General features: G+C 42.7%; 1 protein-coding gene across 1 annotated transcript; it reads right to left on the reverse strand.

The window, feature by feature from the left end:
• Positions 1-26519: 26519 nt before the first annotated feature.
• On the reverse strand, positions 26520-59421 carry EIF4E3 (eukaryotic translation initiation factor 4E family member 3). The gene is made up of 7 exons (XM_005309097.5): positions 59173-59421; positions 41494-41566; positions 36980-37074; positions 34805-34865; positions 32815-32881; positions 29275-29430; positions 26520-28308 (listed from the first exon to the last, which is right to left on the reverse strand). Exons 1-7 carry the CDS (start codon positions 59340-59342, stop codon positions 28262-28264), a joined length of 669 nt encoding a protein of 222 aa, XP_005309154.1. The 5' UTR covers positions 59343-59421; the 3' UTR covers positions 26520-28261.
• Between the last annotated feature and the right edge of the window lie 1527 nt (positions 59422-60948).

A 60948-nucleotide genomic window follows, 5' to 3' on the forward strand; every position in this document is an offset into this window, starting at 1 on the left:
TACAGTGGGGAATAAGGTAATTTTTCCACCCTTCTGATTATATGTAAAAATTTTATATGCGCTTTTTGTGGGTTTGATTGTAATAATTTGGGATGCTTCCCAATTTGCTCCTCTCCCATGACAGATTTTTTTGGATCGGCTGCTAGAGCACACTGATGGAACACATGTTATAAAATATTTGTTGCTTTACCATTTTAAGTGACCTAGTAAGACAAGGTCAGACACTTCTGGCACATGTCCCATATGCAGTGCCTCCTTTGTCTCCGAGGCAATTGTTTAATAGGTACTGCAGTCAAACAACAAAGAAGAATTAAACATTTTTAAAGCAGTGTGTTGTCTCCCATTTATACCTACATGCATATCTACACACATTCACAGGCATAACACTGACAGCCTTGTATTTGACAGCACCTTTGACTTTGAGTAAGAAGACACGCAGGATGAGGACTGATTCAGGCACACACGCAATAATGCATGTAAATCACTTTGTTACTCAAATTCTATACTTCTTTATTAGAAATGAGGCACCCAAATACTTGAAAATAATTTTAGTGGCTGTGAACTGTGGCACCCAATCGATGAGGGACATGACAGTCAATTACCCTTTCACTTTATTTTTGTCCCCTGCAATCAGTTTGGATCGATATTTTCAATCTCAATTGATAGCAGATATCAAATCTCTTCTCCATTGTTCTGGAAGTACTGTCACATTGTGTACAGGCGGCCGTCGCATTTATTTAACCATTGACTTCACTTCCATCTGGGCCAGTCTGGACTGGAGATGTGCTGTCCAAATTGATCGCACACACATCATGTCAGCATGAGTGCATGTCAACAATCAGTTCAGCATGAGTGGAAGGGAGAGCAACGCAACTGCATCTCATTATGCCATACGGTATTTATTTGGAGAATTAACTATCTGCAAATATTTCAAGGGGGGAAAAAAAGTTTATGAAGTCACGAAGAGGCAAAAGGACAATGGAAGGGGGTGAAAATGCAGACGTTAAAGTATGTGTAGGGGGAATGGATAAGTTGCAGCTGCAGCTTTATGAACAACACTGTACAAAGCCAGTATGTAGCTTTCAAAAGGAACAGAAAAGTCTAGCTCAAAAACACTAAATTCCCCTTAGTGATGTGAAAGGCAGTGTGGCCCAGTAGCTAGGTCCTAGCATTGAGGAGACCTGGGTTCTGTTCCTAACTTTGCTACTGACCTCTGCATGACTTTGAGCAAGCTTGGTCTTCCCCATCCTTTGTCTTGTCTATTTATATCATAAGCAGGGGCTGTTTCTTACTATGTGTTTATAAAGTGACTAATGCGATGGGGCTCTGAGGATGGCTGGCCCTAATGGAATATAGTAAAGAAATTGCCGGTTGGTGGTGTGCGCTTTGCAGAGGGGAGGAGGAGAAAGGATTACAGTCCTTGGTTTCTGCCTGCTTAGTTAATCTTCCAAACATTTTTTTAAAAGTCTGTTTCCAGAAGTCACTTTCAAAGTTGCCCCTAAAGACATCTGTTTGCACAGGTTTTGTATTTGGAATAAATAAAGAAATGCTTAACTTCTAAACAAATCAACACACAGTATTGACATGCTGGAGCAGATCTTTAGCTGCAACCAGCCGGAGCTCAGAGCACTTGATAAGGGGGACTGGTGCAAAGGTGACTTTAAGCCATCTGGGCTCAGCCCAGTGGCTATTCTATCCTTACACAGCCCCTTACCATCGTAGCCCATAGGGAACCAAGAGAATACGTGACTTGCCCAAGATCACACAAGAAGCCTGTGACCAAGCAGGGGACCTGAACCTAGATCTGCAAAGCCCTGGGTTAGTACCCTAGTCACTAGGCAATTTTTCCTTTCCTGCCCCATGTTACTCCCCCAGAGCAAGTTAGTCAAGTTGTACAAATTTGTGTGGCAAATTCTATGGCAGCCAGAAATCACGAGGATGCAGGAGTTCCCCAACTATGCCTGATTCCCATCAGCTGTGCTCCAAATCAATATTTAGCAACCTACCTAAAAGTGTTGCCTGATATTCAAAGGTTCTGAGCATGCAGCAACTGCTCCCAAGTGGCATCACGCCAAAATTTCAACTTGTCACCTGCAGCATTGTCAGCTCAGGTAATTTTATGGTGAATCCACCATATTTGGGCTCTTTCTTAATGCCCCAGCTCCTGGAGTCATGTGATCACAACAGAATTTCTGCTTTCATTTAAAAAAAAAAAAGTTGTTTAGCTCTTAGGGGCTAAAAAAGCTGGAACAATGGGGAAAACGTGGGGAAAAAGCTGGAAAATATGAACCCTAAAGACTCAATAACCACAAGGCAAATAGGAAGAACCCCAAATGTATTTTTGAGGCCTGAGTTGTGCTTTAACATTTGAGATGGCCAATAATACATCTATGGATATGGGCCCCTGAAGCTAAGTTGACCCACAGGCATCACACTAAACGCTCAGGAGGTGCCTACGGGATCAGACCCACGATTGGCTAACTTCACCGGGAGGGCAAATAAAGAGCAGAAAATGTAAGAATCACAGTTCTTTAAATGCATTTGTCAGAATGCAGCACAAGTAGGAGTTAGTAGTCGTTCTTGCAAGTATGTACTGATTGCTCATTATCAATGAAGAATGCATGCACAGGTTGCACGGAGTGCTGGTAGTATGAAATAATAGCTATTGACCTGTATATAGTGGGGCTTGTCCATGCTGCCTTTCCCCCCTTAAAATTTCCCACTACTGCTACTAGTAGGTCAACTACACTGAAGGAAATACTAATAAAAAAAAGTGGAGGAGGCAGTGTAGCCTATTAGGCAGAGCACTGGACCGGGACTAAAGGAGCACTAGATTCTATTCTGGGCTCTGCCACCTGACTGCTAGGTACTGTGATGAAATCACGTCACCCTCTTTGCCTCAGTTTCCCCATCTGTAAAACAGAGAATGCTGACCTCCATAAAACCCTTTGAGATCTACTGATAAAAAGCACTGTATATAAAGAGCTGGGTATTACTGAAAATAAGGCACTGGCATCTTTACCGCCATGGTGTATAGAACTACTCTGATCAACAGGAGAGTAAAAGTTATAGCAGACATGGGAGCCTCATGGGCACCCGGGTTTCTTTGTCCAGCCTTTTCCAGAGAGGGCTTAAAATTGGGATTCTGAATGGAGCCTAAGGTCCCAACTCCCACTGAATTTTTATATGAAATAGGCATCTAACTCTTTTAGGCTCCTTTACCTACGGAATTGTGCAGGCACAGCAATATAGAATATTCCTCGCTGGGTCTCATCTACACTATATACAGGCCCCACTTTTCAGAGGGCAGCCCAGTTGTTAGAGCCTGACTAGCTGACAGCGAGCTAGCTGATTTCATTGTTCACATGCTACAGAGCTATGAGTAGAAGCTAAAGGTAATGAGGATAAACCATTAGCTACATGACCGCAGCATGGAAAGGTGCCAAGATTTTCCTCTTTTTGTTAATACACAATGCTTGTTATAAGATTGAATATCCATTTGGGGGCAGGATTTACCTACTTTCCTTAGCGCACTCACCTCTGAAAGCACTGTAATGCTTTCCTTATTGGCATTTTATTTTGATGAATAGGCTAGTGCGAAAATATAGCTGCCGGGATCCCGAATGGCAATAGGTTTGATCACATGACCCTTGGCCCATTTGCGCTAAGTACCGTCAGTCAAGTTTCATATTAGGAGCTACTTATGCCATTATCGTTCCATTGCATTTTCATAACGAGGTCCCCTCTGTGCAGTGCTAGTGTAGACGCAGCGTGGTGCTGAGACTACAGGGGAAGGTTTTCAAAGGCACAAGAGACAATTAGGTTCCAAACTCCCACCAGAAAAAAAAAAAAAAAAAAAAAATACAAAGCCCCCAACTGACCAAACCAGTTCAACACCATGGTGAGTCAGGCCCAGCAACTATCGACCCAATAAAAGGTATTCATAGCCCAATAAGTATGTTAGGAGCTAGTGGGGGGGATAGCTCAGTGGTTTGAGCATTGGCCTGTTAAATCCAGAGTTGTGAGCTCAATACTTGAGGGGGGGCCATTTAGGAATCTGGGGCAAAAATCTGTCTGGGGATTGGTCCTGCTTTGAGCAGGGGGTTGGACTAGATGACCTCCTGAGGTCCTTTCCAACCCTGATATTCTATGAGTTCAAAAGAGACCAGGAAGACAAGAGAACAGACAGAAAGTGCTTGAGGAACTCATTTTCAGCCTCAGCAATTTCCTTCATTTTCATTGTCTGGACTTAACTCCCGTTATTAAAACTAAGCATGAGTTTTGTAGACAATGCCTGCTCTTAAAACCAACGAACCAAAAAAATAAATCACACCCCTCTCTCTTATTGTCTAACCACGTTAGACTCCACAGTGGCATTTCCATGGCCCAGAAACAACGTGCTTGGCTTTAGATCTCCTTTGGCTGCTGGATCGTTGCTGTGTTGTGCCAAATGCAGTGATGTCTGACACAGTGTTCTGTTACATAACAGAATGTGACTGAGATGGCCAGATGTGGCATGTCATAACAATGATCAATCGGCACAGAAAATGCAAGAAGAAGCTGTTTTCTGCAAACAGAAGTTAGAGAGGCAGTTTAGCATTGCCAATATACATGAAAGCTACTACACTTGGGGAGGGAGGAAGTCCGCTACTTGGGGGGGACAGGGGGGAGTGGGTCAAATGCAGGCAGCTGAGTTTTCATAGGCAAAGATATTACCCAGGAAGAGCCGATCTTGATCATTTCAGTTACAAGCAGGTGTTTGGGATCTGGGGGAATCCCTTGTTTACAGATGTAATTTTGTATATGTGTGACCATACAAGTGTACTGAGATAAGCTGCCCTATTATCTTCATGGAACTGTGGTGATTCCTGAGTAGTTTCCCTTCTGTGGCCGCACAAGGGTCCTCCCTACAGACAGGGTCAAAATCCTCAGCATATTGCATGCAGCATTCAGGTTCAAAGCTCTCCATTGATCCTAAATCCACGGACTGTCGCTGTTGGTCCTGTGATTGGCCTGAACTAGCTTTTTGAAGCTCCTTCCTGTGTCTTAGGTATTTCTAAGGCACCTATTAGCATACTGTGTAAACCCTGTACAACCGACATAGGCACCACTCGGCCTGGGACAAGAGAGGAGGAAGAAAGCTAAAGAAGGGAAAGGGACACGTGGGAAGACCAAAGATGATAAAACAAGTGAGATGGGGTATTTTAATGCAGGTGGATGTCATTGGTGTATTATTCAAAGAGCTCCCTAGTATACCTGTAGCAGGGATCAGACTGAGCCAGAATGCCAAGGCAGCGGGTCTAAGATGACCTCATCAGTTTAAGCTTTATTTTAAAAGTTGCATTTTTAACATTTCCAGTTGTTTCTGAAGGTGATCCAGTTGCAGTGCTGTGGGAATGTACTAGCAGACTATCTGTAACCGTAGCTCTATGAGAGACCTGAAGAGCTCCCAGTCAGGTCATTGGGGTATTAACTCTGAAACCTAATGGGGGCAATTTAAATGCCAACATAACCCACTGCTGATCGTCTTCTCAGAAAAGTCCAGCTATTCTGGGATAGTGAGAGGATCTGTAAGCAATGTCCAGCTATAACTATAAGACTGCCCCTTGACCAGCAACAAGACTATTTACACGTATTATTTTTTACTACGCAGCCTTTTCCACCAGAAGTTCTGCTAACCATGGCAGTTTAGTATGGAGGCTGTAGAGATGCCTTCTATCACTTTCTAGCAATGGGGAAATCTATTTGACATTCCTTGGTTTGCTCCTGAAGAATCAAAAACAGCCAAGGCAGTGTCCCAAAGCTGAAGAGCAAAGCTAGTGCTAGGTTTAAAGTAACAAAAAACAAATAAAAGCAGGCCCCAGTTATGTTCAGCCAAAGAAAAGCAGCAAGTCAGCCTTCTGGGTGTGAGGAGGAACTTAGGTGTAATTTGAAATACGGAACTGTCAGACATCTGGGCCTCATGAGTGTGACAAGCATTTTAGGGGGGGAGTGGGACCCCACTGTGAGCGATTATTAAAGCAGCAGAGATACTTGGTCATAACACCATCTCAAGGGCCCGGTCCAACTCCCCCTCCAGTCAGAAGAAAGATTCTCATGAAATTTGATTCCCGGCCTTGCCACAAACTTCCGGTGTGGCTTTAGGCAAGTCACTTAGGGTAAAATTTTCACAAGTAACGGAGGCACTTAGAAGCCTACAACCCACTGATTCTCAATGACTTACACTCCTCAGTCACCTCCATGCTTTTGACAATGTTCCCCTCAGCTTCAATCCCCAATCTGCACATTAGGGAGAGTAGCCCAGCCCTACCGCACGGGGAGTTGTGAGGATAGATTCATGAAAGTGGTGAGGGGCTCAGATAGCATGATGAGGGGGCCACAGAAGTACCTGAAATCAAATCGCAACTGGTTTACTGTCCCATAGGCATGTGCCAGTGTTACTTTTCAGAAAGATGGCTGTCGACAAAATGGGGATCAGGCATCTGGGGCCAATTCCACTCTCACTGACACCCATGGTGCCTCCTTCCCCACCTGGAGCAGAATGTTGTGCTTTTGGACAGAGCATATGTTGCTTTTGCAGGAGAAAGATGAAGCCAGGAAGTAAGAATGTCCCACAATTGCAACCAATTTTCTGACTGCCTGTTTCATGGCATTTGGGAAACATAAGGCTAGATTACCCCTGGCCTTTGCATGGATGCACAGAAAGAAGTGGGCACAAGAAGTTTTCCCCTTTGGTACAGGAATACCCTAGGGGATGTGTCCAATCCCCAAGGGCGACCTGTGCCTAAACCTGGTCCTTACTTTGGCCATTCCAAGTTTTCACCCCCAGTGCTAGAAGGCTACTTTAAGCTTAACGCGGTAAAAAGAAGAAACCACCACAGGACAAATACACCAATCTAGTTTCAACCCAGGACATGGCTACGTCTTTTCTACAGTTATTTGCCACAGGATACAGAAATCAAATGCATTCTGAAATTGCTGGCAACTTCCACAGCAAATCTATTTCCTTGCTTGGGCTACATAGCTCTTTTTTGTGCTGTTTATACAGATTCCTGATGCATTATGCATTTAGTAGAAGCAGGAAGAGCCCAGCCCAGAGCTCCATGAGAAAGTCTCACTGACTCATTCCAGAATTATTCTTACATATGTCCTCTTTCTCTCTTGCCATTTTTCAGAGGGGAGCATACTTGTGTATGTAAATGAGTAGGATAAATACAGTTGTATTTATTTCAGTCCTTATAGCATATAGCTGACTTGCTCCATAATTTATGTTATAGTGCCATCTTATGGTAGCTTTATTACCATTATTTTCAGTTAGACCAGGCTTTCCAGATATTTCCCCACTGATCTGTTAGACTCCAAACATAAAAATTAAAGAAAGCTTTACTGCCAAAAATCCTATTACCAACAGCTAAGAGCTTCCAAAGAAAGTTATAGGACAGGGCATGAGCAGTGAGCCGATAACCTCTTTCCCTGAAGATGTGCTGCCTTCTCATCCGGACTGCTGGAAATAAAGATGTGTAATATTAGACAAACGTATGTCTTCCATATTACAGATTGACTATTTTTTTCTGCTGAAACAAAAGGTTCAAAGATTTACTGGAAGTCTGGAAATTGATTCTTTGGAGACACCAACATACCAGGGTAAAATTCAGACCAATGGGGGGCTGAGTCACCCCTACCCTGCAACCTTGGGTGCCTTATAATGACTTGTTCTAGTAGCTCCTACCTGAGCCACTCACAAACAGCCTTCCAGCATGCAAGCCATACCCTGAGTGTCTGTGTGTAACTGCAGCCGGCCAATTACACCCTGGCTCTCACCAGCCTTGGTTATACTGTAGGGTGACCCCAACACACCCCCAGTCCTGGCTTTCCCCCTGGAAATGTGTGTCCTGTACTGCCCAGCCCTCTCCTGGACAGTACAAATATTTTAAATCCATTATTCCTTGAAAGGGATAATATGCCAGTTTATAATCTTAACTAGAGTTACCCAGTCTCTTCAATTTAAACACACTGGATTAGATAAAACAAGTTTGTTGTCTCCCTTTGGAGTTATTTTAAGTGAGTACAAGCTATGAGGCATAAAAACTCAGAAATGGTTAAAGATAAAATGCTTACTAGTGCCTACCTTGACAAAACTATAATGCAGGGATCGGCAACCTTTGGCACGTGGCCAGTCAGGGAAAGCTGCTGGCGGGCTGGGACAGTTTGTTTACCCGCAGGTTTAGCCGATCACAGCTCCCACTGGCCGCGGTTCGCCACTCCAGGCCAATGGGGACTGCGGGAAGCGGCATGGGCTGAGGGATGTGCTGGCCGCCGCTTCTTGCAGCCCCCATTGGCCTGGAGTGGCGAACCGCAGCCAGTGGGAACTGCAATCGGCCAAACCTGCGGACGCTGCAGGTAAACAAACCGTCCCAGCCCGCCAGCGGCTTTCCCTGACTGGCCACGTGCCAAAGGTTGCCAATCCCTGCTAGAATATATTCAAGCAAAATTTCTCACCACGTGCTTCCAGCAAGATTACTGACCAAACTTCAAGTCAGGATCCCTTCCTCTAAGTCCAACAGCTGTTTTCCTTTATCTTTTTAGGTACAATGCCAGAAACAGACAGGGGGAGAGGGTATCTTAGGGTGTTTGCCCTGCTTTTTATAGACTCCTGTTCCTCTCTGAAGAGCGTTTCCAGCTGGAAACAGGAGACTAAGAATCTATGTGGAAGGATGTTCCCTGCTGGTTGTTCTTCCACCTGTTTGAGTTTTCTTTGTTTCCCCTCCCTGATTGATGACTCCGTGTACTGCTTAAATGCAAATTAAGGCAAGCCCACATTCCTTCCTTTGTTTAGGACAGACCTGACTTCTGTCTGGGTGGGGCTGTGGGGTTTGGAACATGTTTATAGCATCATAGAGGGGAATCTTATTTCACATACAATGTTGCCACACACATTTTACCAGAATACGGACCAGCAAATAAGCTTTGAAATGATACCTTACAAGACCTACCTAGTACAAAGATTATTACAGTAGTGTGTAGGGAGTTAATACAGAGGGTCTATTCTGCCGCAGACACGAAAGAAAAGAAGTGTCTCAAATCTGCGGTTTCCTTGTTTTCATGGATGTCAAAAGTTTCAGGTTATAAGAGTACCTATTGTGCCACTCATATTCACAGTGAATAGCACTGAACTACAAAAGTAGTTCCATTTGAATCGGTGGTTGAAGGTTGATCGTGGGTATTGGGAAAGCTAAATTTCAGAAGAGCTTCTCTTCCAGGACTCAACTTAATTCTTCCTAGAAGTAGAGAAGAATTTACGGCCCAATCCGGAAGATATGCAGTGAAAAATGCAAGCCAGGTTTAAAAACAAAAAAGGGAGAGAGAAGAAACGAGTCTGGTTTTTGATATAGCAGTGCATGCACAGTATTGGCCCAGGTGGGGTGTTTTGCCTGAACATCAAGGCATAGAACAGGTAAATAAAAGGTATTTTTCTCCAGCCAGCCCTGAATTCTGCTGAGAAAGGCAAACAACACTGCAGTGGACTAGATGTTAGTGACGGAATGGTTCTACCAGTGTTTAGTGAACTCTACTCAACAGCTCAGCAGTATAGAACATTAGTATCAGCTGGGGCCACAGCTCTAAATACAAACAACTTGAGTGCGCAGATGCATTAACTCCTCCAGGAATCCTCCTGTGGCAATAGGATTTCCCCCATCCCAGTAAACGGACAGTAATTAATGACAGGAGAAACACTGGAGCCAAGAAAATAAGTTTCCCTGCAGCAAACGAAAATTAAATCCAATTTGAGCAAACAATAACTGTGTGTGAGCTATTGTTAATAATAAACAAAACAACTACTGTATTCTCTGTCAAAATGCTGTGGGCAAAATCCTGGCCCCACTGAAGTCAACGACAAAACTCCCATTGACTTCAGTGGGGCCACGGTTTCAGAACATGAATAGGGTGCTTTAGTGCAGATTTCCACAAAGTTACTTTACAGATTGTCTTGCTGTCTTAGAGCCCAATTCTGCCACTGTTACAGCATTACTTGGGCAGTAGGGTGCTACTCAGCGTAAGGTTGGCACCAACACTGCAAAGCTGTAGTCCCGGAGTCAAGACAACTTCCTTTTAAAAAGGACAGAATTTAAGCACACACTTCATTTTTTAGTTGTCTAAGGGAGGAAAAAGTGGGGAAATAAAAGAGGGGGAGGTAAAAATTAAAACCCCCAAATTGATAAATGAAAAATACTTGGGGGGGGGGAACAGAAATACTAAAACACATTTCAAACCCTGAAAAAAGAAAGCAACTTCAACATTGTGAAATATTTCATCACACTGTTTCTCAGCCAGCTTTACTCCGAAAGTTATTCCATTAAATGCAGTAAAACCTCAGAGTTCCGAACTGACGGGTCAAACACAAAATCATTTTTAACCTGAAGTACACAATCAGGCAGCAGAGACCAAAAAAAAGCAAATACAGGACAGTCCTGTGTTAAATGTAAACTACTAAAAAATAAAGGGAACGTTTAAAAAAATAAAAAAAGATTTGACAAGGTAAGGAAACTGTTTCTGTGCTTGTTTCATTTAAATTAAGATGGTTAAAAGCAGCATTTGTTTTCTCATTGTAAAGTTTTAAAGCTGTATTAAGTCAATGTTCAGTTGTAAACTATTGCAGAACAACCATAACAGTTTGTTCAGTTATGAACATTTCAGAGTTACAAACAAACAACCTCCACTCCCGAGATGTGCAGAACGCCGACGTTCTACTGTAGCTCAGTTCATCCATGTTATAGGCTACAACCCAGTATTTCCAGCATGTGGGGTGAATATAACCCAAAAGGTCTGGACTCACAATTCAGTAAAATTTATGTCCTGTTAACTATGTGCGTCTGCCTGATGAGCCATGGTAGAATGCTAGGAAGCGTCAGCAACCTTTTTGATACAATATACAAGTTAAAACTTTCACAGTGCTACACCATCCCAGGAAAGTGACGTTACTGCTATATTGCTTGTCTAAACATCTTTCCCCATAGGGAGTGCCTGTCTGGGTGCAAAAATAATACAAATGTGTTATCCAATTTAAAAATATTTTCCATAAGTTCTCTCTCTCTTAAGACTTACAGACATAACCTCTATCAGTTCCAAGATCAGACCCAAGACAAATATTTAAAGAGATAATAATCTAACTGCCCTGTCTTTCAAAACAAATTTTTCCAATTTGTGGGCCCAGATCCTCATCATGTCTAACCGCCTGCACAAACCAAGAAGTTAGATGTACAAATCGTTCTGTTTGCTCATGTGAAATTGGGCACAGAGTCGAGCCCGTTTTAAAAATGTTGCTCTTAAAATAATTGTATTCCTTGCCTGTCAATTTCCTCTGCGATGCTGGCATCATCATTACCAGGGGGAGAATATCAGTTCTGCCGCCCATCTAGATTTAACAACTCTGGTCCCAGGAGTCTTATTTCAGCTCTAGTGAAACAACAAGACTTGGCACTTAATAAATATCTAATCATTAATTAGTGCACACAAACACCCTGTGGGAGAGGGAATATGGTTTAGTCTGAGAAATTGGATGTCTTGCTCAAGGCCAGATACATCATTGGCTTAGAATGCTGGAGTCCTGACTCACAGTCTCACGTACAGCCCATCAGACCAGTGGTTCTCAGTGATATTTAGTCCACAACCACAAGAAGGAGAGTTTTCAGCCAAAGACCAAGCAGTCTGAAAAAGTAACTGACATTTGTCAAAAATAGATTTTTCCAAGGAACAGTCAACGATGCTTTTTAAAAGCAAATATGATAGGAACTCATTTGTTATGGTACTGATTTCTCTGATAACCCAATGCTGCACCTAGTGGCACCACCGTCCTGCCAGGGCCAGGGTGGAGCAATACTCCAGCATCAATGGTTGAACTTGCCACTTGACCTAAAATTAAACAGATATTTAAAAAAAAATGAATTTTTCCCTTTTTCCATAAGAGAGTCTCATTGAAATTTAGACCATTTCAAAGTTTTCATCCTGCTCGGGCCAAAAGCCAGACACTGAGATACCCTGGTTGGCACATGCATGATGAAAATTATTCAAAAGAATAATGATCATATATGGAAAGAGAAGAGCACACCGCTCAGGGCAGCGTGTGCATACGTGTATAACCAAGCAAGGACAGTGTGGACCTTTGTTGCCCTCTGATGGCTAAGCTACATACAGCTAATGGATTTAGGCCCGGGTTCACAAAGGTACTTAGGCACTTAACCCGCAGATGCATGTGCCTAAATCCTTTTTAGGTGCCACTGCAATCAATAAAACCCCTGCTCGGCTGCTGCCTTAGGGTTGCCAACTTTCTGATTGCAGAAAACGGAACACCCTTGCCCCGCCCCCTGCCTTGCCCCTTCCCCGAGCCCCCGCCCCTGCTCCGCTGCTTCCCCCTCCCTCCGTCACTTCCTGTCCTTCACCCTCACTCATTTTCACCAGGCTGGGGCAGAGGGGTGTGGTGAAGGAGGGGGTGAGGGCTCTGGCTGGGAGGGTGGGATCTGGAGTGGGCTCCGGGCTTGGGGCTGAGGGGTTCAGAGTGTGCAAGGGGCGTCCAGGCTGGGGCAGGGATTTGAGGGTTGAGGGCTCTGGCTGGGGGTGCAGGGATGGGGCCATGGATGAGGGGTTTGGGGTGCAGGAGGGGCCTCCGGGTTGGGGCCAAGGGGTTCAGAGTGTGGGAGGGGGTGCAGGCTCTGGAAGGGAGTTTGGATGTGGGAGGGGGCTTAGGGCTGGGGCAGGAGGGGGTGTGGGGTGCAGGCTCCAGGCAGTGCTTACCTCAGGCAGCTCCCAGAAGCGGTGGGCATGTCTCTCCAGCTCCTAGGCGCAGGGGCTGCCAGGGGACTCTGTGTGCTGCCCTTGTCCATAGGTGCCACCCCTGCAGCTCCCATTGGCCGCAGTTCTCAGCCAATGGGAGCTGTGGGGCCAGCACTCTGGGCAGCACCTGTGCCATGGGCAGGGGCAGTACGTGGAGCCCCCTGGGTCGCCCTTGTGCCTAGGAACCAGAGGGACATTCCGGCCACTTCCAGGAGTCGCGCAGAGCTGGCTGCTGTGGCCAACCAGACTTTTACCAACCTGACTGGAGCCGCTAGCTCAGTTGAATATCGGATGCCTGGCAACCCTAACCAGCCTTCCTGTGTAAATTTGGGCCTAGTGGTTATAGCACTCATCCAGGAAGCAGGAGACACTCCCCTCCTCATGTAAGTCCTCCTCGGACTGAAGAGAAGGTGTTTGAAGGGGGTCTCCCACCTCTCTGAGAGGACCGCTAACCGCTGGGCTGTCGTTTAAGATCTCACATGATGTTCTTTGCTGTCAGAGTATTTATGATGTGGGTCTGCTTCAGTCTCGCCTACTGAAATTTTTCCACTTTAATTAAATAATTGAATCAAATATTAATTGGCTCAGGGAAAGCGTAAGAACAACTCAATAGGCCAGGGGTTAGGGCACACCGGAGAGACAGCAGATCTTTGTTCAAATCCCTTCTCTTCAGCATGTACAGGGGGGATTGAACCAGGGCCCTCCCACATCCTGGATGAGTGCTCTAATCACTAGACTGAAAGTTATCAGGGAGGGCCTCCTCCTTCCCCACCCCAGCTGTTTTGTATGAAGTTAAGCAGCCTCTGAGCACGCCTACTGGATCAGGCCCTGCATGCGAGTTAGGCAGAATGCCTGTCTTCCCCAGGTTCATGAGCAGAGACAGGTGCCTCTCTCGGAGAGGGGCAGGGCTTAGGACACATGGAGACTTGGGAGGCAGCGCTCATGGCTAGAGACTGATGGTTTCAAGGAGCTGAACCACATCAGGCGCAGACCAAACTGCCTCACGCTAAGGGCAGGTTGTGGTGAGGTGCCTCACACCATGCTTTTAGCTCTGTAGGTCACAAGGTTAAGTTCCACCGTTGGTGCAAGTGGTTTTAATTCCATGTTTCCTCTGAGAAGAGCTAAGTGGGGGAGTTTACACCATTGGGCTGCAGTAGGTATTCCACAAAAACAACCTGGCTGATTAAGTGGGAGGAGTTCCAGGGAGGATTTGCAATAACCCTTTTAAAGCAATCTCAGTGATCCATAACTGGTACACCTAGACCATGTAAATGACAAGCCCATTCACAGGAGGCAACAGGTACAGGGCAACTCTCCGTTTTCATCAGGCTGCTGGTTCCTTGCAGAGGAAGGAAGCCTACCTTGAGAGACTTACACCCAGATCCTAAATACCTTCGAGGATCCAAGCCTTGGTGATCTGAGCATAAGCCAAACAGTTCATTAAATAACTTTGGCCCACTCTGCCCTGAGGACTCTGAACTCAAGTGTCACGTAAACTGAACATCTCTGCTTCTGCTGGGCGAGTCAGAGCAGAGACAGGATTTAGCTAAAGCAATACAAGATTTGTCTATAGACAAGGCCATCCTGCTTATAATTAAATTGGCACAACCAGCCCCGTGTGGACACACCTCTACCAGTATGAAGTGCTTACACTGGAGTAAGCTAGCCTAATACATTTCAGGGTAAAAGCTACCCCAGTATACAGCACATTTATACTGGTATAACTGTGTCCACATCAGGGATTATATTAGCATCGCTATTTCAGTAAAACACCTACACCCCTAACTGGAATAGTTACACCAGTACAAAGGCTGGAGCCTCGGCCTTCACGTTCAAGTCATATCCAGGGATTAATTTTTCACTCTCATTGAAAATAACGAAGCCTTAACTCCAAAGCTAGTCCTAGGATGGTGGTTCCCAAACAATGATCAGGAGGAGACAACACCATGCACTTGCCAGTGGGGTTATTGGTGACCTGATTTATTGCAAAGATGAGCCTGCATGCCCAGAAAAGCAGCTGCAAACAAACAGAACAAGACAGCCTAGATGCCTTCACTAGAAAACTGCTGCTCCAGCGGGGTGGGGGTGGGGAGTAGAAACAGGGTTTGCCCTTGAAGCCCTGAGCTACCAATGAGAGGGACATTTGGAGGCGAAAGAGAAGAGCCAGGCAGCATGTGCAGAGGGGGAGTAAGGAAGTTAAGTGACAGGGAAGCATATGCTGGGGAAGAGGAGGACTAGGCATCAGGGAAGCATTAACAAGTGCGGAGGATGAGAAGGGGAGCAGCTGGCAGAGAAGCAAGTGCCAAGGAGCAGGGGGAGAGAGGCACAGGACAGATGGGAGGAGGAAAGAAAAGCAGGCAGTATGATTAAGTGAATGAAGTGTATTTAAGTCACCTCCCCACCCTGTTCCCATAGGGATGTTATATTATTGTGGGGCAGGTGCAAGCGAGGAGAGCTCTCCAGTAACACATTGTCTGCACCAGGGGAAAGGTTGAACACCATCTGACCTGCTAACTGGGATGAGCATTTCACAGCTGGCTGCAGGTTAGAGCTGTGTGGGAGGGCCTGCTGGTAGCTCCCACCTCTGTCAGGTGCACAAGTTACTTACCCTGCACATAACCCCAAGCAGCGGCAGGGCCTGTTCAGAGAGCTCTTCTTACACTGTTCTCCATACAGCTAAATGCAGTGCCTTGCATGGTGTCAGGTATTTGCCGCTTGTTCTCCGTACAGCGCTCTGGCCGCTTTGTCCCCTGGTAGGAAGAATCACAGTGGGGGTTTGACAGAGTCCCACCATACTCAACTGGTAGATTTGGAGAATGGTGGAAAGCAATGTCCTGTTAAACTCAGAGCAGTGAGCACTTCAGTCCTGTATGGATCCTTCTCTGGAACCCTCCTTCAACGGGTAGCCCTGATCCTGACAAGTGGTGCTGATTGGGTCTGAATCAGGTGGTGCAGAGATGTGTCAATAGGCTTCCAGCTGAACTGGATTAGCAGATTTTCTTCCATGGTATTCCAGAGCAGTGGTATATTCCTGGTAGGATCTATGGCCCTTATTATAGGAACAGGATACAACAGAGAGGTTGACTTCTTTGCAATGCCTCCCACAACAAATAGAGAGTCAGGCTTCAGCTTGATAGCAAGATGATGTTGCTTCCTTTGGTGTTATTGATGTAGACTGCCCTGAGATCTAGCAGTCAGACAATCTATTCTAGATACTTATATGTTCGCCATGACCATAGTGTCTGAATGCCTCATAGTCTTTCATGTATTTATCCTCACACCACCACTGCAAGGTAGGGAAGTGCTGTTACCCATCGTTTTACAGGTGGGAAACTGAGGCACAGCTAAATTGCAGCTGCGAGGTGTGATTCCCAGCACCGGTAGACAGACTTAAACTAGCATGCTAAAAATGCTGCAGCACTGGTGACAGTGCAGGTCCACTGCCTGAGCTCAGACCCAGTCGACAGGTGGGTTTGGACTCAGGCAGCTAGCCCAGGCCACCACCCGTGCAGAAGCACCCACGCTGCTGCATTAGCACGCTGGCTCGAGGCGGTCTCCCCAGGCTGGGAATCATATCTCCCAGCCACAATATAGGCTAAGCTCCAAACTCCCATTGGCTTCAGTGGGCATTAGGATTCTACAGACCGTTACGGAGCTGGACCTAAGTGAGTTGCCCAAAGTCCCACAGGAAGTCGGTGGCAAAGCTGGCACCCCACCACTGGACCATCCTGCCCCCCTCAGAAAATCCTGGCCTAATCCCAGCAATACATATCATTAGTAAGAGGAATCGGTATTTTGTGGGCTGTAATATAATAAGGCAGACATGTTATACAGCTGATCCTGGACGGGGTGTGTAACTTTGGAAAGTTCCTGAGGGTTTGTCTTCACTGCCACATCAGCTTGAGCTATAAATTGAGTTTTGCCCCAACCTGATGCCCGTCCACACACACAAATCTCAAAGGGTCTGTCTACACTGCAATAAAACACCCACAGCTGGCCCACCTCATCTGACTGGGGGGCTATACACCTGTAGTGCAGACATCCAGGCTCAGGCTGGATCCCGGGCTCTGGGACCCTCAAGCCCCAGCTCGGACTTCTATGCTGGAATTTTAAAGCCTCATGAGCCCAGGCCAGTGGACGTGGGCCAGTTGCATGTGTTTTATTGCAGCGTAGACTTGCCCTATCTTGAGCGAAGTGGTGTTTTTAGCTTGAGCTAACGGACCTGTTGGGGGTGGGCTGAAGCTCTAGCTCCAGCAGCAGCACTTATCACGCGGAGGGGCTCAGACAGCCGCTCCAGTTACCACGTTTCTCTCAGCTGCTAATCCAATCAAGTCTGTGGAGTGGTTTCACAGTGGTGACTCATCTGAGCTAGGCTAGCTCCAGTCGAGTGGCTGGAGCGCAGACAACCTGAGCTAATTGTTGGAGTGAAGACAAGTCCAGGGAGCTGGTTGAGGTCTATGGATGAAAAATGCCCTATAAGAGCTGGATATCATCATTCTGGACCAGGACTCCAGAGTGCTAGGTGCTGTACAAACAGAACAAAAAGACAGTCCCTGCCCCAATGAGGGTAGAAAACCATGTAGCTGAGTGAGTGCCTCCTGACCACAGGTTACAGTGCCAAAGGGGTTGAATAAGCATGCCTCAAAGTGCACTTGCCTATAAAAAATTTGCAAAGTCTCAGCTGATAAAAAACGGGAAACCATTTTTTGCGGAGAACGTTGGTTGATCATTTCCCCGTATTGACGGTTTTGTCCGTGGGTCGTCCTCTTTTCTTATACACAAGAACCATAGGCGTGGACTTCCACGGTTCCCGGGGGGTGCTCGACCCGACCTCTGCCCTGCCTTTGTCCCACCGCCATTCCCCACGGGTGCTCCAGCCCCAGAGCACCCACGAAGTCGGCGCTTATGACAAGAACCTGGTCACAAAGGAATGGCCAGGCAAGTACACTTTGAGGCATGCTTATTCAACCCCTCTGGCACTGTAACCTATGGTCAGGAGGCACTCACTCAGGTACATGGTTTTCTACCCTCGTTGGGGCAGGGACTGTCTTTTTGTTCTGTCTGTTTGTACAGCACCTAGCACTCTGGAGTCCTGGTCCAGAATGATGATATCCAGCTCTTATAGGGCATTTTTCATCCATAGACCTCAAAGCACTTGGCAAAGGGGATAAGTATTGTCCCCATTTTACAGGTAAGGAAACTGAGGCACAAAGAGGTCTAAGTCATTACAGGGTCCAGGTGCCCACCTACTTGAGACCCCGTGGGGCTGAGCTGGATTTGAAGATGTTTGGCACTGCTGAAAATTGGACCTCTTTCAGATGCCTCCCATTTGGCCCTCAAAAATAGAAGCATCCAAAATTGAATGTACATTTCGGAAACTGTGACCCTAAATGGTTACACTGGTGTTAGGGAAGCTGCTAGCTTGATATTAACTTGGGTAACGCATGCTGATACAAATTATGCCCCTGACCCTTCATGAAATTCACTCATAGGGAGCCAAATCTGTATGAAGCCTTATTGAACCATGGAAAAAGGAACCATGCTAGTCGAGCCTTTCACAGGACTGGGCCGTACATTAAGATCTATTTTAGTCCCCCTCCCCCCAACACCAAGCAATCCGTCACACAGAAATGTGGTGCTGTAACTTGGGGATGTGCCAAATCCTTGACTGAGGTGTTGGATCTATGCTAGCAAACCTGAGAATCTTTGCAGGCTCCCTGATAACGTAGGAGTTTCAGAGTCATTTGCCACCTGCCACATACTCTAGCGCAGTGATTCTCAAACTAGGGCCACCGCTTGTTCAGGGAAAGCCCCTGGCGGGCCGGGCCGGTTTGTTTACCTGCCACGTCCACAGGTTCGGCCGACCGCGGCTCCCACTGGCTGTGGTTCGCTGCTCCAGGCCAATGGAGGCTGCGGGAAACGGCGCGGGCCAAGGGACATGCTGGCAACCCTTCCTGCAGCCCCCATTGGCCTGGAGCGGCAAACCGCGGCCAGTGGGAGCCGTGATCAGCCAAATCTGCGGATGCGGCAGGTAAACAAACTGGCCAGGGGCTTTACCTGAACAAGCGGCGGCCCTAGTTTGAGAACCACTGTGGACCCAGGCCTGTTTAGTGCAAGGCCTTCATTTTGAATGCCTACAGGCACCTGGACCCTGTAATGATTTAGACCTCTCTGTGCCTCAGTTTCCTTACCTGTAAAATGGGGACAATACTTATCCCCTTTGCCAAGTGCTTTGAAGTCTATGGATGAAAAATGCCCTATAGGAGCTGGGTATCATCAAATGTTTCCCTATGTATTTCAAGACAAACCTTTCTCCTGCAGTGGGAGATTTCCAAGCTCCTGCCATCTCAGATGATTTCCCAGGGCATTCTCACTCCTGGGAAGACAGCCAAAGGCATCATGTGATTCCGGAGATGCTGCCTGCAACAGGATGAAAGCTGTCAGCTGGGCTTTGCCCAGCCCCTGCAACTTTGTATTAATGTTGCTCTATCAGAAGCCAGTTGGCTTTTGTTTTTTAACTGTTCAGCCTCTGCTATGGTATTTCCACAAGCAGGAGTGGGCCTCTCTGTCCAGCAGCTGTCATGGGAAGTAGCAATAAAGGTGGTGCTGAAACTCCCGGGCTCAGATCTTTTTCTGCTGGGAGGAGCTGAAAGGTGTAGCCACAGAGGGATCTGGTAGGCTGTTCGTATGTCCAAGCCCTTTGAGGGAGTTAACACCCAGATGCTTGGCTACTGTCTTGGTGACAGGTGCCTGGGCTGGCAAAAGCACAGAGGTGCTGCCCTAAAGCATCAAGACAATGAACATGAACGTTTCACTTCTGCATTGGCGTGCCTCGGCAACGGGGAAGCAACAGAAGGCTGCAGTGTGGCTTAGTTACTGGTTGCTCTGTTTGAAGTGCTTTCCTCAAGACAACGGCAGTGTATCTGAAAAGAACGACCAGGCCGCGTGAGGGCATCCTGAGCTAGGTGGTGTTGTTTTATATGCAGCAGCTACCACTTGTAAAACTAACCACTGTTTTGATGCAGCACACGGACATCGAGATTTTTTTTTTTTTTTAAACTATGAAGCATTCCTAGGAGCTAGGCCCTGGCTTGTAAACCCAGCTGTGAGTGATCTCTGTAGGAAAGAATGCCCCACTACACTACACAAACTGTTTGACATGCTGATTAAACAGATTCAGAGCCTGAAAGTAAGTGGATTCAGCCCCTCCCTACTGATAACCCTGCCTTTCCTTGCAGACTAGGAGCATGAACATGCTCCAGGCTGTCGTGTGTGATGGATGAGGCCTACTTTGGTTCTTTGATGTCGGTCTGCCCTGGCTCACTGATTGATGGAGTTTTATTGACAGCCGCTCTGGCAGAAACCGTTTTGTCTAGCCAGTTCCATCAAAAGATAACAAGCTGTGGGTGCTGATACAGAAGCAGACAGTTGAGAGGGGTTGATAAAGGAAATTGGGCAGCAGTAAAGCATGAAATACTGCTGGTCAGGCTTCCTGCCGCTTTAAATGGAGCCGGGTGCTAATGTCATTGCTGAGGATTACTTGCTTGAGGGACAGTATCAATTCTTACTCTTCACTACCACCACTGATGGCTGAACATACTTCACTTTTCTCATAAGCCTTCTCCACATAGTGTAACATTGCATCACTCACTGGACAATCCCCCTTGAAAGCGGAATGTTAAAAATGCGGGTACCTTTTGTGCATGAGGTACAATGAAGTGTACTTTGACTTCTACAGATACGTTTGGCTCGGCTTGCTGTTACAGTCCATTTTGTGCACATACAGAGTTCATAAACTATAAACAATGCAATGACCATGCAAATGCAATACCAAAAGGCCAAATATTAATGCATATGTACGTATGTAATCCTTTCATACACATGTAACAGTAACATTTCTGCGAGTATAGGACAATGAAAATACCATATTATCTATGTGGTAGCACTTAGAAGCCCTGGTTGTTGACCAGAAACCCACTGTGCTAGGCGTTGTATATAGGACAGAAACATGGTCCCTGCCCCTAAAGGTTTCCAGTCTACGTGCACCTTTCCCTCAGCAGAAGCTGAACAGCTATGCAGCCCAACTGGAAGGATGGGTCTTGTTTTTTGGAAACTGCGTGTACAGACAGGTAAACTCATTCCCTCCCGGCATATTTTAAATCTGTCTCGAGTGGTTTGGGAGTTCTGACATAATTCATTCTTCCTTAATGTGTCAAATTAGGAAGTTTTGAGACTTGTCAGAGTTAAAGTGCCATTAAGACTGGAGATATTTTTTTAATCAAAATGAGGGATCTCTTGCTATTTTTTAAATCTAATTTCCTCATCACCCCCAACCTAGGAGAAATAATTAAAGGAGACGATCAAGAAACGAACAGTTTTCCAACTGAAAACTACTAATTTTCTCCTTTATTTTTTTAAAAAAAAAAAAGATTCAGTGTCACATTTAAGTACAGATGAGAATGTTAATAAACAAGTTAGTGAGTTGGGAACGTTCGCCACTTAAAATTGTGTGATTTAACAAGACCTTTTTCTTTCACAACTCTCTGGTTGATCCTGCAGCAGGTGGAATCCGAAGGCTGTTCTGCCTTGTAAACCTATCAACTGGAAGAAGCAGTATACTGACGGAGTCCTTTAGGAGCTGTCATTCTTTTGTATCCATCATGTACAGGAGTGGAGTTTCATTAATTGGTGCTAATGAAATTGTGAGATCTGTTCTGAGCATGCCTGTTAAGAATATTGGAAAGCCTGGTCAAAGAAAATACCAAGAGTGGACTTTAAGACAGGCTTGCTTTGATCTTTGACATACTCTTCCCTCGATCAGCTGGTTTCTCTCTCCTAGGCACCTGACCCTCTACTATTGCTTCCACCAATAGTAAAGTGTATTTTTTGTTGCCTGGTTAGTTTCCACACACTCCCCCCCATAAATTATCTAGGAAAAGATATACACAAACTGCTACAAATGTCTCAACTCTGAAAACGATGCTAGAGTCTAGTGCAGTGGTTTTCAACCTAGGGGTCTGCACGCTATGTCTAATGGGTCTGTGAAAGATTGTCGTTACCATAGAACTGTGGTTTTCAACCTGTGGTCCGCAAACCGCTTGGGGTCCGCAGACTACATCTAAGATTTCCAAAGGGGTCCGCACCTCCATTCAAAAATACTAGGGGTTTGCAAATAAAAAAAAAAGTTGGAAACCACTTGCCTAGTGCCATTAATATTGTGACTCTCCTGTTCCAATACAAATTACTTAGTCTGCAGAAGCCTGTGTTAAAAAACATACAGCACAACAGTTGAGAGAGTTGACAAGTCTCAGTATGCAGCGGTGTCCTGTTTAAATCCATGATAACCGCAGATGTGTAGTGCCTCCTGCTGAAGAGAATTTAACGTGCTTTATAAGTTACATACAGGAATCATGTCACCTGGTTTGAGCCTAGAGATGAGTAAAATGCTTCATAGTGCAAAACAACACTGCACAACACTTCAGTGCTATCTGTGTAAGAAAACTCTCCACCACTGAGTGTACATGGGGTAAGCAAAATGCAGTTATTCAAACTGAAATCTGGCCAGAACACTAGGGCTAACCATTAAATTTGCAAAAGATGTCAGGATTTTTTGAACAAGGAATACATCCCTCAGTATTAACATCTGATCACGCAAATAGCTCCTTAGAGTGACTTATAGTGCCTTCTAGCGCCATGCTGGGACGCTGGTTAAGCACTAACTTAGAAGGAGAAATACTTACCGTCTACAGCTTCCTGCAATCCCCTGGATAAAGGACTGGCAGCCAAGTACTGCCTTGGCTCGACTTTGTTTAGTTTGTGAGATCTGAAAATAGCCAGAAGCAGTACTGGCTGCAGGTACCACTGCATAACAAGGCTACCAAGGTGATCCAGTTGGTAATAATACTGCTCATCGAGACATTAGTGAACAAAGAGGTTAACCGATACCAGTTGATGCAGGAAGAACAACTTGTTCAAAACCCAAGCACCATTTAAAATGCTGAGAAGAATCCATACCGAAAGCTCTTGCTCCAACAGCAGGAGAGGGGAAGAATATTGCTGGAAAAGGACACATAAAACAGCCACAGCTAGATACGTTTAGGGGAAGGGAGGATTAAAGGATAAGTGACAAGCTGGGAGTTGAGGTTTTGAGGCAAAGTGGCCTTTTCCTGCTTATTAATTCTTATATCTTCACAGATTTCATCAAATAAGTTGTGTTCAGGAAACTGCTCCTTATTTATTACAGTAGAATCCTGTTAACTAGGCTGCCCCAGAAGACAGTGTTTCAGCCCCCTGAAGTGAAATTTACAATTAACAGTCACCACAGTAGCAGTAATGCTGAAGAGCCCATCCAGAGAGGCCCAGGAAGTTGACACTGCCAGAGTCACAGCTTAGAGCCTGGCCCCTGGCACATGGCTCAGTGGGCCAGCAGCCAATATAGCTGTGAAAGTGGAAGGGGCCAAACAACAGCTAGGGTAAGACAGCGGGGAAGCCAGTGATGCTCATTCTGCACGTATCCCTGCGGAGGAGGATGCAAAGCCGATAGAGGAGCCCAGTCAGAACAAGCGTGAGACAAACACCAGAAATCCCACGCATCACTAACTCATTAAGCAGGATGATCCACTAAGAACCAGCACCGCCGGGCCTCTCTTGGTCCCCTGGAAAATGCCTACCATTATTATGGATTGATTGTATTATTGTAGCACCTGCGGCCCCAGTCAGAGACCTAGACCCCATTGTGCCAGGTGCTGAACAGAGAACAAAAAGACAGTCTGTGTGTACAAGTGACAACAGATGGATACAGACAGATGGGCGACGACAACGAAACACTGAGACCATATTGTCTACAGTAGTCAAGACAGACACGGGGTTGGGGAAGAGCGGTAACAAGCAGAGTGAACAATGTGATGGCAGCAAATGTCATGGGAGTCCACAATTTTGGGGGGTGGGTGGGGTTTACTTAGGACGGGATCAGCTAAATGGAAAGAAAAGAGAAGTGAAGAGCGGGTGGGGGGCAGGGTAGAGGAGAAGAGGGTAGGAGTAGAGTGAAGCTGAGGTGAAGAGATGAGGGAGGGTTGGAGCAGACTGTCCATCAGCACAGGGCAGAGAAAGCCTGAAATTCCAACAGCTTTGCCCGGAATGCCCAGAGGTGTGATATCCAGGTGTGATAACCCCGCTTTGGCGGCTCCCTGTTCCTGCGGGCTGGAATTTATGCAGATTTCCTGGTTACCTCAAGCATAATGCACAGGGACTTCTTGAGCTGCTCAGGCATCACTAACGGTCAACAGGCGAGCTCTAGAGCAGGTGACATCACATGTTGCGAGAGCCTGGGCAGCATCTCAAGAGGGGCCAACCTTCCCTTGCAAGTCCCTGCCACCACCCATTGCTGGGGCAACTACCATAACTGATAATATTTAAAAATAATCATCCACGGCTGTTCCTCTCACCCCTTTTCCTCTGTTCTCCTCAGTGCAACTCCTTCGCCTTCCCGCCCATTTGCTCTGTTTCAGCAGCAGGCAACAGGCAGGGCCGGCTCCAGGCACCAGCCGACCAAGCATGTGCTTGGGGCAGCACCTGGTAAGGGGCGGCCAATCTTGGAGTGGCGGGGGGGCGCTCAGGGTTTTTTTGAGGTTTGGTCGGGCAGCGCTGGGGGTGGGGTGGGTTGTTTTTGTTTCGGCGACTGGGCGCGTGGAGGGCACTGGGGGGGGATTCGGCAGCGGCGCTCCGCGGGGTGTGTGTGTGGAGGCACAGCGGGGCGCTCCGGGGGGGGGGGATGTCCGGTGGCACGGCGCTTGGCGGGAGGTGTGGCGGCATGGCGCTTGGCGGGAGGTGTGTGTGGCGGCGGGGGGGTTCGGCAGCATGGCACTCAGCGGGGGAGTTCAGCAGCGCGGCGCGTCGCTCCGTGGGGTGGGGGGTGTTCAGCTGCGTGGCGCTCCGTGGGGGGCTGGGAGGTTTGGCGTCGCTCCGCGGGGAGGTGGGGGTGTTCGGCTGCGTGGCGCTCCGCGGGGGGCTGGGAGGTTCGGCAGCGCGGCGCTCCGCGGGGGGCTGGGGGTGTTCGGCGCTCCGTGAGTGGGGGGGCAGTGGCGGCGCGGTGCTGAGGGTGTGTGTTATTGCGGCGCTATGGAGGGCGGCACTCTTTTTTTTGCTGGGGGCGGCAAAAAAGCTAGAGCTGGCCCTGGCCACAGGACCTTCCCCTTCTCTCTCCCACTCCCCTGTGCTCAGCAGCATGCCGGCAGGAGATCCATGTGTCTGTTCCCTCTGCACGCAGCAGTGCATTCTCCCCTCAGAACACCGATCCGCCCTGCTCCCCTTTCCTGCCTTATGCACGTGGTTCCGCACTTCTCCAGCCAGTGCAACTACTGCCTAGCTAAGCTCTACTCTTCTTCCCACCCTCGCACAGGTTGCTCAGCTCCTGGGTTTCTCTTCAGTTGGAGGCTGTAGCGGTAGCCTCGTACTCAGATGGTAAGAACAGAATGAACAATTAGTCATCATCTCCTGATAACAGCAGCAACTCCTTTGCTTTTTTTTTTTTTCCTTCCTCCTTTTCGGGAATATTTATAGAAGATCTCTGATGCTATTAATACTTAGCTGATCTACTATCCGAACTGGCAATTAGTTTTACTAGGAATTTGTTCGTGGTCTATTTTGAGATTCTTTTGAATAGTCTGGGGTTATTTTACATCAGTGCACTGTTCGTTTAATCACGTTCAATGAAGCAGATCTCTAGGTACAATAAGACATTAAGGAAAAATACTTATGGCACTTACAGAGTGTGTCCACTTTCCTGAACAGTACTGTAACATACTTCAGAAAACATCAGCCAGATCAGTCTGAACTGACTCAAATTCTGTAAGTTCGCTCGACTGAGCCCTGGTCTACGCTACAGAGTTAGGTTGACATAAGGCAGCTTAGGTCGACTGAATTATGGCAGTGTACACACTACAGCCTTGCTCCCGCCGATGTAAGTGCCCTACTACACCGACATAACTCCACCTCCACGAGAGGCGTAGGGCTTATGTTGGCGTAGTTAGGATTCAATGTGTGTGGAGACACTGCATTACTTACATTGGATGGCGGCTATCATTCTGGTCAATCTCATGGCTATGAAATTGACAAGAAAGCGGTGCTGTCACTCGGGTGGGGGGTGGTTCCAGCTAGAGCCTGACTGCCCCCGGGCTCCCTGTCGCCAGCCATGCTGCCCCTGTCCCACTCCTCGCTCGGAGCCCAGCTTCCGTCCGAGTCCCAGCTCCCCACTCCCAGCTCAGCTGCTGCCCGGAGGCTCCCTACTCGGATCCCCGGCTGCTGCCCAGAGTATCTCCACTCCCTGCAGAGAGCCCAGGTGCTGCCTGGAGGCTCCTGGCTCCCCACTGTCTCTTCTTTAAAGCTACTGTGTTATCAAGAAAGCTTAGAAATAATTTAAACAGCTTCTTTAGTTTGAAGTCTATTGTAAGTTAAATATTGAATTTTAAAATTTTTGAAACAAATTTAAAGATTTCGGACAGATATGGGGTAACCAAGAGAGGATATGCTCCTAATTCAACTTAATGGAAGGAAATCCTTGCAATTTGTAACTAGATTTTAGAATAGCACAGGTGTTAAAGCTCATTTAGACAAACAACAGTAACTAGTACATGTCATATTCGGAGACACTGAAACAATGCGAACGGTAAAATATCAAATCATTAAGATGAACATATAGTCTCTCTGCTTTTATTTCAGAACACCAAACTACATGCAAAGTTTAATATGACATATAAAGAAATAAAAGTCTTTCCAAAAAAAAAAAAAAAAAAATCCTAAATCAAATTTACTACTGAAAATATACAAGAGACAGTTCTGATAAAGATTAATCAAACATGCCCTTTCTTTATACTTTAACAAAAAAATATATATTTGAATTTTTAAAAATAAATATTTCGATGTATGTTCAGGATTAGATGTATAGTTTCTTGGAGATGAATTTTCATCCAAACATATCTAGTTTAAGAAAGTAGTTCTAGTAACACAATCTTAGAAAGCAATTATTGAAGCGAGTCATTTGATTTTAGAAAAATTTTGTTTAATTAATAATCCTCATTAACTGCACAATTATAATTCATAAATACAGATGAAGTTGTAAAAAAATTCAAAGGGAATTTTTATTTATAAATTTAATTAATTCCAATGGTTGCTTCTTAATATACTAAATATGTGGAAATCAGTGCAATCTGAACAATTTCCAAACAAACACACCAATCCAGTAATACTCAGTGGAGTATACATTCATTTCTACTTTGTAGCTTCCTTTAGTAAAAAGAACTAACTCAATAAATCTTTGGTACTATAATAAAACATACTGAAACCTCCAATAATTAATATAGACAAAAACACACTTGGAGTTAAACATTGTAAATATTCACATTCATGCTCTAAAATGTTAATCAACTTCATTTTTCTAAATTAAAAACAACCTCACTTAAGGTGCCACCATAGCTTGAAACTAAATACAGTGGGGGTTATCTGTTTGCACTGAAGCCAACAGGAGTTTTGGTACTGACCTTTATGGGTGCAGATAGAGGCCAAATATGATCAAAGCACGGTAACAAAAGGATCTATTTAGTAAAATGTGTTAGAATTGACTTGTGAAACTTTTTTTTAGTGAGTGCACTGAAAAACTTCATAAGAAAGCATACAAAACTATTTCAATATCATCTCCTCTAAAATACGAGGTGAAGGGTTTCCTATTGAAAGATCTCTCATTCTAGGCTGAATGTGTTGTTTTGAGATAGCTTAAATTGAACACTGGTTAACAACAACTCACAGAATTTAAGACAGTCCCAATACAAATGTGTTCTTTGTTTGCAGGATCTTATTCAGTGATTATTATTTATTTTTACAGTGTGTGTGCTATTATCAGTGCAAGACCACATGACTTGATATTAGAATAACGCAGTGCAATTTCTCTCTCTCGGGACAAAGACAGTGAGTAAATCTTAACATGATAGGAATGTTTCAAAACAGATATTGAAAACACATGTTTGACCAAGCCAGGATTCCTCTATGTACAGCAAATCTAAAAAAAGCAGCATATCATGTTTGTGCATATTTGCATTTTACTAAGTACAGTACGACTACTTCAAAAGAAAGGAAAATCTACTAAATGTAACAAAACAGAAATACAAATACAGTCTGAATGAAAGAAAAACAAGTGGCCAAATATTTTTTTTTCCAACAAGGAAACTAAACTGAGAATGTACAAAGCCAAAAAAGGAAGGAGCACCATGTTTAGTAATCAAGGCAACCATTTTCCTCATTTTGACTAATAATGGCCCAATTTGAAAGCATTAGAAACAAACTGAAAATGACCAGCAGATGTGGTGCTTCTGCCCATCCATCTCCCTGCTTAGACCACTTCACAAACTCAGACTACAAAGTATGAGTTTTTTACAGGGTGCAGTTAATGTCTTCTACGTCCACCTTCAAAAGCATGATGCTCTCTGTGAGCTAAGGGGGGAAAAAGGAAAAACTCAAGTTTTACATTGACTATATGAACAAGTACTAAATAAAAAGATGCTAAGGGATGGAGATTTGGGGACTGAGGTATATTTTAATGGATAAAAAGTATTCCTACTGTTGCTTTTACTGTTAGTAAGAAATAGTCTTTTTTTCAATTAAGGCATTAAGCTTTTTGTTACAACTGCCTATACACTTAAGGCATAATGCAAGATCTAACATGACTGTACTTACGGGCCTGACCCTGCAACCCTTACTCATATGGATGTGAGTTGCTATATCAGGTCCTAAGTAAATTTCAGTTTTTTTGTGCTGCAGCTTGATACAAAACTCCCATTGATTTCTATGGGCTTTGGCTCAGACCCCTGGAGAGATTCCCCCCATTCTCTTCTCCTTCCCAGTCCAGCACCATGAATTAGCAAAACAGCACTCTGACTTCAACAAAGGCAAGAATTTCACCCAGAGTCCTTACCTGGACGAGCTTACAGTTCAAATTAAGATGAGAACAACAAGAGAAGACAATAATAAGGGTGAGTGATAAGGGAGGACAAGAGAAAAAACAACCATTTTACTAGTGTGTTTATATAGAGCTTAGCAGAATTCCCCATCCTGACTATAGTTGCTACAACAATACCAATAAATATATTAATTAACAATAACTCCTAATCTTGAGGGTTATGTGGCATTTTTTTATTATTTCATTCGCAGACAAAAAAAAAACCATTCTAAATCTTAACTATGAAAGTCATCCTCACTATTTTGTACAGAGGAAATAAAAGCTCCAATAATTAGAAAGTAAAAATCCTCATGCACCAAGCGATACTAAATTTCGGAATGTTAAAAATTCAGTCAGTCACTTAACAAGGTTATCCTATAGCATACATCTCATCTATGATCACTTTCTCTAACAAAACCTGGAAATCCTGCTATGAGGAAATAAATTGACAAGATACTTACGCTTATAAAACACTGCTTTAAAGGAGGTGTGTGGCAGAAGTTCATAGATCTTTTCTAAAACTGTTGCTTCACTTGCCAAAGATGCATTCACATTCCAAACTTGAACAACATCTTCACGGTCACGAACACTGACACTAACCCCTATTACTTCGTCATCTGTATAGAGGAAGAAGTGTTGAAAAAAATCATCAGTTTTTCAAAAAGGGAGAAGAGTCTATACTGGCTAGTTATGCTATGGTGGAACATTTTTTACAAAAAAAATCAAACATGAAATGAAGAAATGAAAAAGAGCAGTCTAGAATGATCATAATGGTCCCTTCTGGCCTTAGAGTCTATGAGAATGAAGGGAATACCGATGTAGAAACCATATGTATGCTTACTTGCAGCAGTTATTGTAAATAGTACCTCACAGTGAAATGGTGCAGTTCATAAACAATCTATAGCTATGGCTTTAATTCTGTGTTGCAGTAATATAAGGAACTTATGCTGAGGGACTAAAAAATCTGTCACCACGATGTGGGAAGCTTTATTTTTCAAAGTGTGATGGGAGACTGAGACAGTAAAGTTTCCAGAATGCAAGCTTCAATAGGGCTGCCACACAGTTTTCCCAAGCAGCAGCAGAATGAAATTAACAAGTCTATGGTCAGTTTCACACAGCTACTACCAGTATTCAGAACTCTGTTCTCTACTGCTGAATTAGTGAGATTGGGACAGAATTCTGCACAGAGAATTACGTGTAAATGGCATACATGCTTTTTCACTTCCTGATGTCAGCTTAACTATGCATAAGACTGAACAGACACAGATTTAAAAAAGTTTCTTACTGTGGAAGGATGTGGGTCACCTTTATTCTGTTTCCTATAATGCTGAAAGTTGTGCAAGCAGCCAGAGAAGTATATTATCTGTGATACTAGCTCAACAAACCCTTGCTGGAAAAAATCCAAGACAACAACCAAGCTAAACACACAAAAAAGAGAGGCAAATACTACTTTTCTGCTCTACTGTACTGATCAGGCTGGAGAGAAATTCCCTGTTTGAAAGGTCTTTGTTGAACTGCATTATGGAGATAAGAAATCAAGTTCTTTTCTACTGAACGATAAATCAGAAATGGAACTACTTCAAAATGTAATATTCAAGGCATGAAATAAACATATGTCTAACCAGATGTTTGTGTTTAGGACGTATAAATGTAGTTATAAACATATATTTTTATCACTCCTTGATCAAACAGAAAAGTTAGCTTAGTAACAATTTTTGAGCATTTGTTTCCTAGCTCAATAGACTGACAAGTTAGCCAAGCATTTGCCTTCTCCAGTAACTATGGACAATTCCTGTAACTCAGCCTTATACTCTAAAATAGACACAGACCTCTACCAGTGTTTGATGACTGGAATATGTAAAATGTGATTATATGTCTTAGGCAAGATTACACTCACAGCCCCTCTGCAGTCCATTCCCAAATAAACCATGCAACCTCAAGTATATTTTTAGGTACTAGATTTAGTTTGAAAATATGGTCATTAAATTATTGCATCTGAACAATATCATTTATTGGGTGAATGTAGTGGTTCCACTTAACAGGTAGCATATTTCAAGTACAAATTTTGTGTAAAATTAACACTAACAAGTAGTTTGATTCAAGTGATATCAAATGAGAAAAAGGGTGGTCCACTGATTAGGGTGCTAACCTAGCACTCAGGAGAGCCCACTTCATTCCCAGCTCTGCCACAGAATTCCTTTGTGACCCTGGGCAAATCATTTAACCTCTCTGTGCCTCCATTCCTTATCTGTTAAATGGGAAAACAGTACTTCCTTACCCCACAAAGGTGTTGCAAGGATAAATACATTAAAGATTGTGGGGCATACAGATACTACAGTAATGTGGGCCATAAAAGTGCCTAGGATGGATTCTCAGCAGTAATGATACAAAGCACCCCATAACAAGCAAATGGATGCCTGCTGAGACTTCCAGAATCCTGGCACCATGGCATTAGTATTAAACTATTAGAACACCTGCTGATACACAGATGTTTAAAACCTAGAACATTTGCCAGTCCCCAAAGGATTCAAGCTGGGCCATTGGAGGCAGGCGAGAAAAATAATATAGAGCAGAGGTTCTCAACTGTGTGTGTGTGTGTGTGGGGGGGGGGGGCATTGCAGCCTCCTCAAGCTCCAGCGGTACCCCATGGGACAGAAGTCCCGAACCCTCAGCCCCATGCCACCCCCACCGTGGCTGAAGCCCAGAGCCTGTTGGGCCCTGGAATTTTTATAGCATATTGGGGACAGGCGGGGGTGGGGTGGAGAAGGAGGGGACAGGCTCAGAAAGAAAAACATTAAGAACCCCGATCTAGAACTAACTCTGTCCCACATAGCTAGCCAGGAAACCTTGTCTGTCCTTTTTTGACCTGTGTTCATGACAGGGAGAATAGGCATGCCTATACAGTAAGTCCTCACTTAACGTTGTAGTTAATGTTCCTGAAAAATGCGACTGATGTCATTCAAGCGAAATGATGTTAAGAAAATCCAATTTCCCCATAAGAATTAATGTAAATGAGGGGGTTAGGTTCCAGGGAATTTTTTTTCACCAGACAAAAGTTATATAGTTTTTTTTATATATATATATACACACACACACACACACACACACACACACACACACACACACACACACAGAGTATAAGTTTTAAATAAACAATTTAATACTGGTATACAGTGATGATCATTGTGAAGCTTGGTTGAGGTGGAGGAGTCAGAGGGTGGGATATTTCCAGGGAATGCCTTACTGCTAAATGATGAACTAGCAATTGGGTGAGCCCTCAAGGGTTAACTCTCACACACTACTGTATAAGGCGGCAGGAAAGGAGGAAGGGCAGACAGAGACACTGTGTGTGTGTGTGTGTGTGTGTGTGTGTGTGTGTGTGTGTGTGTGTGTGTGTGTGTGTGTGTGTGTGTGAGATGTGCATTTCCCCTTTAAGTATGAAGAGTGGGGTCAGAAATACACTGCCTTATTAATTAAATCAGCAAACTGAGACCGGACTGCAGCTGCCTGGAAGCTCCCTCTGTCGTGTGTCCCCCCTGCTCTATGGAAGATGGGGTAAGCGGGGTGCAGGAGAGGGGGAAGGGGGACACCCTGACTTTAGCCCTCCTCTTCCTTCCCCCCCACACACAGCAAGCAGGAGCCTTGGGGAGCAGCTCCAAGCAGAGGGCAGGAGCAGCACATGGCAGTAGAGGGAGGGACAGCTGCAATTGCTAGCCTGCTGGGCAGCTGCTGCACAAGGTACTTAGGGGAGGCTGCCAAACTACGTTAGAAGGGAGCATTGCACAACTTTAAACGAGCATGTTCCCTAATTGATCAGCAACGTAACAATGAAACAATGTTAACCGGGACGACTTTAAGTGAGGAGTTACTGTATGCTGTGCCAAAAGTTTTAAGTGTTGGATGTTTTAATATTTTGAACAAGAACCTACTGCTTGGGACAGGGGCTTAAAATAAATCTAAAGAAATAAAAAGAAAGCACTGTAAGAAAATGATCTCTTTACCTGCTGCAGAGCAATCTGTAAACTGTTCCCCAATAGTTGCCAGCAATAACTCTTTCCAAACTGCAGACTAACAGGAAAAAAATCAGTTATTATTCTAGGTTATTGATCTTTCAGTGTACGTGTTAGGTTTACTTGCTCAGTCTTGAGTGCAGTTTCTGAGGCTGTGTGTTACAAGTGCATCTTATGTTATATTATTCTTTCTTTCCACAGAGTTGGAGCAAAAATTTATAACACTTATAATAAGTAGCATAATGTGACATTCTTCTATTAAATGTTTAAATAAATTTACCTTCTCTAAATTTGTGTCTGGGACTCAAACTAAATAGATTAATTAATGTAAAGTACAAACGTAGATTTCTCTCAAGTATTTCTCCTGCTTATGCAAGATAAAAGACCATTAAACTGCATTTGTGAACACTTGTTTCTATCAAAAATAAGTACTATTCATTTTAAGAAAAGAACTAATCTGTACTAGAAAAATTGATGAATTTATATTTAAATCTCATGTCCCGATTTTCTTTTGACTATGAAAAAAAAGTTTTTCAACAAATTCAAATGCTAACTAGAGAATTATAATAATAATGAAAAAAGTCTACCTATTACACAGTTGTCTTTGACTATGTTAGACAGATGATACTGTTATTCCTTTTTGACATTTGTTACTATCTAAGCCAAAAGAGCATTCAAAACTTGGAACCCAGTTGCTGATAAATCATATGCAACTCCGGGCTAATAAATTCAATAATATGCTCCAAGGTGTGTGCTTACAGGGAAATCATCATATTTCTGGAGCATATGGCAACATCTATCTTTGTCTTTACAGCCATAATGACTTTTGCATATGCTGCTTTTAAGCAAATCATGGCCTCGCTATTATTTCAATTTAGTTTGTGCTTTTTAGTACTATTAAAAATGGGAAGAAATTAAAACACAATAAAGTTAAAACCACAAAGCACAAACACAATGAGCCAAGAAAACTTTCACTTTGTTTCTGAACATTTTATCCACCTTTGAAGATGCAAAGAATTAGCATAAAACATTTCATTGGTTCATTATCAGCCAATACAAGGTACTGTCTCAATCTACAGTAAGGAAAGATAAATTGGAGGTCATGCAACACGAAGCAGTCTGAAGATGTCAATCTGACAATCTTTGACATGATGTATTTTTTCTGTCAATGGAAAGATTCATATATGTAACCTGCAAACTCTCATTACCAGCACAGAGCATAAGCCACCAGGCATAAACTCACTACTGTGAGTTGTCCTATGGTCTCGTGCATAGGAAGCATTTCATTCAGTAAAAAATGTTCGCAGGATCAGGCTTATGAGAATAAAAAGCACATTAGTTGGTGTGTTGAAAAACTAATATTATTATGCAGTACCTTTTAGTACTTATGGCAGTGAAGAACATGACTGGCTAGAGATAGGCACAGTGTGATCCTCACTATTTAGGCCCAACTCCTAAAACACATAGGTAGAGGAGTATTGTTATGCACAAGTAGTTCTACTGGGGCTACTCACATGTGTCAGTTTTGCAGGACTGGGCAATCCTTAGTGCTCCAGCTATAATTAACTATTAACTTTCAATCATAATGACAATTGTTAAATTTTATCTTGTGTATCGGTAAGTGAATAAATCAAGTCTTGAGATGGAAGCTAAAAATTACCAAATAGTATGTCTGCCAAACAGAGATGCCATATGAAACCTCTAACTATAGCTTTTATTTAATTAAAAAAATATTGTCAAATATTGTTATAAGCAAAAAATCAAGTATTGAATTATCTACACTAACAAATTTTCTCACCTTCTTAACATAAAAGGTATTAGACTTTATAATGGTGTACTGGCATCACTCAACACAGTTCAACAACCAAACTAAGAACTCCACAAAAGGATTTTTTATAAAGAAAATTGTCATCATTTTATATATGGAGATTAAGCTGAAACCCTGACTAGTCATTTCCAGATAGAAATTGACATTACATACCGTACTTTCTTTAGGGACCTTCATTTTCCATATACCTCCTTTGGCGTTGCTTTCCTCTTCCCTGGTTGTGAGAAATATGTCAAAGAAAACAAACCATTCAAATCCACATGTAGATAAAGTGTACATACAGTGTGCTTTTCACAGTATGATACAAATTTAAACTTATTTATGGGGTTAATTTTTCCAGGACAATCCCATTTGAAATTTGAGCACTAATTCCAGGTAACAAGGCTTGTGCTAGGTATTCTAACACCAGAGAGAAATCATTCATTGTTCATGTGAAGCACACCTGTCGACATCCAAACCTTCTCCTATGTTGTGTCTGTTAGGAAATGATTCTATTTTCCCTGGTCACAGGGCACTTTTGAAATGGCTGCAAATTCTTAGAGAGCACATGACCACAAAACATGTCATGGTTTATTGTGGTAACCTCATCCTTCGGCAGTTCATTTCTTCTCAGGTTCTTGCTAGTGAACACAGGAACTTGTACATATTTCAGTTAAGTTCTGTGATCACTGGAAATTAATTGTCCTTCAAAAAAAAAAAAAATCAAGTGATCTGGAGTTAGGGCTGACAACAATTTTAAACCATGCTTCATAATGCTACAGTTATTAGTTACAGCCTTTTCCAATTCATTCTGTTGCAACTAATTTATAAATTTGAATTAGTGTTTTCAGTCACAGCTCCACAAAAGAAAAAGTGTAAGAACCAGTTTTTAAAAGGTGTACACTAATATGTTCAATGTACAATGTCTGAACTGCTGAAAATTGTTTGCAGCCTCTAAAGATTTCCCAGCCAAAATGAGCTTCCATCAATGGGGGTGAGTTCTGAGGGAAGGCTTGGGAAGGACATAAATCAAGGAAAGCACATTTTTAAACACCAATAAAAATAGATTGATATTTATAAAAACATGGCCATAATTAGCCAAAAACCACACTTTAAACCCTAACTAATCTGAGGATCTCAACAAGACCTTTCTTTCCTGTGCAATAATTTATTAATACTTACTAAGACGACAGTGACTTAGTGATTAGATCAACATTGCACATTCCTTTCCTTAAATACAGTACACTGAATTTCTTTGACAGAGGGAGTTTTGAAATAGACCTGCATCATCTTCAGAGGTCTCTGAACTGCACCCACCTCAAAATCACTGACCAAATCAAAACTAAACATAGAGAAGAACAAAAACAGAAAGTTCTCTTGCTTATCCTTTGACATTGTCAGTGAAGATATCAAGACTGGTGTACACATATCCCAATGTCGACATTTACTTAAAACCAATTTAACCTACACTATTCAGCAGTAATATCTTTCAAAAGGAGTTCTTGTGCTTACTCACTAGTCACTTGAACCTACAGTAGTTTGTCAAAATTCAGTGAACCGTTTTATGGTCTATTGTTAATATGTAAAGAATTGTAATTCGATCACAAGCCAAACTAATAAAAAACCGTGCAAATAAGTAGCAAGTCTACTCAGCAGGTTCCTAATCCATCTAACTAAAAAGTGCACGAACTATATAAATGGGAAGAGAAATTAAACTCAGTTTATAAAGAAAAAATTGATGGTTTATAGTTTTGAGTTTCCATTCTACGAACAATAAGCTATCAAATTGGAATGAGCTGCAATGTAGTGTTACAAAACTTGATAGTCAATCTTCTCTGATCTAAGCCTATAGGAACGTGTGTGTGTATGTCTTTAGGTATGTGTATGTTTGTGCATAGATGGAGCATACTTGGCACAGTGAATATTACCAACGAATATTAGTCCCTTGTATTAATGTCCCCCCATTTTGTGTGGAGAGAAAAGAAAAATCAGTAAATTAAAAATAATTCAAATACAGCTTTTTCTTAGAACACTTGACTTTAAACAGGATGTATGTTTAATTCAGGATTTATTATTTACATGTATAATCAAATATGGACAATTAATTTGTAGCCCATATTTCCACATGCTAATTTTCAATAAATGCTTGATTTAAGATAATTAGCTTTTAAACTGAACAAGATCTTTAGTGACATATGAAAGTCACTTTTGAATCCCAAGTCAAGCTGATTAATGGCAGTACAGTACAGACATGCAACTCTCTGATCGCTCTTTCCACTCATTATTTATTATTTCTACAATGACAGAAGTGTCCCTAGCCCCAGGAGCTTACAGTGATAAGATACTTACCAAAGTGGCCGTCTCTCTCCCCGCATTAAATGGTAACTGCATCTCAGAGGCAAATTTGTCACAGCAGGGATATTATTATAGACACTCCAGAAAATCTTAAAAAGGGAAAAAAGGTTCTAGTATCATTCACGTATGACAGTGAACTGTATACAGATTTACTTGCTTTGCTTATACTTCATAAAATTATCAAGATTCTCTCTCATAGAAAACTATAATTTACCCTTGTTATGTATTTAAGCTCTTTAAAGTTCAAGCTCTTGTCACAATTTCACTTTCAGCTTTTTGTTAAAGAGAACATAATTCAGAAGTGGTAATATTTTAATTACAAGCCACTAAAACTATGACAAGTTGTGTCCTATTCGGAAGCCACTGTTGCTTAGCAAATGCATGTTTCTATGAGAGGTGAAGGTGGAGAGAAGGGAAACAACTGTTCTGTAATGAAGTTCCCAAAGTGCAGAAAACTCCACACTGGGTGTCCTCATACGTGAATTTGCAATAGAAGTAGCAGCTCTTAAATCTAATATTTTAACGGTGGCTATGTCTACACTACCGCAGTAAGTCGACCTACGCTACGCAACTCCAGCTACGTAGCTACGTGAACAACATAGCTGGAGTTGACGTACCTTAGGTCAAGCTACTGTGGGGTCTACACCGCGGGAGGTCGACGGGAGAAACTCTCCCGTCGACTTACCTTACTCTTCTCGTCAGGAGTAGAATACAGGGTCGACTGGAGAGCGATCTGCTGTCGATTTGGTGGGTCTTCACTAGACCCGCTAAATCGACGGACAGTGGATCAATCTCAGAGCATCGATCCCGGATGTAGTGTAGACCAGCCCCTAGTAGCATTCTGTATGTGCTGAAGAGATCTGTGCTGTATCACAGCCTCCAACCGACACCTTTTTACCCTAACAACACAGCCTTTGATACTAAAGCATAATGACTGTGAGAAAGTATATTAAATATTATCTAAATCTGAGTTACAATGGAACATATATCCAAAGTGTTTGAGTAAAACTTCCTTAACATGCTTTTTAAAAAGAGATAAACACTTATTCTGTCTATTTACTAAACTAGTCCAATACCATAAAACAGTAATCCTCTAGCTCTTCTGTCTAGAGATTTAGATCACACTGCTTGTCATGGTATCGTGCATCACAAGATTACATTATAGCTCTTGTGAGCATCATGCCTAGTTGGTGATCCACTTATTTTGTCTGAGATCAGGCAGAAAGAGTACTGCCTACAACAAAATAGGATATACCATGGCAATGCAAGATTGGGGATTTCTGAACAGACCAAGTAGCAAGGGAACCATCAGACTCTACTTCTCAGCTGCAGGTAAGAGAGGAAGCCACCATCGAGGGGATGGGGTGGGAAAAGAGCAGGGTTAATCCCATTTAGCCCCCAGAAGTGGTAGTGGGGATTGGAGGAGAACAAAGATCCCTCCTTCCCAGAAGACAGGTAAAGGAGAAGCAACAAAGATGTTAAGTCATTATGTTGCATCATAATCATGCATTAGTGCAACTTTACAAAACAAACTTTGCAACATTATGATATGATTCTGTGGCTCTCTGCAATTCCATCTGAGAGCTACTTTGTTATCCAGCTGTTAAAAGTTGAGTACCACTACGTAAAGCCATGAGAACTGACAATGGAAAAGTCTGACAGAAAACAGAACTGGGTGAGTTTAGATTGATTGTCTTCTGTGCCCTGCTTTCACCAATCTAGTAGTAAGCAATAATCTGCCGAATTTGAAAGAATAAGGGACACCTTTGTGTCTACAAGGTTTTGGCTCACACCTATAATGTTTAAATTAATGGAGATATCCCATCTCCTAGAACTGGAAGGGACCTTGAAAGGTCATCAAGTCCAGCCCCCTGCCTTCACTAGCAGGACCAAGTACTGATTTTGCCCCAGATCCCCAAGTGGCCCCCTCAAGTATTGAACTCACAACCCTGGGTTTAACAGGCCAATGCTCAAACCACTGAGCTATCCCTCCCCCCAAAGCGTGTGTCTCTGTTTGCTTCTACTATCATGTGTTGGGGCATCCAGTAGGGTAAGGGGGAGCAGTGTTAGCACTGGTCCTGCAGGCCTAGGCCAGCTGAACTTGTACAGGCTACTATGTTCTGTACCAACTATCTTTGATGAGATAGCAAATTCTGAAGAGTACAGCGAAAGTCACTGAACATTTCTGTTTTTCACAGGGCAGTCATATCAGATATATGATAGTACATACTGAGGCTGAACCTATCAATAGACCAGTTATAGGCCAAGCTGTTGGCCTCCAATAATTCATCTAGTGGAAACAGCCTTCTTAGGGGACCTGAAGGAATTCTCTAAAACTTCAACAACCTGATGGGAGGAAAACAATGTAGCTCTTCAATACAGTAAGGTCCAGTTTAGTTAATTGGGTCTGGATTAAGAGTGGAAAAAGCAATGATAAGAGATGCTATGTACACCAAACTCTGGACTTAAGCAGTGCTCTCTTCAGTTGTCAAAGCGACAACCATTTCAGCCACTTTAGACAGGGGTGTACTTTTGCTGTTAAACTTAATTCCCTGGGGAGAAATCGCTACAGAAATCACCTGAATGATGTGCATATTCTCCTTCGTAGATAGGGCAACAGACACCTCCAACAGAGGTCTGCAAAGCACAACCACGAGCTATCCAATTGCAGCCTGTTTGCCAGAGCTCTGACCAATGCGCTCATTTTCTGAAAATTTCTAAAGCTAAGAGTGAACAGAGGAAAAGTGTGGCTGGGAAGGGACAACTGATACAAGGCATTAACTAAACAGTACAAATGTCAAAGCAGTTTTATTTCAAAACTAGCCACCAAGACAGTGTCCCTTTAAAGACAGGGTTTTAGCTTCATTTCCAAATTTCCTGGCTTTTGTCACACAGCCCTTGTAAAGCCCTCTCTCCTTGACACTCACCAGGCTGCGATATATGGGTCCCACCACACTGGGCCCAGATATTCTTAAGCTTCCCTTGGTCTGAGAAGGCTGCAGCACTCTCTCTCTCTCTCTCTCTCTCTCTCTCTCTCTCTGGCATACTTCCTGGGCACAGGCTCTCGGTCTTCTACCCCGTCACAGAAATTGACCCTTTTGGTCCAGTTGGCCTAGGCCTGGAGGACCAGTGCTAACACTGCTCCCCCTTACCCTACTGGATGCCCCAACACATGATAGTAGAAGCAAACAGACACACAGGCTTTGCCAAGGGTTCAAAAGCCAATCCCTCTTCAGGTAGCACAAGAATATACAGATTTAGACAAAACAATAAAATACCCCTCTCTCTGAACTCAGCTGTCAGTGCCCAGCCTCCCTTACTGCCTGCCAAAAAAAGACTAATGAGACCCTTTCTTTTATAACTTCCCGTCCCTTATGTCAGGTGACCCTCTCGTCAGCCTTGTTATGTGATAAAGTTCCCCCACTAGATGGTCCTTTGTTTCATTACTACCCCCTGAAGTTCAGACTTGAAAGAGAAAAAAAAACTCATTTGCCCTGAGCGGTATCCACCTATTCATCCAAGGCACTCCATATGAATGGGCAATCATCAAAGTTTAGCAACCCTCCATTGTTAGTCTTGTGCCAGGTGCAAGAACTTCTCCTGACACCTCCTGTGGGTTTTAGCTCTACAAGGAGGTAAAAGACAGCAGAAAAGGTGAACAAGGTCCATATTCAAAGGGGAGTTTGCAGTCTGACACAGATACACAGAGTCTCCAGTATCAACCAGAAGTCATAAGCTGTACATAGATCCCCCAAATTGCCACAACAGAGTTTTAGCCTCATATCAGAATATTCTGGCTTTTGGTGAATTAAAGCCAGACTTTTAACATTATGTAAGACAAACCGAACAACAGATATTTCATGCCTGCTCCACATTCCTAATAAGATTGTTTCCATTCAGAATACGAAGTACAAGTGTTACCCACTGACTTTTTGCAGATACAAAGTTATATGACAGGTAAAAGGGAAAACACGGAATGATATTATGTAGAATCTCTCATCTGCTGCAAGTGGTCCAGATACAGAAAAAAGCCTTAACATAACAAATCAGTTCACAAGAAAAAAAGTCACAAACAGAGTACTCAAAGGGAAGACTTCTGTGTACTATATCTTCCGTTGCTCATATAATAATTTATTACACTGGAGAATAGCTGGAGAAAAGGCAGACAAATACTTAAAGTAAATCAAGTTTCATGATCCAATTTAGAGGCACAGCCTGAGGCTCTGAAATCTTCTAGAAAGACAGAGTATCTGGCAAAGCAAGTGTATTACCCTGCAACTCACCCCTTTATGATCCCTCAAAACCACCCAGGAATCAAACACACTACCAATGAAATTCTAGGGAAGCCTAAGGAATAGCATATACTATCAACTGATACTTAGATTTTGTACCTCAGAGAGGTGAAAGCATGAGAATTACTCATCTGGCACATGGCTGTCAATATAACCTCACAACTTGAGTGTTATTTCTCGCGTGTAGCAATTTCTGTAGTTCTATTTTAATCTTACCTGTACTGTCTGTACTGTATAGATCTTCTTGAGATTTGATGCACATTCAGCTGCTGTGGTACCTGGAAGTGACCTAAAAAAAAGTTTATGTTAATAAAATACTTTATCCAAAAAATGATTACATGATGGTCTTAGCAAATGACTGAAACTTTTAGAAACATATCAAAGTCATACAATCAACTCCAATCACTATAAAAATTACTATAAAAGTTTTAAAAAGTAAAGGCTGAGCGTTCTTATGTTTAGTTTAATTTGAGAGTTGTCTGGATATTTTAAAAATATTTATGTTCTAATTAAAATGTACATTAAATATTTAAAACAAAGATACATCTGCTTGTTCTAAAAAGGCACCCACCCACTTTAATTATGCAAGTCCACTGGTCTGTAATTATAGGATTGTTCACATTTGCTAGATTAGTGGTGTGGATTTTGAGAAAGGGAAAGAGTAGTTTAGTGGGTTTCTATTTGTTTGTAATCAAAAGGAGTCCTCGGAAATAAGAAAAAATCCAGATCAAATTTTGAACCACGGGTACTGAGAGTGTCACTTTAAATCAAATTTCAGGGTTAATGTTTCTAAATTTCAACTTGATTTACATCTGATTTATCTTTGAATACTTTAAAATATTTTAATGTCCTACTTTAATGTTCTCTTAAGGAGTTTTAGCTGTATTAACTATGCAGTTCAAAGTAATAATTATGATTTTTTTTAAAAAAGGAATCACCTTTAATTTACATACACACCCCACTAGATGGCAACAGACTACAAACTCTCACAACTAATCTAGTACCTGAAATTTCAAAAACAAAACAAAAACCACACCAGATTTAAAAAAAAAAAAAAAAAAAGGCAGCTAATTTTTACCAACTCTTAGCTGTAATTTCTCTTATGGAAAACAAAAGCACTTTTAGTCAGATATCATTTTAAAAATGTCATTGATTACACAGAGATCAAGCAGGTAGATCCAGCACACAGGGCCACCTCTTTGGCTGCAAACCCAGCAGTTAAAATTGCAGAGACTTTACACAGGGTCTTGCAGCATTATGCTTAATTATTTTGAAAATACGCTGACATTCCACCAAAACCTTGATACTTAAATTCTCCTCCCCACTGTGCACAACCAAATGATGAAAGATAAAACAAACATACGTAGAGAAAAGTGAAGAGAAACTAATGATACAGAAAGTCTCCCTGCAAAAAACAGGCAGAGTTTACATTAACAAGAAGCATACAGTACATATGCACCGATGCAAGTATAAACCCTAACGGGTCAGCTCTCTTCTAGTTTTTCTTCTTGTGATCCATGCAATGCAATGCATTCAATGTCTACGCTGAGAATTTCAGATAATTCTCCCACAATTGACCTAATGCTGACACAGCTCCAGCATCAACAACAGCTGGAGTGGCAGCACAGACCAGACGCTAGCATTTTCACCCCCCGAGTTGTCTAGCCCTTGATGACATGGAGGTGAAACACCTTAGCTCTGTATATGTTGGTGTTTTCATCATTGCTATCACAGATACGGTTGCATTGTTGATAGCAGCTGCAGTAGTAAAGATACTATCTTCATCTAGTGAAGCCACAGGGCAAGGTCCTCAGCTGATACAAGTCAGTGTTGCCTCACTGAAGTAACAGAACTATGTTGATTTACACCAGATGAGGAGCTGAACTAACTCCTCTCAGCTTCTCCAAGCAACTTCCGTACTATTTTCATAGCCTTAAGATTTTAGAAGGTGAAATGCATGCAAACTCAGATGCAAAAGACTGCAGAAGCTTGAAACAAACAAGTAATCAGGAAAACAGGAGACAGTGAACAGAGTAGTCAACTGGCATGGCGTTGGAGACTGTGGACCTGTACTGGAAGGATCAATTACAACGGTGCAAATTCAGCACTAATAGTTTTTGCGTACATTAGCACCACAACAATGCACAGTGACCTAATGCAGGATACAAGAGTGGTGTATCTTGCAGGCTGAGCCTGAACAAGTAAATATTGTAGCTATTATTTCTGTGCAGCTCCGACAGTAGCAACAGCGTAAAACACTCAAACAAATATCACTGAATGGCAGGTGTGTATTTTCTGATATTACTACTGCTGGTGGAGCTGCACAAGTGCTGTGCAAAACTGCAAACAACTGTGTGCGCGGACAATACACGTTACGAGCATGACAGGTGCATGCAATGGCAAAATCCTCTAATGGACAGAAGGCAGAGAAGACAGCACAGTACTCTGTCTGGGTGTTTGTCTATCTTGCCTCCCAAATCCTGAAATGCTTTGTCTTGTTCTTTGATCTGGACAGCTCAAATTGGTCTCTCTCTTCAAACCAATGAGCGCTGTCAAAATTCTTATTTCTCTCTTCTTACTGGCAGTAATACATTTTACATTATTTGTGTCTTTAATCACCATTGGGTTAAAATTGTAACTTCATGTAAGTTATATTGAGAGAGCAATAAGGAGAAAAGAAAGATTGTATTTTGTCTGTTTGTGGAATACATGCTGAAGATACAGCTACAAAGCTGAATGTTTTTTTAAGAACGCAAAAGATAGCTTAGAACAATTATTTATTTTTTTCTTCAATGCAGAGCAGACAGCAACATATGTTTAACTATTTATCTGTTGATGGCAATGGCAAAGACATTGCATGGTGCTGATTGACCCAATGAGAAAACGGTGTTTAAATAAATGTTAGAACAGTTACACTGGTGTCACATTGTTTCTAAAGTAGTCATGGGTTCAGTACAATGTAGATTATTTTTAATGGGAGTGTGTTTTATAATACACTATGAAAATTTTACTGAAAGTGACATTCTGTCAGCAGATCTGCTAAATTAAAAAGAAATATTTGTCCCCTGAATGAATTATTACAGTGACAAATGAAGATTTTCTTCACATACACACACCACAACTTACTTTTCGAGTATTCTAAGTCCAGGGAACCTGGTCTTAATTGAGCAACAAAAATCATTTTCATGACAGAAAGATTTTTCTAATAAATGGAGAGCAGGCTGACAGTCAATATATTTGGCAATACACAGAAGTAGTCTCTGAGGCCAGAAGATTGCTTAATAAGGGTAGTAGTCATTGCACAACTTTTACTGCATTCACACAACTCTTTACTAATCAGTGTAAAATACTGGGGCTATCATTTGGAACAACGGTATTTTGTCTCTTCTCACATCTTAGAGTCTCTAACATTTTGTGCTTCTTATATTGTAATTCCATAGTCAAAAGACATGGGTGGATTGTTTTGTTTTTACATGCATCAGATAATGGTCTGAAACATTAGTTTTGACATGCTTTCCTTTTGCCCGTTTCCTAACTTCACAGTCATACATGGACATAATTTTGCCTTACTATATATTGCATCATCATCCCCACCTACGTTCACTGATGTTGCCGTTGGAGTGTTGTGATAAGACGAAAACCTATTCCCATGAAAGGTAAATAAACATTATGAAACTGTAAACTTCAGAAGCCAGCAGGGTGTCAGCAGTGGATATTTATCACATTTTTATGCCACTTCAAAAAATCTCTTGGGGAATAAAGAACGGAGTACTCCACTTTGGGGCCATAAAATCATTCATTTTGATAGCTACAAATCACATGTTCCAGAGAAACAACATTACAAGCTGGTAGAGAATAACAACCAACCACCACATTACTCATTTTAAGGTTTAGGTGGAAGACTATTCACTGATTATTTTTAGCAACTTGACTGACAAGTACTACAGGTGCTGTGTGGACAAGCCTGCATAGCGTATTTCAGCATTACGCCCAACTCTAGCAAATGACATCAATCTTCTGTCATGAGCACTAACACAAACGAAAGAACAGAAAAATATCTGAGCTGCAAAGAAAAAATTAACATTTAAAGAAAAGTGATCACCATAACTATATTAAAATGGCCCAGTAATCTTGGTTGAGTTGCTATCTAACTCACTTTAAAATAATTTTCAAGGTCCTTAAGAATACTCCTCTGTACTTCCACATTGTTTATTTGTGAAAAATTTGTTTTTCTACAAAAAAGCATGATTGGACTAGTGAGAAAGAAACTGTTGAAAGCCCTAAAATGCAAGCAATGGTTAATTTGGAAGTTTTAGCTTTGAACTACTTGCCACACTAAATGGAATTACACATTTGTTTATGGGACAGAAAAGAGTAGCCCAAGGCACAACTTGGAGATGAAGAAAAAGTATTCAAAATACAGTCAACAGCCAGAAGAATGGAGAAATGTCTAACCTTGCTGCAAAATGTACAGAAAACACGGACAGAATTTGGGGTGCCTTTTATAGTGTTTCAATACCTGGAAGTGCAAGAGGTCAGTCTAGATTATCAGAATGGTTCCTCCCGGGCCTTAAATCTATGAAACTATTAACTTTTGTTGTAGAATGCACAGGAAAAAAGTTTAGATTATTTATAAATTGGCACAAACAATTATGAAAAAAACAAACAAAACTTAGGAAACTCCTTTTTCTGTATTCTTCCAACAAATGATGCAACATCCAATTATACTGATTCACAAATTCACAGATTGTAAAGCCAGAAGAGACCAGTGGATCTAGTCTGACTTTCTGCAAATGAACTAATGGAGTCTACATACAGAAATAGCAGCCCTAAGGAGATTTAATTGCGCTTTCATAAAAAGAGTTTAATTCTGGAGCCTAACGATGATAAATTAATAGCTATTAACTATCCAATCACAATAGACTGTTTCTCTATTCAATTTTAAAATTTCCCTCATGGAATCCTTCAATTTTTGCTTCATGTTTGTTCTCACACAAGTTAATATAAAATTATCTAGCCCTTTAGTTACCTTTTTTGTGCCTTCTCTTGATAAATAAGGCCCTTATGCCAGAGAAGTTTAAATAGCTTTTCTTCTCTGTGAAAACACAGAGGAACAGCTGGTCTAACCCTAAAGTTATCAAGACTGTTCCTGTAACACTGATGTCTTTTGATTTACTTAAGGCTATCATCAAGTATGAAAAAGAGGAGGCCATTTCCCTGAATTCATATGATAAATGTGGCCCTTAGTACATTTTTCCAGATAACATCAGAGACAGAAAAGTTTTGCATCAGCTGACAAATTCTAATTTTAAAATGTACCCTTGACTTTCTTTGAGGTTGCTACAGTAGGCTCAAATCACTGCTCCCAATCATCTCCAGACTCCCTAGGGCTGTGTAATGGATGGGCAGAGCCCTGGTAGTCAGGTCAGTCAACAATGTAACAGATTTATGATGAATACCTCTAATATATCTATGTTATAAACTGGACAAATTGCACTGGATAGTGAAGATGTGAGGTTCTAGTCAGAGGCAGTGTGAGCCCCTAACAGTAGGGAAGCTGTCATAATTCAAGATTCAACATATAAGCCTCCTCGCTGTCCATTCAGGTAGACTCAGTACATTTTATTCTGACCAAAAGGTTCTTAGACACCACAGAGATGATTACAAGATAGATTAAGTTATGCTAGTTATAAAAGGCTTTCTTTAGAATCATAGAAATGTAGGACAGGAAGGGACCTTGATAGTCATCTAGTCCCCTACCCTAAACTGAGCCAGAACTAAGTATTATCTAGACCACTGATACTCAGACTTGTGAGCTGCAAGTGACTCTTTAATGTGTCTTTGCAGCACATGATATTAACCAATCTAAATTATTAACCAATCAGGATGCTTTTACTCTGTTATTAACCAATTGTAGTTGATAAAATAATAATACATGGTCAGTCATGTTGCTATGAGATATATATAAACTAAATATTTCCACGTCATACTGTTTAAATATGAATAGTACTATAGTAAATGAAACAATGAATTCTCACTACTGTGGCTCTTTTGGGTAAGGCTGATCGCTAACTTGGCTCCTGAACCACTGAGATCTGAGTCTGACTGATCTAGACCATTTCTGACTGGTGTTTGTCTAACCCAGGGGTGTCAAACTCAATTGCACAGGGGGCCAAAACTCAAAACTCGCGGGCCGAACAGTATAACCATTTATTTAACAGACTAAATATTTATGTTTTTTAACCATTAATATGAACCAAAATACAGGATATCATTCCAAAATAAATACATTTCAACTTAAAATATTTTGCTCTTCATAAAAAAATATCCTGTCAATACAATACATTCAAAATCTGTACATGCTGGAATATTAAAAAATCTGAAAATATAAATAAAAAATTGAATTTAAAGCAAAAGTATAATCATAACAAATCATAACATTCCATTTTCTTGTCCTATTTAGTCAGAGCCTGATACTTGGAGTCTTTTCTTTGCAACAAGTTCGTTTATGTTTGGGGTTAGGTTCTGTGTTGTGAAGATTCTCAGGATCGATTGCAGGTGTTCATCAGTGAGGCGACTCCTGTGTGACGTTTTGTTAATTTTCATCACAGAGAACAGCTGCTCGCACAGATATGTGCTGCCAAACATGGACAGGATTCGAGCCGCATGTTGGCGGAGCTGCGGCATCGCTTCAGGAATGAAGCGAGTGAACTGTGCTGGCCCCGCAGTGTCGTACTTTGCCTTCAGTGTCCCGTTACATTGCAGTTCTATCAGCTCCATCTGCATTTCTACAGGTGCGGTTTCCACATCGACTGCAAATGGGTTGCGAAGCAGCTCGAAGTTACTTTTCTGTGCCTCAAAGTCACTGAAGCGCCGTGCGAACTCAGTGCGCAGCGCGCTGAGTTTTTCAGCAAAGGTGGCATTTGGGAAAACTGTGGCACTTTCTTGGTTCCGTATTACTTGGCAACAGGGAAAGTGAGACAAGTTGCATTGGTGCATTTGTGTCTCCCATAAGCGCAGCTTCACTTGAAATGCCTTCACTGCATCATGCATATCGGTTATTATGTGCTCCCGTCCCTGGAGTTGAAGGTTTAAAGCGCTAAGATGCGACGTTATGTCAGCCAGGAACGCCAACTCACATTTCCACTTTTCATCCCGCAGAACTGTGCAGTCTTTCCCCTTACTGTCCATGAACTGGCAGATTTCCTCTCGCAGCTCAAAGTGTCTTTTGAGAACTTTTCCCCGACTTAGCCACCGGACCTCCGTATGATATGACATATCGCCAAACTCGCTATCTATTTCCCGCAGAAAAGACTGGAATTGGCGGTGATTTAAACCGTGGGCTCTGATAAAGTTGACGGTTTGTGTTACAGTGTTCATCACATGATCCATTTTTAGGACTTTAGCACTCAGCGATTCCTGGTGTATGATGCAGTGATACACTGTCAACTCACCGGCACAGTTCTCCTCCCGCATCTTTGAGCGCATCCTTCCCACCAGTCCATTTTTTTCACCACACATAGCAGGTGCGCCATCTGTTGTAAGTCCAACGAGTTTTTCCCACGTCAGTTTCATGTCGGTTACACTTTGAAATACATTTCCAAAGATGTCTTCTCCTTTCGTTGTCCCGTGCATCGATTTAATGTCCAGTATTTCCTCTGTTACGCACAAATTGGAATCCACACCACGGATAAATATCGCCAGCTGTGCAGTGTCAATCGCGTCAGTAGTTTCATCCACGGCAAGGGAGTATGCAACAAAATCTTTTGCTCTTTCAATCAACTGTGTTTTCAAATCAGTCGCCATCTCACAAACCCGATTAGCAACAGTGTTTCTGCTGAGGCTTACATTTGCAAACGCTCGCGTTTTATCTGGACAAAGGACGTCGCACACTTTCATCATACAATTCTTTACGAATTCCCCCTCGGTAAACGGCCGTCCTGATTTGGCGATCTCTTCGGCCACAATGAAACTTGCTTTCACAGCAGCTTCACTTTGTGATTTTGCTTTGGTGAAAAACGTCTGCTGGGATGTCAAATTCTTCTTCAACTCCTCTACCTTTTGTAGCTTCTGTCCTGCGCTCAGGTTTTTGAATTTGTTCTCATGTTTCGTCTCGTAGTGCCGTCTTAGGTTATACTCCTTCATTACAGCGATATTACTCCCGCAAAGGAGACACACTGGTTTACCTGCAATTTCAGTAAACATATACTCATTCTCCCACCGGCTTTGAAAGCCTCGGTTTTCAGAATCAATTTTTCTCTTGGCCATTGTTGGGGTCTAGCTTTGATTTGATATTAGCGTTGTATACATCAACAGACCGCGAACTTGAACCGCGGCTTGCCGTTGGCGGCAATTGCACTGCATCATGGGATTTGTAGTGTGTGTTATTGGGGCGTCATATCACAGGGCCATTAAAAACAGATATATAAAACGATTTCGCGGGCCGGATATAATTGTATGGCGGGCCGGATGTGGCCCGCGGGCCTTGAGTTTGACACATGTGGTCTAACCTGTTCTTAAAAACCTCCAAGGATGGAGATTACACAACCTCCCTAGGTAATTTGTTCCAATGCTTAACTACCCTGACAGTTAGGAATTTTTTTCCTGATGTCTAACCTAAATCGTCTTTACTGCAATTTAAGCCCATTACTTTTTGTCCTGTCCTCAGTAGCTAAGGAGAACAATGTATCACCCTCCTCCTTATAACAACCTTTTTTGTACTTGAAAATTATCATATTCCCCTCCTCCCCTTAGTCTTCTCTTCTCCAGACTAAACAAACCCAATTTTTAAAATCTTTCCTCATAGGTCATGATTCCTAGATCTTTAATTGTTTTCGTTGCTCTCCTCTGGGAACCAATTTGTCTACATCTTTCCTGAAGTAGGATGCTCAGAACTGGACACAATACTCCATTTGAGACCGTAACAGTGCTGAGTAGAAGAATTAATTCCTGTGTCTTGCACACAACTCTGCTGCTAATAATCCCTAAAGGATGTTTGCTCTTTTTTTGCCACAGTACTACATTGTTGACGCATATATAGTTTGTGATCCCCTACAGCCCCCAGTGCATCAACAGCCACTTTCCGAAGCATATGGCAAGAGGGCTCATCACGCTTATTTACCACCAAAAAGCTGGTGGGTTTTGTGCATGTGGTTCTAAGAATCAGTGTATTTTATATAAGACGTTGATGCACTGAGATATATCCTTGTGCTCTCTATTGTCCAGTTTATGCACCAACTTATTATAATACATGTGCATCAGTATTTATTGTGTTTTAGTTTAGTACTGCAGCAAATATCAATTTTAAAAAATGTTTATGGGGGTGATTTTGCTAGTTATCACAACTATATTGCTGTTCAATAGGGGGTTGGCAACCAATTGCCCATTGTTAATCTCCCCTAAATCTTTGATGCAATACTAAAATACAGGACAGCTTTCCAGCTCTTTCCGTCCAATCATCTTCACATTTTCAAAACAGGTAAAGCAAAAGTGCCATTCACCTTTCTGTGAAGACCAGAAATTAATCTTTATAGCTCTTCATTGCTAAATTCTACGTATTAAGGAACAACATAATTTTTAAGCACCGAATTACAGAAGTTGAAGGATAAGACTAATATTAGGCCATTTAGACCATCTACCTGGCAACGAAGGATTTATCCTAATTTTAATAATAGATGCAGACAAAAGCAGATATTGACAACAAAATGCCTTGAAAATTGTTTGTGATGGCAAAACGGTGCCTTTCATTTGCTCCTCTCTTACGGAAGTAGTTACAACATCCCTTGCCACACTCCTATCGGTTAGTATACTGTTTTATTCCCTTATAAGGTGGAATATACAAAAAGTCTCTCTCATACTTATGTGAAAAAAAATGTACTATCAACAATTTTATCATTAATAAAAAGTCAGTAACTAAAATATTTACTTAGCCAATAAGACACCAATCATTTAAATACAGGATGTTTCATGCTTTTTGTTTTTGGGTCTGGTTATTATCTTATTTCACTTCTTTATATAAGTGATATTTTCTTTTAGAATTCTATGAACAACCTACTGATAAAATAGCATTACTCTGCTAGATGCCAAAAATCATGGACTGAACAAAGACACTGGATTTATGGCTTATTACAACAACCTGTATTCCCCTCTTTTTGTCTTATGACTGCAGAGGTGTTAACATGCCACTCTACCTTGAACAGTCCCTTACAATATAAGCTAAGCACTTATGCTAAACAATCTGTTCCACCTTGCATTTTGCTCTGAGGCTGGGTGTTCCTTTCCCAAATACTGCATGGTCATCAGGATCTTAGCAGGGGGGAAATTAATGCAATAAGAAATAAAGGAGTTGCCAGACCACATTGGACCAGCGGTCCACCTATCCTCATATGCTGTTGTTGACAGTAGGCAGTACAGTTGCTTGGGACAAAAGTGTAAGAAACCTGGCATTTTAAATAACTTGCCCAGACATGAAGGTTTTTTTCTTACCCTGAGCAGTTAGTGGTTCCTTATTATGCCTGAGATATTAGGATTTATATCCCATTTTTTATTTTCTAATGCTACTCAGGACGTTCTCACTATCAATGTCTAACACTGAATTGCAGCTCAGACATTTATCTGCAAGAATTAAGGGTCAGATTTTCGGACGTGCTCAGCACCGACATAACTCGGCTCCCACTGACATCAATGGGAGTTTTACCACTGGTTTCAATGGGAGGAGAGTCAGACCAAAGTTGAGAACTTCTACAAACTTCACCCTAAATATTTAGATGCAAATATTTTTGGTCTAGCAAAGCAAAATATTTACTTCCAAAATGTACACTAAGAGGCACCCACTAGCAACCAGCCAAATCTGGTAATCCAGCCTGAATATAGACAAAGAATGACTTCAAACCACTAAGACTGTCACGATGCACTTGCTAAGCTGAACATTTTTATATTACTAATGTTTTTCATTGCAAGCCACCTGTTCATGATCCTAGATAGCTGAAATAGATGCCTACACAACTAAAGGTTTGCTGCAGGAGAAGCTATTAAAAGTTCTAAATTGTTTCAAATAGGTTATATCCACAATTGGATAATTTCAAAATGGTCACTAAAATACACAGATTTAATTGATTGGTGGAAATATTTAAAACTATATTTTAAACTTCTTTATTTGTACTTACAAAGCTCATAACAATGCTAAAGGGAAAAGGGAAATCTAAATTTTTGACAGGATAAGTGCTGTATATAAAAGTTTTCACTTCCCTGGAGTGGATTAACAACATTGCACTAAATTTGTCAATGTTTAGTCACAAGAAACTACATCGACTGATATTTTCTTTTTTTAAAACAAAGAGGTTTGTGGTTTTTTTGTTACAGTAGTATTAATCTATGCTTACAACGTAAGTAATTTAGCTTAAAAGCACTGCTTTAACAGTCATGCAGGAACAGAATCAGGTCATGATCCTACCATCTAACCTACATAGCAGACCCGTGCACCCATGTGGAGTTCCACTGAAGTAACTGGAGCTCTGGAGAAGTTACCTACAGATCAGATTGCTGGATCCAGCTGTAGTCTTTTCCTAGCACATCTTGAAAACTAGCAGCTAGTGCTACAGTACTAGCATATTATTTTAGTTATTCATTAGAAAGGTTTTTACTCAGTGTAGCATTAACCATAAATTCTTGTACATTGGTCATATTATAGGCTGGGTTCAAGTTTTCTGGGGCTTATTAACTGCTATAAAATTTGCTCAATACTGACATATGAAATTGATATACATGTGTAAATGGGTATATATATTAGTTTCAGTTGTAGCTTTGTTTTTTATACAAAGATGATCTGCACATCTAAATTCCAAAATTGAATGAAACAATTGTTCTGAATGCCTCAAGCCACCTTAGTATGGGGGACATCCATGCTCCTTACTTACTATTTTCTTTTCTTTTTCTGCAAGACCCAAATTCTGACGAACTGTCGAATTCTCATTTAACACAATAACCCAGACATCACACGCACCAGGAAACTGCTAACTGCCTAACGAGAGTCTTCATTTTTAAAGCACTGTTTTAAAAATGCTTATACCCTATGGGATATGATCATTTTTGAAAACCTGCAAGACTGCAGAGTATTGTAAAAACCACAAGGCTTGCCTTTCACTCAGAGGCCCAAGATCCTGAAAGCTGATTCATGTGGGCAGAACCCTACACCTGTGCAGAGCCTGGGCCCCATGTGGGCGTAAGGGTGCATTAGTACGGATCAGTTTGCTGAGTTGGAGTGACAGGCATCTGTAAGACCCAATGGAGGTCCATGGGCAATACAATGTCACTAATGCGGTCCATGCTGCAGCATTACAACAAACAACAAAAGCAGGTAAACTACAGTAGGTGCAGACTAGTGGCCCTGCAAAAGGAGGAGGAAAACAGTTTAATTTTCATGTGCTAAATGCTCCTTTCTAGTTTTGGAACACTTGCAAAATTCTACTTTTAGGTTTCAGAGTAGCAGCCGTGTTAGTCTGTATCCGCAAAAAGAAGAACAGGAGTACTTGTGGCACCTTAGAGACTAACAAATTTATTAGAGCATAAGCTTTCGTGAGTTTGCCCTGCATAAGCTTTATACAGGGTAAAACGGATTTATCTGGGTTTAGACCTCATTGGGAGTTGGGCATCTGAGTGCTAAAGACAAGCACACTACTGTGAGCTGTTTTCAGGTAAACTTGCAGCTTTGGGACAAGTGATTCAGACCCTGGATCTGTGTTAGAGCCAGACAGGAGTGGCTGGCTCAGCAAGACAGGGTGCTGGAGTCCTGAGCTGGCAGGGAAGTGGGCTGTAGTCCACGAAAGCTTATGCTCTAATAAATTTGTTAGTCTCTAAGGTGCCACAAGTACTCCTGTTCTTCTTTTTACTTTTAGGTTATGTTCTATCACTTTTTAAAACGTTATATTGTCTTTTTTTTAAAAGCTGGCAGCTACCTTGATCTTTTATGATGCAGCTAAATTATTCACATTTGAAGATCATACACATGACCTTCCTTGTCCAACTGCTGAATAATAATTTTCTCCAAGATACTTCCATCATTCTCATTTTCCTAAAACGTAAGTGGGACAAGATATCAGCACACAATATGTAATGAGGAATACCGTAGTCACACATACTGAAAAAAGCTTACTGCCTGTGAGAAATGCAAGTGTACAACTTTTCATATGCGAATGAGATAATGCAAATGAAATAGAACTCTGTCACAGGATTAGTTCCCAAATGTTATTTTATGCGCCCAGACACTTATACAACATAAACGTTGATGGGAGGTGAAGCAGAGACATTTATTTTTCAAAGCAGGAAATATTAATCAAATTACTATTATAATGCAATGAGATTAAATTTAAATCATCCATTTGGTAGTACACCAGGCACTAGTAATGTATGTGTGTGTGTCTGTTACAAATTATTATTTATCTGATATATACTTGTTATAAGAGAATGGACTTGATGGAGATGTATAAATTCCTTGGAGGTCTTTTAACATATGTTATGGAACTCTTTCCCTCAATACAGTATTGTAATTTAAAGTTACCAGAGGTTACAGACAATTCTACACACCTACCTCAATGTTTTCTTGATACTTAGAAGCCATTTCATCTAGCATTTCAAAACAAGTCTGGAGTAACATTATTTTTAATGGTAGGCAAAAATACTATTCCCTGTCATGAAATAGTCTCTTCACCCCCCCCCATTAAGTGGTTTTAGAAGCAAATGAAAAATATAATGTATGCATTTATAGATAAAGTTGTGCACTGTTTGGATATATTTCAGTTATTTACAACTCATTACAGATGGTACAAGCCTAAACACCAATCCTGCAACAATCAGGTCTGCATAGGTGGATGTCTCCGCCCAGAGCCACTTCAATGAGACTTTGCATAAGCACAGAGGTCTGCCCACACAAAGATAAGTGCAGGATTGGGGCCCTGCGTATCAAAAGCTACCTTCTGTTTTTATGCTTTAAGCTCATATTTATTTTTAATGTATAAAACACCTATTCTGTTTTCTGCCATCCTTCTCTCGACATGAATCCATTATTTGTTCATCTTTTCCTTATTACTAGTAAATGCACAAAAATAATATTTTGTGTATTACGAGTATGAAGATCACTAGAAACTTTTGACTTCTGAGTCATACCTTTAGAATTATATATTGCACAACCTTCAACTCCTAACTGGTTAGAAGGGGCTTGTCAGACAACTCAGTAATGCAAAAACATATATTCCAGTTCGGTGGTGTTTAACTTAACTATTTTTATTAATTTAAAATAAGTAAAAATGTACACTATCATATGTACTTATATGAGATAGTTAAGGCAAAAGTTAGTAAAAAAATCAATTTTAAAAATTCTGAAATAGGATGGGCTTTTTTACCATTTCATAATATATAATTCAACACTGACATGGATCTTAAACTTTCTTTGCTGTTGGCCACAAGAGATAAACATGCACATCTCCAAATGGCTGTGTAGATCAACTGGGAACAAATCCAACTGACAAATCAGCTTCAGGGTAGCTAACTCCAGCAGGGTCTGAATGGTTATTTAACACTTTAGGCCGTGATCCTGCAAATACTTATGACTTAAACTCAGTGGGATTACTCAAGTGAGTGTTTGCAGAATCAGAAGATCCTCTTGTGTATTCTCAAAGGTTTCGCCATATTTCTCAATTAAACAGTTAATAAGACACAGTGAAAATATTTTTTATCAGAGATACTAGGATAGAAAAGAACTTGCGATTCTTTTTTTAAAAAAGATTATATTTCTCCAAAGAGGATAGTTGTAAAAAGTCAAAGATTGTGTGACAGCATGAGGAAGAGGCTTCAATTTCTGAACTCTTGTGGGTTTTGCATTGTTCCTGTATGTCCATCTGTAAGCAGCACCAGTATCAATTCTAGTGTTGATAATTGCCCACGTTTAAGACTGTGGGTTTGTCATGGAGGTCACGTAAGTCATGGATTCCATGACTTTCCGTGACCTCCAAGACTTCTGCAGCAGCTCAGGGGCAGCTCAGGCAGCCCCTGTACCAGTCGCACTGGCCGCTGCTGGGGCAGTCTTGGGATACCGCACCCCTTCCCTCTCCCAGCAGCAGAGTTTGGGTGTGGGCGCTGGCAGGGGGTTGGGGCATGGGATGGGGTGAGGTGGGCTGTGGGCAGCGCTTACCTGGGGGGCTCCCCAGAAGCAGCGACATCCCCCTCACTCAGCTGCTACGCGGAGGCATGGTCAGGCAGCACTGCACGCTGCCTCTGCCCAGAGTGCTGGCTTCGCAGCTCACGGCCCGCCCCGCCCCCCAGTACCCAGGCCGCCCTCCTTCAGACACCCCCCCTCCGCCCCCCGCCCAAGTTTTAGTCAGGTGTATATACTAAAAGTCATGGACAGGTCACGGGCCGTGAATTTTTGTTTACTGCCCGTGACTTTTACTAAAAATACCCGTGACTAAAACGTAGCCTTACCCATGTTTCAGCTACAGAGTAAGGTAAAGCTCCTAAAAGAAGTCAAGTAGGTAAAATGTTAGGTGACCATTAGATATTCACTTAGCTAAATCTTACATTAGTGAAGCAAATTCCTCTAGAAAGCTCAATTCTGCTGGACCATCTAGAAGAAGTGAGTTGATACAGTTTTAAAAAATTATAAATTTAGGCCACTGTCCTTCAAATAACTCAGTGTAGGTAGATCCCTGAACCTACATATAATCACGCTAAAGTCGGGGAAGGAGGCATTGCACATGTTAAGTCAGTTTCAGGATCAAGGCATTAAAGAAACTATCAAGGTGTGTACAAGCCTTAAGTGAAATAACAGCATGATCTTATAAATATAACCATTAGCCTACTGTTATTTCCCTTACAAGCATTATGTCTAAATTTAGGGCTTGAAACAACACTATTACCTGAAGCAATGTTTGTTTATTATACTACGAAGAAAAGCCATTACTGAAATGTATTTTCTTAATGTTATGACTATAGTATTAGAAAAAGTTAAAGCTATCAACTAGTGGTATATAAAAATGTTTTGTTTATTTAATGTCTATACTAGCTACATATAGAAAGTCAGGGTGAGACAAATAACTCGCCATCATTCAACCTGTGTTACAAAAGACACCGGTGAAGATCAGGGCTGTTTTTCTGTGTTTTTATGCTTATTTTTAGAAAGATCATATCAAAACCCTAGAGTATGTTATGAGTAATAGCAGTAATCAATGGATACCTATTTGCCAAAATAGTCTAGGTTGTTTACCATAAAACAAATAAAACTTAATTTGCTAAAACATTAATATAGACGGCCTGTAGCAACTGAACTGCATTGTCAGTGTTTAATTTAGATCATAAACACTATGGCACTGGGACAATTTCTTCTTCTGTACTGCACTCATTGCACTGCAGGTGCTCAATAACTAGCAATAAGAGTATTTCAGGAAACTTGGTGAGCTCTTACTCCTTTAAAAATTCATTTATGATCTTATTAAGTGTCAGCATTACAAAGAAGTTTTGTTTTTATTACTGTCGTCCTTCACTTCATGTTCTAATTTGTTGTGTTGTTCACGTATTAAACAGCTGCCATAAACATGGCAACATTTCAGCTGCTGCTGAAATGATCCCTGCATACAGGTTGAACATTAGTTTGTAAAGCCCTGTGGGGGGGGAAAGGTGCTAATGAAATCCAAGATGTTGTAAGAAATTGTATTAGTTTCAGGCCACAGCTGACTAATAGGAAGCAGCTTTTTATTTATGGCTCCTGGACTCATTCTCTGGTTACAACCCAGTTCTGTAGGACAACAAGCCAACTCACATTATGAAGTTTGGGTAAAGGGGTGTGTATTAGAGGGTAGGTTTCAGGATTTCATTCTGAGATGGAGTTAAAGGAGTTAGGAATGGGGTGAAAGGATTAAGTGTTGACTTTAGGGTGAGACAGTCAAAAATGGGGGCAGGCACCAAACTTTCACTCTAAGCAGTTAGAAATGGAGTGGTGTCCGGTTTGAGTCTGGACTGTGGCAGTTAGGAGTGTGGGGGTGAGTGGGCTGGGACTGTTAGGAGCAGTGGGGGGGCTTCTACTCTGGGCTGGGAGAGGGTCCCCCCTGCTGCTCAGCCCCATGTCTTTGGGGTTATGGAGCTGGTCTCTCACCCCCTGGCAGAGCCTGCAAGGCAGAGAAGACCAGACCCAGACCCTGGTCGGAGAGACACAGCAGCGTTGAGCCCTGGGCCTGGGGGTCAGGACAGGGGTCCCTATGCTGGGGGGGAGGTGTCTCACAGAGGGTCCCTAGGCGGGGGGGGGGGGGCTGTCTCGTGAGGCCTAGCGGAGTGTGTGTGTGTGTGTGTGTGTGGCGGGGGGGGGGGGGTTGGGTTGTTTGTCAGGCAGAGGATTGGGGGGGGGAGGGGGATCGCACTGGGTCCCTGGGCCCGGGGGAGGCGGGGATCTCATAAGGCCTGGCGGAGGGTCCCTGGGCCCGGGTGTGTGTGTGTGTGTGTCAGGTGGAGAGTCCGTGGGCCCAGGCGGGTCTTGGGGGGGCCTGGCGGGGGAGGTATTGAGGAGAGTCCCTGAGGGCCCGGGGGGGGGGGTCAGGCGGGCAGTCCCGCAGCCCGGGGGGGGGGGGTATCGCGGAGGGTCTCAGGGCCCGGGGGGGGGGGGTCAGGCGGGCAGTCCCGCGGCGGGGTGGGGGGTATCGCGGAGGGTCTCAGGGCCCGGGGGCGGGCGGGGGGGGCTGCCCAGGGGGTATCGCGGAGGGTCCCTGGGCCCGGGGTGGGGTGGGGGGGAGGGTCAGGCGGGTGGTCCCGCGGCGGGGGGGGGGTATCGCGGAGGGTCCCCGGGGCCGGGCGGGGGGGGCTGCCCAGGGGGTATCGCGGAGGATCCCTGGGCCCCGGGCGCAGCCCCGCACTCACTTGTCCAGCCAGAAGGTCCATGGCGAGTGCAGCGGGATCCCGCCCGGCTCGGGCTCCAGGCTGCGCAGCTGCTGTTGGTTGATGGGCACCGGGTCCTCGTCGCCCTCCTGCGCGGGCGGCGGGTGCGGGGGCTCCGGGCCCGGCTGGCTCTCGGGGGGGCTCAGCGCCATCGCCCTGCGCTTCCTCCCGCCGGCCGAGGCTGTCAGGGCCTCCCGTCCCCGGCCTGCCACCCCCGCGCCGGGCAGCAGGGGGCGCCGCGCCGGCCGGCCGGGACCCACGGACGGGGAGGGGAGGGGAGGGGAGGGAGCAGCCAGCGGGACTCGCAGAAGGAGCGGGACAGACACACGGACAAGGGGAGAGACAGACAAGGGCGGGCAGGGATGGGGGGGAGGGAGGGACAGACCAAGAGGGAGACTCAGACAATGAGAGGGACAGACACCCAGAGCCTAGTAGAGTTGCCAGCCCTCCAGGATTGCCCTGGAGTCTCCAGCAATTAATATTAAATCTGTCCTTAAAGATTATGTCCTGTGAAGAAACCTTCAAGGAAGACGTCCAACCTAAATTGGTAACCCTAAGCCTAATGGAAGGGGACAGACAGATGAGAACGGGGGAGGACACAGGGTCACAGACATGTCGCACCACTCCAGGACACTGACCACTACCGAAAAGGAGAAAGACACAGAGACACCCCTACAAATGCAGGGACATAGAAGGGCGTACACGTCACTGTCCTCAAATGAGGGAGAACCATTTTTTAAAAGTAAATCATCCATTTTCCATTATTGCACACTCCTACCACACTGGAAAATTTGCCAGATGCATTACAGTTGGAGAAGACAGATTCCCTGTCCCAAAGAACTCCCAGCCTAAGGCCCTGATCCCGCAGTAGGCTCTGTGGGCAGACCAATTCACACGTTAACCTCACTGTCAATGGAACTTTAGCTCCTAAGTCCCCTTTCAAAAATGAGACTTGGTGTATGTCTAGACTATAGAAATTATACATGCATTGCTATGTTGGCACAGCCTCATAGGGCAGACAGCCTACATTGATAAAAGGATTTTTCCCGTTGGTGTAAGGACACCACCTCCCTCAACGATATTAGCTATAGCTACATTGATGGAAGAATTCTGCGATCGACATAGCTGTGTCTGAACAGTCAATAAGAATGCATTTTTTCCACACCTCTGCAGACATAGCTTTCAAATGTAGACCAAACCGTAACCTCCTAAATCACTTAGATCTTGCAAGGCTGAGCTGAGCAGAGCAGTGCCAAAATACCTTTAAAATATGGACTTTAGGGCCTAATACTGCAAACACCTGGGTAACAAATGCATGTTTCATCCCATGGAGTGAAATGGGACGGCTCATGTGTATCTGCAGGATAAAGGCATAAGTAGACTACATACAGGCACTGGGAGGGACATAGCATATGACAAATCTTTAGGTAATTTTTTTAACTCTCTATATATCTTTTTGATCGTCCTTTTTTATTGAATGTATTTACCTTTGTCTATAGAAAGCTGTTCCTTGTATTTCAGGAAGCACACGTGCTAGAACCTGACTCTAATAAAAAGTAAATACAAAATCATTTTACTCATAGTAAAGTTAAGCAGGTGCATAAGTGATAGCACGATTGAAGACCATGAATTGTATAGGATTCTTGGAAAGCATATTTAATGAGCTGAATAATTTCATACATACCTCATCCTAAAAGAACATCAATAAAACTATGTTCCTTTTAAAAAACGAATCCATCAGTAAGGTCACCCATAAAA

Source organism: Chrysemys picta, chromosome 7 (assembly GCF_011386835.1).
Source record: "Chrysemys picta bellii isolate R12L10 chromosome 7, ASM1138683v2, whole genome shotgun sequence".
Taxonomy (NCBI): domain Eukaryota; kingdom Metazoa; phylum Chordata; order Testudines; family Emydidae; genus Chrysemys; species Chrysemys picta.

Bases quoted from the DNA above. Each gene is read 5' to 3' on its own strand.
- EIF4E3 (XM_005309097.5), bottom strand. From the start codon at position 59,342: ATGGCGCTGAGCCCCCCCGAGAGCCAGCCGGGCCCGGAGCCCCCGCAC. The intron at 37,075-41,493 runs GTAAGATTAAAA...TCCCTTTTTAAG, and splicing joins ATACAGTACAGACAGTACAG to ATTTTCTGGAGTGTCTATAA. The intron at 32,882-34,804 runs GTATGTAATGTC...TTTTCCTGTTAG, and splicing joins AGGTCCCTAAAGAAAGTACG to TCTGCAGTTTGGAAAGAGTT.